The sequence below is a fragment of the Triticum urartu genome, chromosome 7 (genome assembly GCF_003073215.2).
Source record: "Triticum urartu cultivar G1812 chromosome 7, Tu2.1, whole genome shotgun sequence".
NCBI lineage: Eukaryota > Viridiplantae > Streptophyta > Magnoliopsida > Poales > Poaceae > Triticum > Triticum urartu.
This window is the reverse complement of record NC_053028.1, coordinates 171,405,718-171,477,806: the sequence shown is the minus strand read 5'-3', so window position 1 is coordinate 171,477,806 and position 72,089 is coordinate 171,405,718. Positions and strand designations below refer to the sequence as shown.

At 46.1% G+C, this 72,089-nt stretch overlaps 1 protein-coding gene across 1 annotated transcript; it reads left to right on the top strand.

The window, feature by feature from the left end:
• Nucleotides 1-55,992: 55,992 nt before the first annotated feature.
• LOC125519674 (cytochrome P450 716B1-like) lies at nt 55,993-57,664 on the top strand. The gene is made up of 3 exons (XM_048684404.1): nt 55,993-56,941; nt 57,062-57,249; nt 57,353-57,664. The coding sequence occupies exons 1-3, from the start codon at nt 55,993-55,995 to the stop codon at nt 57,662-57,664; spliced, it is 1,449 nt and encodes a 482-aa protein (XP_048540361.1).
• The last annotated feature ends 14,425 nt before the right edge of the window (nt 57,665-72,089 follow it).

Genomic DNA, 72,089 nt, shown 5'->3' with positions numbered 1-72,089 from the left:
GGAGATACCCGTAGTGCACCTTTATAGTCACCCAGTTACGTTGTGACGTTTGGCACACCCAAAGCACTCCTACGGTATCCGGGAGTTGCACAATCTCATGGTCTAAGGAAATGATACTTGACATTAGAAAAGCTTTAGCAAACGAACTACACGATCTTTGTGCTAGGCTTAGGATTGGGTCTTGTCCATCACATCATTCTCCTAATGATGTGATCCCGTTATCAACGACATCCAATGTCCATGGTCAGGAAACCATAACCATCTATTGATCAACGATCTAGTCAACTAGAGGCTTACTAGGGACATGGTGTTGTCTATGTATCCACACATGTATCTGAGTTTCCTATCAATACAATTCTAGCATGGATAATAAACGGTTATCATGAACAAGGAAATATGATAATAACTAATTTATTATTGCCTCTAGGGCATATTTCCAACACTTCCTGTCGCCGACATGTGGGACATATAGCAACCGGGTCGACGTGTCAAGCACCAAATAACAGTGCAGAACAGCAGGGGGATGCACCCCTCTCGTACCGGCCCAGTAGTAGTAATGAGCAATGAGACGTCAAATCACAATGCCGCACTTTCCCAGACGGACGAAGCAACCATTATTTCACACTTCGGTTCGCCATCATCTCAAACCACGTACTAGTATTGCTTCTGCCTCAAGAGGGACACGCACATCGTCTTGGTACATCATGACACGTGGGACCGCATGACAGGCCATGCTCCCCCGCCGATCGCTCGGTAAAATCACCTCATTTTTACTATACTTCCTCCATATCGGTTTACTACATGGCATGCACGTCGTTCTAGGTTGAGAATTTAACTGGCTATATATGTGATGAACAGTACTCTAGCCTTTTAAAAAATGTATACTTTTGTACAGCAGTACTATCGATGGATTGCGCCATGGAGCAAAAATTGAAATTAAAAAAAAGGTGGTACATATAGAGAGCGCTCATCGCCAAATTATGCATATAGTACTATTAAAAAGGCTAGTCACAATAATGGTGTCCAGCACAACCCACCCCTCAAATAAAACTAAGAGGGTGCTTGGATACGTTTTAGTCCCATGACTATAAGTAGTGGGACTAAAACATGCTAGCCTCACCCATGCTTGGATCCAAATACTAAAAAGGCTAAAATCAAGTTAATGAGCATTTATTATCCTCCAAACCCTCCAATCCAGAACTCGCCTGTGTTAAAGGAGTGGAGTTAAATGAGTAGAGAGAGGACTAATCCACATTTTAGTAGGGGTACCCCTGACTAAAAAAATTTAGTCTCAAGACTAGTTTTAGCCCCTCTTTAGGCTAGTCGTAATGGTAGTATCATAACTAGTATCATGCATGCCAACTAGGCAATTTTGATGAGGTGTCATAGTATTAAATGAAGAAAGATAGGGTGGAGTATCATATCATGATACCGTATCATAATAAATGCTATGCTACTTTGTGTCATGCATGGCAATAAATAGAGTACTACATGATACTAATATGTGATACTATGCATTAGGGAGGTAGTATCATACACTAGTATCATATGGATGATACTAGTATATGATACTCCCCATTACAACCAGCCTTAGTCAGGGGTGCTTGGAACTTTAGCCTCTTAAAGAGACTATTTTTAGTCAGACTAAAATAAGTCCCTTGGATCCAAGCACCCTCTCCTTTGGTTTGGAGGAATTTCATAGGAATTCTAGAGGATAGGATTTCTTATAGGATTTTTTTCCTTTAGAGCCCTTTGGTTCATAGGAATGGATTCTTATTCCTACATAGGATTGGTTCCTATCCTCCACATTTTATAGGAAAATAAAATTGAGCCTAGACTCAATGGAAAAATTCCTTTGGTGTCAACCAAATAACATCTCGTTTCCTATTCCTACTCATAGGATTTGAGATACATGTCATCTCATTTCCTACAAAATTCCTATTCCTACGATAATCCTATCCTATGAACCAAAAGAGGCCTAAGCATCCTGGAATTCTTTGACAAAACTAAGCACCCTGAAATTCTTTGACAACTAAACTGCTGGCTATATGATGTTGGTCATATATATTGTACGTAGATAATGTGAAGAAACGAGTGGTAGTACTATACCAACTAAAAGATGAAATGTAAGAAATACTAGTATGTACATACTGAAGAGTTAAAGTAACGAGAAGAAACATAACATAGTTCTGCTGGGGGCTCAGCACAACACACCCCTCAAATTAAATTAAGCACACCTGAAATTAAACTTTGCAACTATTCCGGTAGACACTGCATTAGAACCACCATGAGCAACGACACTGCCACCTTACTTGGAGTCCTCGTCCACGTCCTCAACTTCGTCCTTGTCCCTCTTCCTCTTGGCCGATACTTCTTTGCTTGAACCGCACACTTGGTTGTTGCTCTTCATCCAACCCTTATAGATATTGAAGCAAAGGTAGCCATCCATTGCAGCGTAGTGGATGTGGTCTATATCTAGTACATTCCGCTGCCATGCATGACGATGAAACGTGTAATGAGGTTTCTCCAGTTTACCGTACAAAGGATGAACCATGGCCCCTGCCAGGGTCAGCATTGAAGGCTGACGAGAGGACACCAGCCAATTCTTCTGAAGGTCGAAGGTGTTGCCTACAATGAGGCCTATCTGATGCAGGACTTCTTTGTCGTTACCAAAGTCTACAGTAATGAATTTGACTAGGTTGCTCTCGAGGAAGTCCTTAAAATCCTGGCACTCAACGTCGGCATGGCATATGTGGTAGACCAAGCATAAGTCATGCACGCAAACCTGGATCACGGTGGTCTTCTTCCTCTCTTTGTCCTTTAGATCCTTCTCTCGTCCCAGGACTATGGTGTACTCAACATCTAGCCCAGCGACCCACTCATCATCTGAGTCTTCGAACATGCGTCTGAAGCGAGAAAGGCATCCTTTCATCGTCGCGGAAGAATGGGTGTAGATGACGTCGAACTCATCGCCGGTGATGGTTCTAACCTTGTACTCACCGCCGATCGTGGAGATTTGGGACGCCATGGATTTGGGAGGAGGGTTAGGATTAGTGGAACTGCCATAATGTGAATGGACGGGACGACTAGGAGCGAACCGCCATAGTATTGAAGGACGTGCGGGGACGAGTAGGAGCGAACTGCCAGCGTGCGAACGGCAGGGTAGTGGCTTTCCATTCTCCCATGATACGGGCTTCCGAGAGCCCTTGGATCTGAGATTGAACGGTTGCATGGCGTGATTCTAGACCTATGGGTGAATATCCTATCCTGGAGGGTTATTCTGCAAATTTTCAGCAACTTAGCATGTAACCGTTTGATCTCAGATCCAAGAGCTGCCAGCAGCTCGTATCATGGTCGCGCCTACCACGACCGTCGTGTCGCTCGCGCGGTCGCGCCCTTGGAGATTTAACATGGTGTGTTAGGCTATCTGATGTTGGCATGTCATACATAGTCATCACTTAGTCACTCATACCACAACAAGGTTGGCTATAAGTGTATTTTTTTACTCCTCTCTATCTCTTTCTTCGTACTCCAGGAAGAAACGGTGCTAAGCGCGTGTATTTATTGCATTTGCCAAGGAGTGACCTCTTCCAATGAAATGGTGTTGCTAAGTTTGCTTCATTTAATTAGCTATAGACTCAAAATTGTCTTTTCACCTAGGTACACGCGCTTAGCACCGTTTCTTCCTTGGGTCACCAAACTAGTCTCTCTCTTCTTGATTAACTTGCCACATCAGACTTTATGCTTATGTGGCAAGCTTAAGCGCCTGTAGGAGCAAGTAAAAGTAAGTACAATAGTGCGCTTTACATGGAATTTTTGCATATGTGGAGGAAAGAGAGGTAAGGAAAAAGTGGAGAAGTGGGCTATCATGCAAGAGCCAGCCTCTACTACATGGTGGAGCATTGGGAGAGGCACCTGTATGGAGGTGGTCAGGAATCTGGGAGACTCATGCCGGTCGTGGCGCCGCAGTTAAAATGATAATGGCAAGTCAAATCACGGGGCCCCACCTGTCCAGCAGTAACTCGCTGTCAAATCACACAGTCCTACGTTTTCAGCAGCCTACTCCCTCGTCTTCTCGCGTCTCTGTCGAACCGACTAGGTGGAACTGCCCCGCTGCCTACCGCGCAGGAAAAGCCCCGCCCTCGACTTTTAAATACAACTACATCCGCTTAAGAATCTAATGATATACTTTTTGTGACATAGTAACTCATATTTAGTTGGTCAAATGGATGACCTAGAACTACGTGCAGGCCCTATAAACCGAGACACCTAAAAATAAAAAACTCGAGACGGAGAGGGTAGCTCAGCACGTATCTTTTTAGATCAATATAGTCGGGATTCACCAAGGAGCAAAACCAAGTGGTAGGCTGCTCCTGTCGTGTTGGCGTAGCAACTCAAGCAGGGTCAGTCCGCACACGAAATGGCGACACACTTAATAGGACCCCTTTGGCCGACATGTGTCTCATCCACCGTCTTGTTCCACGTGCGATGCACCAAATTACAGTTCAGAGCAGCGGTTGGAATTGGAGGCACCCCGGCCGTAGCGCCGCAGTAGTAGAAAATGAGCGACGAGGGGTCAAATCACAAAGCCCCACCTTTCCCGCATTAAGCTCGACGAACGAAGCAACCATCATTTCACTCTAGGGCGCAAGAGCATAAAGAAAAGAGAAAACAATGATGCATGCGGCAGCTACCTAGGGCACCCTAGGGTAGGGGTCTCCACTACAGATCCTTTTTTTTGAAAGTGCCTCCACTACAAATCGGCTTCTCCCTCGTCCTCTTTAAGAAAACCGATGATGAGTGCGGCGGTAGGGTTTGTAGGAGTACTACGGCGTGCGGGGCCACGTCGTAGTAAACGGGTTCGAGCCGACGCCTTAAATATGTGTGGGCCGCTTGGTTTTACGGGAACGAGGCAGCATTTTGGGTTCGGGGACCAGTGGAGATATAGTACGTACAAAAAATTGTGGACGTATGTTCGACCAAAAGGCAATGATGCATGGGCCCTGCATTTTGATATACCCGGGGCCGCGTGAAATTTGCTACTCTACTCAAAACTAGTAAGGTACACATGTATTGAACGCATGAGATTTTGAAACCAAATTATGAATAAATACACACTATAGGATGTAAAGCTTTGAGTCATATATGCATGATGTAGATGTTCGCTTAGTTCTTATAGTTCATCTCATTCAAAATCAATAAGTTTTATAAAAATGTTAAGATTCATGGGGTTGTGCATTGTACTCCCTCCGTTCCAAAATAGATGACCCAACTTTGCACTAACTTTGTACAAAGTTAGTGCAAAGTTGGGTCATCTATTTTGGAACGGAGGGAGTAAATCATAAAGTAAAAAAACAAATAATGGCAATTCATTTAGAAAAAAATAATCAATTATGATACAGAAGATTCTAGAACAAAGGAGAAGTGCTTGTGTTTTGAGGTTTGTGCATTATGCTTAAGTTCAACCATGGAGTCTTCTAAATTGTACATGTGGCAAATCTGGTGGAATGTTGATGATATCCAATGGCCAGTAGTGCTCGGATTTGCCTATCTCTGCACTGTCGGGTTAGCTTCATACAGCGACCATCTTTCAAAGTTATTGGCACACTATATAGTTCTTGTGCCATAGTTGCATGTTTTGGAAAAAAGCTACTAGTGGGTTTTACTATCTATTTAGGAATAGAAGATGTATACATGGAAGTTGTAGGGAAAGAGATGACATGGAGCATCTCAATTCCTATGAGTAGGGATTGGAAAAGAGATGTCATTTGGTTCACATCATAGGAACTTTTCTATTGAATATAGAGATGACATGTTTCTCAATTCCTATGAGGAGGGATTAGAAAAGAGATGTAATTTGGTTCATATCATAGGAACTTTTCTATTGAATATACGCTAATGTTTATTTTCCTTTGAAATTAAGGGAGTATAGGAATCCATTCATATGAACCAAGTGGCTCTAAAGCTATAGAAATGATATCATGTTTATTTCCTTTGAAATGTGGAGTATATGAATCTATTCCTATGAACCAATTGGCTCTAAAGGAAAAAAATCATATAAAAATCATATCTTATAGAGTTCCTATGATATTCCTCGACACTAAAGGATGCTTGAAATTGCTGCGGGTGATACGATGGTCTTTCTTTGTAGACTCATCACCCAACTTTATAGTTACCTCTCGAAGATGAATGAAATGATATATACATGGTATTCTACATGTGCAATTTGGTACACGAAAACTCAGTAAAAGTTTGCGAGGTTCGAATTTTCAATAAAGCTATATGCACTGCATTTCGGAACGGAGGGAGCATACGGCAGTTGCTAACACTCACGTGGAAGATTTGTGTGTAGGAGGAGTGGTTGTTCTGTTAAATGACATGGCAAAACTGACACTATCGGATGCCGATCTAACGGTCCTTACGGTGTTCGTCAGGAAAAGGCTTGTGGCAAACGTTTGTCGGATAATGATTTATGAACACATGCATTGCATTGATACGTGCCCCGCTCTCTCTCACGCACATGCACCCTCACGAGTCATGACTCTCCCGAGTCCTCTCGCAGACTCGCACGTCGCACCCACCGTCTATCTGCAGGTAGACGTCACGCACATATGTGCTCTTCACACCCTACCCTCAGAACTTCTAAAAAACAAAAGACGGCGCGCACATTTTATTTTAGCTCACATGTCACACACTTGTACTATTACTCTTGCGGCGAACGTTCTTTGGGCATAGTATATTGTACTCTCACGAAGAGAAGCGGTGCATGCACGCACTAGTTCTCTCACACCCACTCGCGGGTACACGTAGGAGCGCATTTTTTTGAAGCTGGTACAACAAAATCACTCCACTATATATAAAAGCAGGAGCCTTAGCGCTTGCTTTACTAGGGTTCCTCTCATTCACTCTCTCATGCTCTCTGGATCTAAGCAACACATAGGTGGCCACACTCTCTCTCATTTCACGGCTGGTCACAAATCCGGCCGGACAACCTCGACTGGGGCAGGGGTGTAGGTGCATCATTCACGCTGTCGTCGGCGGAGAGGGAGGAGACCAATGGCTGCCCACGCGTCCCGATCGGCGGCCGTGCCGTTCTCTCCGAGAGAGCACCGGCTCGGGAGGGCCTCCGACCTCTTCTTCCTCCCTGTGGTATTGTGGCCAAGATGCGGCCTCCCGACGCCGTCTTTGCGACATGTCGATGACCCTCAGGTATATATTCCTTCGAAACCTGCCTTGCTCTACTGCCCCAGCTCCCTTCATGTGGATCCTTTTCTACTTCTGTCCGCTGTTCCAAAGCCACCTAGACTTCTACTAAGGCACGTGCTTTGCACGTATGTTCTGTATGATAGATACTCATATACCTTCTTTTTAGAGAGAGAAATGGGTACTCGTATCTTGAGTAGATATCATAGTGTGTTTGTTTGCATGATCTAAGGACTATTCTGAAATAAGAAGCAAAGCACTTGCACAAATCAAACTGAGTTCCAAGTAAGAATTTGATTACAAGATACAAGTTGTAGTTTTATTATATGTTGTTTCCTGGGTTCCACTGATGTGTAGTTCCAGAGTTGTTTGACGGTTTACATGCATGTTTATGGACTATTTTGTGCAACTAAATAAGTCATTTAGGTTTGACAGACACTCATGTCCTGTATTAGCTTGAGGTATAGCTTATGTATGACTGAAATAAAATATTACACTTTTTCTGCGAATAATAAAAATATTACATTTCTCGATGAAGCAGAATAAAACTTTAGCTAGCATCAGCCATGCAATGTTATGTTATGTGAACAGTGTAAACTTTGCAGTATAGCGGCATCTAGAAAACCGTTTTTACAGTAATCTAAAAAAAATAGTTAGTAGTAGAGTGTTTATTTTCCAGGTGACAACGGGGAACAAAAATGTGCTAGCTATTTGCCAACTTGTCGTACTTGCATGTGAGGAGGTGGCAGCAGTTTCTAGACATTTCTCAACTTCAGTAGGTGCAATCCAGATTCAACGGGGACTTCTTTATTTGTTTACTTGGAGAGCAGAGTCGGCCATGTGCACAAGGAGCGGGAGCGAATCCGGTAGCTCTTAGTCGTCAGATCATGTCATCCTTTGTTTAATGGACGGAAATGATATGCATGAGAGGGGAAACGAATGGTGGATTTTGAGCCAATGCTTGTTTGGGCGGGAGAACCGAAGATGGAGTGGTAAATCCAATTTCAAAACTGTCGCATTATAGTAGTAGTAGATAGTAGATTAGAAGTAAAGCTATTTCATACAGTCGACTCAAAGCGTTGGTTCAAACAGGGAAGAAAGTGGGAAAGTTGTAGCATGAATCTATGACTTGGTTCTAAGAGGAAACGGGGGAAAGTAGTAATATCTGTCACTGTTTAAATAACCATATATCTTATTTGCGCAAACAGGGATGTCTGTCTCCATATCGTTTCGGGATGTCTGTTTCCGTATCGTTTCTATCCGTGCAATCAAAAGCACACACCTTAGTTTTAGTACAACTGCGCAAAATGAGATGGCTATCCCTCGCTGTCGTCGTCTAACCTCCCGTCTTCAAGGTATCCCTACATTGGTAGTAACTAAGATAGACTGACCAACGTAATCTAAAAGAAGCTGATTCGTACGTTTTACTTCCTGATTGCAGTGCAGGGACAAGCGAAAACAACTGCATCCTAGTCCGGAATGCACTTTCTACCAGTTCATCCATGGACCAAGGACTAGCTGGCACGGCTTCACGGCGGTTTTTTGGACAGGTGCGCGGACAAGAGGCATTGTGGTCTGCTTATTTCTGCAAATAGCGGTGCTTAAATTTAGTGGAATGCACAAGCATTTCAACTGGTTAGTACACTGCATGGTTCAGTTCAGCATTCCAGCTGATACTACAATTATAATTGGTTATTCTGGAATGAGAGAACCTAACCCTGAATGGTGGCAACAAGAAAAAACCAGAGTGAACTCTAGGAAATTTAAGCCTGTCGGGAGGACCTTTGCTCAGAGAGAAGCCTTGCTTGTTTTTTCCTAATTTGTAAACCTTCTCACAAGTTTGTCTTTTGCTGTGAACTAGTATATGTTTGTTATGTTCTATGAATCATTGAGATGTATAAAATTGCTTAACTTATGCTTTTCAAGTTTTTTATGAAGACGAGTTTAATGTGAGTGTTCCACATGAGCGCTGGACTAGCGTGTGAACGTTTGGAATTTATTACATTGTGGCCTCAATTAACTACATGAACCACTGTAACAAGATACATAGTTGCTTATATGTTAGACAGCAGATTGTTGATTGTTAGCTGGTCGATAGCCTAGTGTTGAAGCGAGCTGAGCCAATGTGTCGTGTTTTGCACAACTGCTTACAAGTGGGGTAGCACCAACAGTGTTTACAAGTACTTATGTATACGTCGGCGCACGGTTCTCGAACGAGTGCTCTATTTCATCAAAACACACACTTCTCGTATGATAAACCGTGACAACTTATGTCTTACCATGCCATATTCATGAAAAAACTAGTGAGGACGCATCTGTTCCAGCAACAATTACGATGGTTCTCACATGATTCACGGGCACACAAAAGTAGCAGCAGTTCCCATAGACGGATTCAAATAGAGTACTAGCCCCAGAGGGGTCGATAACAGGCAAGGTTCGGATAATTAGACACAATCCAAACTACTATTAAACACTAGCTGGGGCAACTATTTCATGCCTCGATCTAATTTGAGCTGGACACAAGACGGACCTTGCCATGAACATCATCGAGGACGTCCCGCAGCAGCTCAATCCTGTGAACCTTCATGTAGACAACCTTGTGGCCTTGCCACTGATAAACTTGTTTGTGGAGGCATGCCACGTCATCTTCCTGCGTAAGCTTGACAAGAACAGTATTCCTCACAAATGAAGGAGTAGCTTTGAACTTCTTGTGCTTCAGTACACCCTGGACAACACGCCTGATAACAGTGAGGCTGGAATACAACTCTTCATTGGTATAACCACAAATGGCTTCTAGGATCCAACAGCCTAAGAACTCTGTTTTCCCAGTGCGTATATTCAGGTCATCCGCCTCATAGCGAGTGACATGTACAACCACACAATCCTTGTCTGCATCAGGTCTCTAATAGAAACAGAAACAAATTCTGAATTACTTTTCAGTATAAGAAACACAAGTTATTTAAACCACTACGTATACCATGGCATCGAAGCTAATAAAATTGTGCATTATTAATCACCACATACTTCCTTTTCTAAAAAAAATCACCACATACTTAGATGAAAAACCACAATCGAGATCGGCAAAGAAGGAAATCACCTTGGGCAGCTCAGCGGGGGGGGGACACATCCTCGAAGGGGGAAAACTGCTCCTGCAGTGCAACGGGGGCTGTAACCTCAAACGAGGCGTTGACCATCTCAGTATCTGGGGTCGCCTCGGTGGTTGCCTCCATCTTCTTGGAGCTCTCTGTCTCGTGGGGATCAGCCTCCCGCGTCTGCTCCAATATCGGCAGATCTTTGCCTGGTTCTCCTTGGTCCATCATGAAACTGACGAATACTAGAAGTCCACTGAAAGGAAAACACAATCGCAATGACAATGAAACAAAAAAGAGAGTGAGGATCGGTTACTGCTTTGCAAAAGTTCTTTTTTTCCTCTGAACGAAAATATACCAACATCACGGATCCGCTTACCTTCCCTTCGTTCGGAGAGAAGAACAGTGGCAGATGCAAGTGTTGCCTTTCTTGAAGACGGTGAGGGAGAAGGGGATTCAGCGAAGAGTGAAATGATGGTTGCCTCGTCCATCAAACTTGGACTGCGGGGAGGTGGGGTTTTGTGATACGACGGCTCGTTAATGCCGTGCTACGACCGAGGTGACTCTCCGCCTGCATACTGCCTTCTAATTTGGTGGATGGCATTTGGGCCCGTGTGCTGCATGGCCCGCATGTCGGTGAACAAAAGTATAACGGCATTCAGTAGAGGGAGACGTTTCAATGACCTAGGAGGAGCCAGAAGCGGTAGAGTGTCTCCACTGTACTAGTAGTAATTGTTTTTCTAGGTAGCTGTAGAGTGTCTCCACTGTAGTAGTAGTAATTGTTTCTCGGGTCCCAAGACAAAACAACCCATCCACACTACTAGTAAATAGTAAAATCAATTCAAAAACCTGGGTGCTCTTCTTCCTCCTCGCTCCCACCCACCTCACGTCAGCTCGCTCCACTCGTACCCCCAAATTCCTCACCTCACTCCTACAGAAAACCCCAACTCCCCTTCTTCCTCACTCCTACAGAAAACCCCCTGCTCCCCTTCTTCTTTGCTCGCACTACAACTAGGCTCGTCATTCGTTACTCTACTCAAATCTGTGAGCGCGACGCGATGCCCTCAAGGAAAATGGAGTCGGCTGACCCCAGTGCCAAGAAGATGAGGCTCCCGCCAGCGGCAACGCCTGTTGTAGATCCCGCACCCGGCAGCACAGGGAGAAGCGGCAACCTCGCCCCCACCGGATCCCAGGAACCTGTAGAATCTCGGGTGGACCGCATCAGCGATCTCCCGGACGCCATCCTTGGGGAGATCATCTCGCTTCTCCCCACCAAGGATTCCTGCCGCACCCAAGTCCTCTCAATTCGGTGGCGCCCTCTATGGCGCGCCGTTCCCCTTAATCTCGACTGTCGTCAGCTATCTCTCTTCAATGATTTTGAAATCCCCAGAGCCATCATCTCCTCCCACCAGGGCTCCGTTCAAAGCCTCTGCATCCCGTCATGCTACCTGAGCAAGCATACCATGCCCTGCACGGTGGACGCCTGGCTGGAATCCCCTGAATTCACAGAACTACAGTTGCTTGAGTTCTACTATTCCCCTGGAAATCGCATACCACATACCGAACGCCATGAACTTGTGCCCTCAGCACCGATGTCCATCTCGGGGTTTTCGTCCTCTCTCCACACCGCCACCTTTGCGCAGTGCTACCTACCAGACAATCTGGTACTAAACCTTCGACTCCCATTTCTCAAGAAACTTTCACTTGTGTGGGTTCGTATATCGGAGGCCTCATTGCACAGCATCATCCACTCTAGTTGCCCTATGCTGGAGTGCTTGGTGCTTGTTTTCACAGTTAGAATCGGTTGTCTCCAAATAAAGTCGCCTAACCTTGTAAGAATTGGAATTTCTTTTGACGGAAGGCGGCTCATCATCCAAGATGCCCCTTCACTTCAAAGGTTGATCCTTGATTCTAGTTATTCACCGTTGCAAATAACTGTCCTCTCTGCGCCTAAACTGGAGACCTTGGGTGTAATACATGATCTCTTTGCTCATTTCAATATGGTGTTTGGCTCCACAGTTCTTCAGGTACTTTATATTATCATCTACACTTGTAACCATAAGCTGCATTTTAAATTTCTGCGCATAATTTGTATATCATCTTGGAGTACACATTTTGTACTAATATTATGTTCTATGCTCAATGAAGAGTTTCTCCATGGATGGCCTATCAATGGTGCTGGATTCTGTTAAGATCTTATATATCCAAATGAATAGTTTTGATCTGAACAAGATTATTGGCTTGCTGCAATGCTTTCCATGTCTGGAGAAGTTGTATATAAAGGTGATAATTTCACGCACATTGGAAGCCCGCATATAGTGTACTAGAATTAACTGTTTAGCTGTTGCTCTTTCGACACTCTTCTTTTAGACCTTAACTGTTTTCAATCTTCATGTCTATTTAGGCAACAGGACGGGGTAAGAAAGTTATAACCAATCGGTGGATTCGTAAGCATCAGGATTTTCTCACTTCTCATGAGATTCGATTGAAGACAATAACGCTAGAACGATATGTAGCCAACCGTGCAAACACAAGATTTGTCACATTCTTCCGGCTGAATGCGAGGTTACTATTGCCCATCAAGCTTAAGTTTATCAGCAGCATGGTTTTGACAGATGGGTATGTCGAAGAGCAAAAAAAGGAGTTTCAGGTGGGCAAAAGAGCTTCTGAACGTGTCGGGCTTCTATTTACAACATATTGTGGTCATAATCCAGTAAATTTTACGACCTAGGATGTTCATTCTATGGACCTGACCGATCCATTTGACTGTGACTGCCGAAAACAGTGCTGGAGTTAGATGTTGTTGCCCTTTTCAATCTAGTTTTTTTTGTAAACCTGATGAACAATTAACCCTCGTGCTTTTGTACAGTTTCTAAGCTGGAGTTAGATGTTCATGCCCTTTTCAACTCGGCTGTGACTGTCATATTTTCTTTGAAACAAGGCAAATGGCTTGCCATTCGTTTAATTTAGAGTGAAATATTGTAACAAATCCAAACCAAGGGAAATAACATCACTCTCGCCGGCTGCTTGAGCTCACTGTGCATTAAAGAAGCCAAGTGATTAGCCCCCACCAGCACCCACAAACTTATTTCGAACTAGCACATCAAATGGGTTGTAAATTTTCATAGGAAAGGCTGCATGACCATGACAGATTTGGATTCTGACATTTGGGACCCGCGAGGAAATAGCCTATCCAAGGTGGTGTCGACTTACTAGCCAGTCAACAAACGATTCTGCCTACCAGCCATTGGATTGACATCCAACATCTGTCGTGTATCTTCTATCTCTTGTCTTCTTCTTCTTCCTCCAATCGCCCAAACCAAACCACCCCGTCGGCTCCGCCATCTCCTGCCTCCCATGGCTGGTTGCGCCTCCGCCGCCCTACCGTACGTACCCTCCAACGTTGGCCAGTCCCTCCCTCTATTCCCCCACACGTCCTGTTATTCTCCGGCGACGTCAGCCCCAACACGCACCCACGCCTGAACCAGTCAACCCTCGTACTCCCCTCCGCCTGCGACTGGACCGGCGCATCTTCAACGGCTCCTGTTCGTTCCGTCCGAGGCCTCGCCGTCGTCCTCTGCCTTGCGGCCTTGGTTCGCTCGCTGTGCGCGGTGCGCCGCCCTCTTGCGTTGTCAACATCGGCAACAACCGAGAGGAAGAAGGAGATGATTGTACGTGGAGAGGATGACAGTAGGGACCCACCAGCGTCATGGCAGTACGCAAGCAAGTGCCTCTATAGTACAAGCCCAAAAATATGGTTCCTCCTAATTGGTTGGACATCTGGGGCTCACGCCATTGTCAACGTAGTCAATAAACAAGAGAATTACACTACGAGCGGCTGACACCAGGGACCCAGCAAGTCGCGCAGTTTTTTTTGAGGAACAAGCAGTTGTTATTTATACTAGCTTTAGCGACGGATCAGGATAACAACGGGGCTGTGCGGGGGCTGTGGCCCGTCTAGCCAGGGTTTTATTTATGTTTACCACATCATGAGCCCAGTTGTGTTTCTTTCTTGCTGAAAATGGCTAGCCCAGTTCTATTTTTTTTTAAAGAAATACCCAAACAAGGCCTACTTGCTTTATCGGCTCTGCTGGGCTGCAAATCTTTCAAGACGAGGAGAGTTTCATTCAGTTTGCCCAGAAATGGGCTGTACATTTTTAAAACATATCAAACCGGGAATTAGTTTCAAAAAAATTCATTACAAGATCTTAAATTCCATTGATTTTTATGCATGGACAATTATTTGGATTTTATATTTATATAATTTATTTTCAAAATAGTTTGAATGTGAATCGATATTTCTGGATTAAAAACAGTTGACCGCACGGAAATATGCAAAATTTCATATACTTTTTAACCGTGGCCACAATATGGGGTGTGATGCTAACAAAAAGAAGATGGGCTCCAAAAAAATTCTTACGAATTAGCAAATGGGTTGTACATTATTAGAAATAATGGCAGATGGGTTGTATGCTGTTTTCCACAGATTTGAGGCTGACTTGTGCGCCTACTACAGGTTGATGCGTATGCTTTCATAAAAAAAAGGTTGACGCACATGCAACGCCCTATCAACTTAGTCAACACACGAGAGCAGTGACTGTTGGATGTCCATCCAACGGTTGTCGTGCTTCTTCAATCTCTACTCTTCATGCTCAAGCCGCTCAAACAAGCGCCGGCGGGACCGCCTGCTCCCTCCTCCCACGGCCGGCTATGCTTCGGCGCAGGCCTCACGGCCCCACTGTACTCCCATCGTTGGCCTAGCCATCCCTCTACTCACCCACACCTGCTGTTATTCTCCGGCGACAGCAGACGAACCAGTAAACCCTCGTACTCCTCCGCGTGGGAAACAACTGCCGAGTATTCCCTAGCTCTGTGCCGTTCCCTTCCTAGGCCTCGCCGTCGTCCACTGCCCTGGTGCTCTCGGCGCGGCCTGGTCAACGTGGTCAATGAACGACATCCATCGGAACTGGACTGTACGTGGAGATGCTGACAGCTGGGTCCATGGCCGCACGCAAGGAAATGCCTCCTTATTACGTGCAAAATAATGATTCCTCCACCTAACAGCTAGGACCCACAGGAAGGGCCTCTGTATTTCGCAAAAAAATGTTCCCCCTGCTGACAGGTCGCACCCACCAGCTATATCTTCGCACGCAAGGAAGTGCCTCCTTATTACGCCCAAAAAAATGAATACCTCTCTGCTAGTTGGGACCCACCATATTGTTGGGCTAACTTGTGGGCCTACTAAGTTGACAGGGACGGAGAGCTTTGTCAACTTAGTCAATACTCCAGTGACCGTATGATGTCCATCCAACGGCCATAGTGCTTCTTCAACCTCTGGTCTTCTTGCTCCAGCTGCCCAAAGCAGCGCCGGTCGTGTCGCCTGCTCCTGCCTCCCGTGGCCGGCTGTGCTACTGCGGAGGCCTCACCGCCCCCATACTACTCCCACCACTGGCCAGGCCATCCCTCCACTCACCCACACCCCCTGTTATTCTGCGGCGACGGTAGCCTCACACCGCAGCCAAACCAGTGAACGCTCATACTCCTCTCTGCGTGGTCATCCACTGCCATGTCTTGCACGGCTCCGCGTCGTCCCCTTCCTAGGCCTCGCCATCGTCCACCGCCGTGGTGCTCTCAGCGCGGCGTGGTTAATGTGGTCAGCGACCAACTTCCATCGGAAGAGTACTGTACGTGGAGAGGCTGACAACTGGGTCCACGGCAGCCGCAAGGAAGTGCCTCCTTATTACGCGGAAAATAATTATTCCTCCACCTGACAGCGGGGACCCACCGGACGGGCCACCAGTATTTTGCGAAAAAAATCGTTCCCCCCTGACTGCTGGGACCCACCGGACGGGCCACCGTATTTCACGAAAAAAACATTCCCCCCGCTGTCAGCTCGGACCCACCGGAAGTGCCTCCTTATTACGCACAAAAAAATGAATACTCCCCCGGCTAGTTGGGACCCACCTTGCTGGGAGGCTGACTTGTGGGCCTACTAAGTTGACGGGGACGAAGGGCTTTGTCAACTTAGTCAATATGAACGATTCTAGCTCCAGTGACCGTACGATGTCCATCCAACGGTTGTAGTGCTTCTTCAACCTCTGGTCTTCTTGCTCCAGCCGCCCAAAGTAGCGCCGGCCGTGCCGCATGCTCTTGCCTCCCGTGGCCGGCTGTGCTGCCGCAGAGGCCTCGCCGCCCCCTACTATTCCCACCGCTGGCCAGGCCCTGCGGCGACGGCAGCCTCACACCGCAGCCGAACCAGTGAACCCTCGTAGTCCTCTCCGCGTGGGCCTCCACTGCCACGTCGTCCCCTTCCTAGGCCTCGCCGTCGTCCACCGCCGTGGTGCTCTCCGCGCGGCGTGGTCAATGTGGGCAAGGAACGACTTCCATCGGAAGAGTACTGTACGTGGAGAGGCTGACAGCTGGGTCCACGGCCACAGCCCAGTTTTTTTGTGATTTGCCAAGTCGCTTTGTCAAGCATGTTGGGCTGCAATTCTTTCAAGATGGGGAGAGCTTTCATTCGGCTGGCCGAGAAAATGGCCCATCAGTAATGAGAAATGGGTTGTACATTTTTAAAACACATAAAACCGGCAATTAGTTTCAAATATCTTTTTTTTTCATTTCAAGATTTTAAATTACATTAATTTTTATGCGTGGAGAATTTATTGGATTTTATATTGATATACATTTATTTTTAAAATCAGTTTGAATGTGAGTCGAAATTTCGGGATTAAAAACAGTTCGGACCGCACCGAAATATGCAAAATTTTGTACAATTTTTTAACAGTTGCCACAATATGGGTTGTAATGCTAACAAGAAGAATACGGGCTCCAAAAAAACCTTAAGAATTAGCAAATGGGCTGTAAATTATTAGAAATAATGGGAGATGGGATGTATGCTGTTTTCCGCAGATTTGAGGCTTTCCTAAAAAAAGGTTGACGCACAAGCACTTACTGTTGGATGTCCATCCAACGGCCGTCATGCTTCTTCAATCTCTGCTCTTCCTGCTCCAGCCGCTCAAACAAGCACCGGCGGGACTGCCTGCTCCCTCCTCCTCGCGGCCGGGTGTGCTGCCGCGCAGGCCTCACCGCCCGACCGTACTCCCATCGCTGGCCTAGCCATCCCTCTACTCACCCACACTTGCTGTTATTCTCCGGCGACGGTAGATGAACCAGTAAACCCTCGTACAGTCGTACTCCCCTCCACGTGGGAAACAACTGCCGAGTCTTCCCTGCCTCCGTGTCGTCCCCTTCCTAGGCCTTGCCATCGTCCACCGCCCTGGTGCTCTCAGCGCGACCTGGTCAACGTGGTCAACGACCGACATGCATCTGAAGTGGACTTTACGTGGAGAGGCCGACAGCTGGGTCCACGGCCGCACGCAAGGAAATGCCTCCTTATTACACGCAAAATAATGATTCCTCCACCTGACATCGGGGACCCACTGAAAGGGCCTCTGTATTTCATGAAAAAAACATTACCTCCGCTGACAGCTCGGACCCACCAGCTATATCTTCGCACGCAAGGAAGTGCCTCCTTATTACGCACAAAAAAATGAATACTCCCCTTGTTAGCTGGGACCCAGTATAGTGGCAGGCTGACTTGTGGGCCTAGTAAGTTGACGGGGATGGAGGGCTTTGTCAACTTAGTCAATATGCACGATTCTAGCTCCAGTGACCGTACGATGTCCATCCAACGGCCGTAGTGCTTCTTCAACCTCTGGTCTTCTTGCTCCAGCCGCCCAAACCAGCGCCGGTCGTGCCTCGTGCTCCTGCCTCCCGTGGCCGGTTGCGATGCGGCGGAGGCCTCACCGCCCCCTGCTACTCCCACCGCTGGCCAGGCCATCCCTCTACTCACCCACACCCCCTATTATTCTGCGGCAATGACAGCCTCACACCGCAGTGAACCAGTGAACCCTCGTACTCCTCTACGCGTGGGCATCCACTGTCGCGTCTTCCCCAGCTCCGCGTCGTCCCCTTCCTAGGCCTCACCATCGTCCACCGCCCTGGTGCTCTCGGCGCGGCGTGGTCAACGTGGTCAAGGAACTGCTTCCATCAGACGTGGACTATACGTGGAGAGGCTGACAGCTGGGTCCACGACCGCAGCAAGGAAGTGCCTCCTTATTATGTGCAAAATAATTATTCCTCCACCTGACAGCGGGACCCATCGGACGGGCCACCGTATTTCGCCCCCCTGACTGCTGGGACCGACCAGCTACATCTTCGCAGGCAAGGAAGTGCCTGACAGTCAGGACCCACCTGGTCGAAGCGTACGTAGCGTTGTCATTCTGGTCGCGAACGTGTACGTACATACTGGTCGATGTAGAGGCACGCACGTGTCGTAGTAGAGGCGTGCACGTAGCATGTACACGTACGTATAGCGGCCAGGGTGCAAGAAAGAAAATACGGCCACGTATGTGTACATACGGGTGGGGTCTCGAACGCCTACTCGCGCATACGTACGGCCAGGGCTCGTGTACATTGCTGGGTCGGAATGGAGAAACAGCGTCGTCGTCGTGTTCATGGGGAGGCAAAGGAATGCGTCGTGTTCATGGGGAGGCAATGGAATGCGTCGTGTTCATCGGGAGGGCTTGGACGGAATAGGCGATGGAAACGAGGCCTGGCGTACCGCAGAACGGAGGAAACGGCCATGTGTTCGACCGGCCACGTTCGAAACGGGATCCTGTTCATCGGGAGGGGTCTGTTTACCACAAAACGGAGGAAACGGACCTCCTACGGTCGAAACGGGGGTCCTGTTGATCGGGAGGGGTGTGGCGTACCACAAAACGGACGAAACGGACTTGTGTTGGAGCGCTACGGTCGAAACGGGGGTCCTGTTCATCGGGAGGGGTGTGGCGTACCGCAAAACGGGACTCTACGGGATACTGTTCATCTCCACCGTCGACCCCCTCCAGCCTCCACGAGCTATTGTTCATCCACCGTCGACCTCCTCCAGCCTCCACCTGCGATTGTTCATCCACGGGCTCCTGTTCATCCAGCCTCCACCGCGCGCTACTCCACCGGCTACTGTTCAACCAGCCCTCTCCACGGGCTCCTGTTCAACCACCCCTCCACGGGCTACTGTTCATCCTGCCCTCCACCGTCTACTGTTCATCCTACCCTCCACGGGGTGGTCCTGTTCATCCAGCCCTCCACGGGGTCCTGTTCATCCAGCCCCAACCGGCTCGATCGATCGGGGTCCTGTTCATCCAGAGGCAACACCACGGGGTCCTGTTCATCCACCCCCACCGGGAACAGTTCATCCAACCCCCCCCCCCCCCCCCCCCCCCCCCCCCCCCCCCGCGTTCCCCCCACCCCCCCCCCCCCCCGCAACGCTCACTGTTCATCTAGAGGCAGCATCGATCGGCTTTAGTTAGCAGCAGTAGCGAAGGAATCGCTCGATCGGGTTCAGTTAACAGCCATCGATCGATCGCTTGGGTTCAGTAACGCGTAGCCTGCAGTGCAATCGCTCGGGTTCAGTTAGAGCCCAACGCCTCACTCGAGTTCAGTTAGAGCCAACACCTCGCACACACGCGCGTACGTGTACGAGAGAAACGCGCATCGCTCGGCCCCCAACCTCCCACCGTAACCGGGAACTCCCCAAAATTTTCCTCCCCCTCGCTTCTACCACGGTTTTTTCCGTCAATGACGGCCCAAAGAATGTCATGCAACTACGTCTCCGGCCCGCCCAAGACGAAAAGCCCATTTTCTGTCATGATTTTTTGTCATAGAAGTAGGATCCCACCACATCTATGATGATACCGGGTTTTGTCACAATTATCGTCATAGAAGTGTCATATGTATGACAGAAAAAAATTTCGTTCGGCCCAAAATGTCACGGATGTGTCTTTTTTTTGTAGTGTCAAGTCCTAATCCAACTAGGAAAGGGGGGAGTCCTACTCCCAGTGGGAGTAGGACTCCTCCTGGCGCGCCCTCTCCCTTGGCCGGCCACACCCCCCCCCCCCTTGCTCCTTAATATAAGGGGGCAGGGGGCACCCTAGAGACACAACAATTGATCATTGATCTCTTAGCCATGTGCGGTGCCCCCCTCCACCATAGTTCACCTCGATAATACTGTAGCGGTGCTTAGGTGCAGCCCTGCGTCGGTAGAACATCAACATCGTCACCACGCCGTCGTGCTGACGAAACTCTCCCTCAACACTCGGCTGGATCGGAGTTCGAGGGACATCATCGGGTTGAACGTGTGCTGAACTCGGAGGTGCCGTACGTTCGGTACTTGATCGGACGGATCATGAAGATGTACGACTACATTAACCGTGTTGTGCTAACGCTTCCGCTTTCGGTCTATGAGGGTACGTGGACAACACTCTCCCCTCTCGTTGCTACGCATCACCATGATCTTGCGTGTGCGTAGGAAATTTTTTGAAATTACTAGGTTCCCCAACAGTGGCATCCGAGCCTGGTTTTATGCGTTGATGTTATATGCACGAGTAGAACACAAGTGAGTTGTGGACGATATAAGTCATACTGCTTACCAGCATGTCATACTTTGGTTCGGCGGTATTGTTGGATGAAGCGGCCCGGACCGACATTATGCGTACGCTTACGCGTGACTGGTTCTACCGACGTGCTTTGCACATAGGTGGCTGGCAGGTGTCAGTTTCTCCAACTTTAGTTGAACCGAGTGTGGCTACACCCGGTCCTTGCGAAGGTTAAAACAGCACCAACTTGACAAACTATCATTGTGGTTTTGATGCGTAGGTAAGAACGGTTCTTGCTAAGCCCGTAGCAGCCACGTAAAACTTGCAACAACAAAGTAGAGGACATCTAACTTGTTTTTGCAGGGCATGTTGTGATGGGATATGGTCAAGACATGATGCTAAATTTTATTGTATGAGATGATCATGTTTTGTAACCGAGTTATCGGCAACTGGCAGGAGCCATATGGTTGTCACTTTATTGTATGCAATGCAATCGCCCTGTAATGCTTTACTTTATCACTAAGCGGTAGGGATAGTCGTGGAAGCATAAGATTGGCGAGACGACAACGATGCTACAATGGAGATCAAGGTGTCGCGCCGGTGACGATGGTGATCATGATGGTGCTTCGGAGATGGAGACCACAAGCACCAGATGATGATGGCCATATCATATCACTTATATTGATTGCATGTGATGTTTATCTTTTATGCATCTTATCTTGCTTTGATTGACGGTAGCATTATAAGATGATCTCTCACTAAATTTCAAGATAAAAGTGTTCTCCCTGAGTATGCACCATTGCCAAAGTTCGTCGTGCCCAGACACCACGTGATGATCAGGTGTGATAAGCTCTACGTCCATCTACAACGGGTGCAAGCCAGTTTTGCACACGCAAAATACTCAGGTTAAACTTGATGAGCCTAGCATATGCAGATATGGCCTCGGAACACTGAGACCGAAAGGTCGAGCGTGAATCATATAGTAGATATGATCAACATAGTGATGTTCACCATTGAAAGCTACTCCATTTCACGTGATGATCGGTTATGGTTTAGTTGATTTGGATCACGTGATCACTTAGAGGATTAGAGGGATGTCTTTCTAAGTGGGAGTTCTTAAGTAATATGATTAATTAAACTTAAATTTATCATGAACTTAGTACCTGATAGTATCTTGCTTGTCTATGTTTGACTGTAGATAGATGGCCCGTGCTATTGTTCTGTTGAATTTTAATGCATTCCTTGAGAAAGTAAAGTTGAAAGATGATGGTAGCAATTACACGGACTGGGTCCGTAACTTGAGGATTATCCTCATTGCTGCACAGAAGAATTACGTCCTGGAAGCACCGCTGGGTGCCAGGCCTACTGCTGATGCAACTGACGATGCTAAGAACGTATGGCAGAGCAAAGCTGATGACTACTCGATAGTTCAATGTGCCATGCTTTACGACTTAGAACCGGGACTTCAACGATGTTTTGAACGTCATGGAGCATATGAGATGTTCCAGGAGTTGAAGTTAATATTCCAGAAGAATGCCCGAATTGAGAGATATGAAGTCTCCAATAAGTTCTACTGTTGCAAGATGGAGGAGAATAGTTCTGTCAGTGAACATATACTCTGAATGTCTGGGTACCATAATCACTTGACTCAGCTGGGAGTTAATCTTTCGGTTGATAGTGTCATTGACAGAGTTCTTCAATCACTGCCACCAAGCTACAAGAGCTTCGTGATGAACTATAATATGCAAGGGATGAATAAGACAATTCCTGAGCTCTTCGCAATGCTAAAAGCTGCGGAGGTAGAAATCAAGAAGGAGCATCAAGTGTTGATGGTCAACAAGACCACTAGTTTCAAGAAAAAGGGCAAAGGGAAGAAGAAGGGGAACTTCAAGAAGAACAGCAAGCAAGTTGCTGCTCAGGAGAAGAAACCCAAGTCTGGACCTAAGCCTGAAACTGAGTGCTTCTACTGCAACCAGACTGGTCACTGGAAGCGGAACTGCCCCAAGTATTTGGCGGATAAGAAGGATGGCAAGGTGAACAAAGGTATATGTGATATACATGTTATTGATGTGTACCTTACTAGAGCTCGCAGTAGCACCTGGGTATTTGATACTGGTTCTGTTGCTAATATTTGCAACTCGAAACAGGGACTACGGGTTAAGCGAACGCTGGCAAATGACGAGGTGACGATGCGCGTGGGAAACGGTTCCAAAGTCGATGTGATCGCGGTCGGCACGCTACCTCTACATCTACCTTCGGGATTAGTATTAGACCTAAATAATTGTTATTTGGTGCCAGCGTTGAGCATGAACATTATATCTGGATCTTGTTTGATGCGGGACGGTTATTCATTTAAATCAGAGAATAATGGTTGTTCTATTTATATGAGTAATATCTTTTATGGTCATCCACCCTTGAAGAGTGGTCTATTTTTGATGAATCTCGATAGTAGTGATACACATATTCATAATGTTGAAGCCAAAAGATGCAGAGTTGATAATGATAGTGCAACTTATTTGTGGCACTGCCATTTAGGTCATATCGGTATAAAGCGCATGAAGAAACTTCATACTGATGGACTTTTGGAACCACTTGATTATGAATCACTTGGTACTTGCGAACCATGCCTCATGGGTAAGATGACTAAAACGCCATTCTCCGGTACTATGGAGAGAGCAACAGATTTGTTGGAAATCATACATACAGATGTATGTGGTCCGATGAATGTTGAGGCTCGTGGCGGATATCGTTATTTTCTCACCTTCACAGATGATTTAAGCAGATATGGGTATATCTACTTAATGAAGCATAAGTCTGAAACATTTGAAAAGTTCAAAGAATTTTAGAGTGAAGTTGAAAATCATCGTAACAAGAAAATAAAGTTTCTACGATCTGATCGTGGAGGAGAATATTTGAGTTACGAGTTTGGTCTACATTTGAAACAATACGGAATAGTTTTGCAACTCACGCCACCCGGAACACCACAGCGTAATGGTGTGTCCGAACGTCGTAATCGCACTTTATTTGATATGGTGCGATCTATGATGTCTCTTACAGATTTACCGCTATCGTTTTGGGGTTATGCTTTAGAGACAGCCGCATTCACGTTAAATAGGGCACCATCAAAATCCGTTGAGACGGCGCCTTATGAACTGTGGTTTGGCAAGAAACCAAAATTGTCGTTTCTTAAAGTTTGGGGCTGCGATGCTTATGTGAAAAAGCTTCAACCTGATAAGCTCAAACCAAATCGGAGAAATGTGTCTTCACAGGATACCCAAAGGAGACTGTTGGGTACACCTTCTATCACAGATCCTAAGGCAAGACATTCATTGCCAAGAATGGATCCTTTCTAGAGAAGGAGTTTCTCTCGAAAGAAGTGAGTGGGAGGAAAGTAGAACTTGATGAGGTAACTATACCTGCTCCCTTATTGGAAAGTAGTACATCACAGAAATCGGTTTCTGTGACACCTGCACCAACTAGTGAGGAAGTTAATGATGATGATCATGAAACGTCAGATCAAGTTGCTACTAATCTTCATAGATCAACCAGAGTAAGATCCGCACCAGAGCGGTACGGTAATCCTGTTCTGAAAGTCATGCTACTAGATCATGATGAACCTACGAACTATGAAGAAGCGATGGTGAGCCCAGATTCCGCAAAATGGCTTGAAGCCATGAAATCTGAGATGGGATCCATGTATGAGAACAAAGTGTGGACTTTGGTTGACTTGCCCGTTGATCGGCAAGCAATTGAGAATAAATGGATCTTCAAGAAGAAGACTGACGCTGACGGTAATGTTACTGTCTACAAAGCTCGACTTGTTGCGGAAGGTTTTTGACAAGTTCAAGGGATTGACTATGATGAGACCTTCTCACCCGTAGTGATGCTTAAGTCTATCCGAATCATCTTAGCAATTGTCGTGTTTTATGATTATGAAATATGGCAGATGGTTGTCAAAACTGCATTCTTGAATGGATTTCTGGAAGAAGAGTTGTATATGATGCAACCGGAAGGTTTTGTCGATCCAAAGGGAGCTAACAAAGTGTGCAAGCTCCAGCGATCCATTTATGGACTGGTACAAGCCTCTCGGAGTTGGAATAAATGCTTTGATAGTGTGATCAAAGCATTTGGTTTTATACAGACTTTTGGAAAAGCATGTATTTACAAGAAAGTGAGTGGGAGCTCTGTAGCATTTCGAATATTATATGTGCATGCCATATTGCTGATTGGAAATGATATAGAATTTCTGGATAGCATAAAGGGATACTTGAATAAGAGTTTTTCAATGAAAGACCTCGGTGAAGCTGCTTATATATTGGGCATTAAGATGTATAGAGATAGATCAAGACGCTTAATTGGACATTCACAAAGCACATACCTTGACAAAGTTTTGAAGAAGTTCAAAATGGATCAAGCAAAGAAAGGGTTCTTGCCTGTGTTACAACGTGTGAAGTTGAGTAAGACTCAATGCCCGACCACTGCACAAGATAGAGAGAAAATGAAAGATGTTCCCTATGCTTCAGCCATAGGCTCTATCATGTATGCAATGCTGTGTACCAGACCTGATGTGTGCCTTGCTATAAGTCTAGCAGGGAGGTACCAAAGTAATCCAGGAGTGGATCACTGGACAGCGGTCAAGAACATCCTGAAGTACCTGAAAAGGACTAAGGATATGTTTCTCGTTTATGAAGGTGACAAAGAACTCATCGTAAATGGTTACGTTGATGCAAGCTTTGACACTGATCTGGACGATTCTAAATCGCAAACCGGATACGTGTTTACATTGAACGGTGGAGCTGTCAGTTGGTGCAGTTCTAAACAAAGCGTCGTGGCGGGATCTACATGTGAAGCGGAGTACATAGCTACTTCGGAAGCAGCAAATGAAGGAGTCTAGATGAAGGAGTTCATATCCGATCTAGGTGTCATACCTAGTGCATCGGGTCCAATGAAAATCTTTTGTGACAATACTGGAACAATTGCCTTAGAGAAGGAATCCAGATTTCACAAGAGAACCAAGCACATCAAGAGACGCTTCAATTCCATCCGAGATCTAGTCCAGGTGGGAGACATAGAAATTTGCAAGATACATATGGATCTGAATGTTGCAGACCCGTTGACTAAGCCTCTTCCACGAGCAAAACATGATCAGCACCAAGGCTCCATGGGTGTTAGAATCATTACTGTGTAATCTAGATTATTGACTCTAGTGCAAGTGGGAGACTGAAGGAAATATGCCCTAGAGGCAATAATAAAGTTATTATTTATTTCCTTATATCATGATAAATGTTTATTATTCATGCTAGAATTGTATTAACCGGAAACATAATACATGTGTGAATACATAGACAAACAGAGTGTCACTAGTATGCCTCTACTTGACTAGCTCATTGATCAAACATGGTTAAGTTTCCTAGCCATTGACATTGGTTGTAATTTGATTAATGGGATCACATCATTAGGAGAATGATGTGATTGACATGACCCATTCTGTTAGCTTAGCACACGATCGTTTAGTATGTTGCCATTGCTTTCTTCATGACTTATACATGTTGCTATGACTATGAGATTATGCAACTCCCATTTACCGGAGGAACACTTTGTGTGCTACCAAACGTCACAACGTAACTGGGTGATTATAAAGGTGCTCTGTCTCTGAAGGTACTTGTTGGGTTGGCGTATTTTGAGATTAGGATTTGTCACTCCGATTGTCAGAGAGGTATCTCTGGGCCCTCTCGGTAATGCACATCACTTAAGCCTTGCAAGCATTGCAACTAATGAGTTAGTTGCGGGATGATGTATTACGGAACGATTAAAGAGACTTGCTGGTAACGAGATTGAACTAGGTAATTGATATACCGACGATCGAATCTCGGGAAAGTAACATACCGATGACAAAGGGAACAACGTATGTTGTTATGCGGTCTGACCGATAAAGATCTTCGTAGAATATGTAGGAGCCAATATGAGCATCCAGGTTCCGCTATTGGTTATTGACCAGATACGTGTCTCGGTCATGTCTACATAGTTCTCGAACCCGTAGGGTCCGCACGCTTAACGTTACGATGACAGTTATATTATGAGTTTATATGTTTTGATGTACCGAAGGTTGTTCAGAGTCCCGGATGTGATCACGGACATGACGAGGAGTCTCGAAATGGTCGAGACATGAAGATTGATATATCGGAAGCCTATGTTTGGATATCGGAAGTGTTCCGGGTAAAATCGGGATTTTACCGGAGTACCGGGAGGTTACCGGAACCCCCCGGGAATCAAATGGGCCTTAGTGGGCCTAGGTGGAAGAGAGGAGAGGAGGCAAGGGATGGCCACGCGCCCCTCCCCCTAGTCCGAATAGGACAAGGAGAGGGGGGCGGCGCCCCCCCCCCCTTCCTTCCTTCTCCTCCACTCCTTCCCCCTCAAGTCCTAATCCAACTAGGAAAGGGGGAGTCCTACTCCCAGTGGGAGTAGGACTCCTCCTGGCGCGCCCTCTCCCTTGGCCGGCCACACCCCCCTTGCTCCTTTATATATGGGGGCAGGGGCACCCTAGAGACACAACAATTGATCATTGATCTCTTAGCCGTGTGCGGTGCCCCCCTCCACCATAGTTCACCTCGATAATACTGTAGCGGTGCTTAGGCGAAGCCCTGCGTCAGTAGAACATCAACATCGTCACCACACCATCGTGCTGAGGAAAATCTCCCTCAACACTCGGCTGGATCGGAGTTCGAGGGATGTCATCGGGCTGAACGTGTGCTGAACTCGGAGGTGCCGTACGTTCAGTACTTGATCGGTCAGATCGTGAAGACGTACGACTACATCAACCGCATTGTGCTAATGCTTCCGCTTTAGGTCTACGAGGGTACGTGGACAACACTCTCCCCTCTCATTGCTATGCATCACCATGATCTTGCGTGTGCGTAGGAATTTTTTTGAAATTACTACGTTCCCCAACATTTCGCACTATGGTTAATTCCATATTTCTAGCAATCTCCGTTGACATCCTTTGTCACTGTCATTTCGAGTCCCTTCATTCAATATTTTGCGAATGCTTGCCATCCTCAATCAGATCCTAGAATTCATCCTTTCGTCTCAAATGACATTTTAAACATGAGCTGGATCTCGACCAATCAAATTGCCATCGATTGTACCTCTAAGGCTATTCAACTTATCCATCCCTAATCAGAGCATTGCCTCTGATCCCTTGTCTTGGAAATCATAATTCCTTTGCATTTGAGCTTTGAGTTAGTCAGTTATTTCTATAATATGATCTCCTTGCATTCTTTCTTCCTCTGGGTGAGTACCGATACTCACATCAGATCCCTTATGGACCACCAGATCCTTTGTTGGATTTTGTCCGACACCGTTCTTCATATTCATTAAACTTGTGAGCCTTTCATCGGATACATAATGCCTTTGGTAAATTGTATCCCCTGCTTTTGTCAACCATGCTTTGCTCCCGAGCTTGAGTTACTCGCTCCTGAAGTTGAGGTTATGTGTTCATAAGATGCCCCGATGGGTTAAACCTATGCCTTCCTTACTCTGTGTGAACCCGAAAGATTTCACGGGTCATACTTATCTGGTATTGCACCAGGTAAAACTTTCAACAACTAATGTCATTTTCGAAAAGCGAGAGGTGAATGGAAGGTTATACATTGAAGAAGTGGGAGTCGACCTTGAAATTTGTGTTCATGCCCATGTACATGATGTATATCCTATCATGGAAGCTTCTTGTAATAGTAACTATTCCCTTGATATAATATCATTTGGTATCTGAGAATTGATCCTTTACAATCGTGGTTCCGGCCATGTTCTCTTTTAAATACCATTTCTCGGACAAGTTGAAGTACTTGTCTTCTACAGATCATTGCACCCGTCCAACCTTTACTTTGATCTACCGTCGTGTATTACACTCTGCTATCTCACGAATATCATAGAACTGCATAACTTCTTATGGGTTCTTCAACAACTATTACTTCTCACAGATTCCAATTTTCCTGGGTTCTGGGTTGTCGTCAACTGAGAACACCGAATAGTGAACGAGAACGCACCTCGATTCAATAACTCTAAGTAATTTTCGTTGCTTATGAGTTTATTAATGCTTCAAGTCATTCCTAGCTTGATCGGCTATATCAGTGTCGTGTTGATTTTAACTGTGCTACCTGGTCCTTATTCCCGGAGCACAATTTTCGACGATGAGCTAACCTTACGTCGATCTTCCTCCTCATATAATTTCGCCTTAAAAACAGCAAGCTTGATTTTGAGTTTGTGTCATATATCTGGCTCCAATAAACTTTTGTTGCATCAGTCCTTTTGCTTGATGCAGTCGTTGTTCAATTGCTTCTTCGTGGATCCTCTCGACAACAAATTGTCGTGATCATCATCAACATTTTGGCTCCTTCCAGGATATCTATGAAATTCTTGATGATAAGTGCCATCCTCATTCCTTGGTAATTTGAGTTACCATCAACAACATCCTAACCTTTCCTTTCATCACAAACTTGTTCTTGTTATGGATGCAACTTGCTATCCAGCTCGTATTATGGTCTACCTTGAAGTATTACTGCCTTTTGTCAAGGATGTTGTGAGAATTTCACCACCTCTTGAGAATTCTTGATATAAGTGATACTTCACCATCACCATTCCTTTCTTGGTCCCCGTGTTGTTCCTAACAGGAATACCGACAGATGGACTAGTAATTTTTTTTAAAAACTTCTAGCAACCTTATTGCTTTGAAGTTAATGGCCAACATTTCATTCTTAGACCATTGGTTATCGAATCTCCATTCTAACATTGTTCGTGCTACCTAAGTCTGTATTTCAAGTGCACCGTCAACCAATGTTTAATCGTGTATGTTCTCCTCGAGCATACATCATTATATCGTTTGATCTGACTAATGTTATCTCCTTTTTCACATAGTTATGGAAATACATCTTTTGGAAACCTCGATGAATTGTCGCTAACTCCATCAGCCACCTTCCTCATCCTCTCTTTGGTTTTCTGATGAACTCTGGTTTAGGATCTCGCTTCCATAGTTCATTTCCTGAGAATCTTACAATGTCATCTCGACAATATGTGTTGCACCTTCTTCTCATGCATCCTGAGTATGAGGTATCCTGACACCAATCAGATCTGAATCTCGGTCAGATATGATGGTTGGAATATATTTTCAAGAAGTTATAACTTTGGTCTTTAACCCAATAAGGTGATGTCATCCAAACACACCTGCCCGGAGGGCCAATTGTTATAGTTTCCTTTTTAGCAAGGTTAGCCATTCTTCCATGAGGAAATTGTAAGACTTATTCTATAAGTTGTTCTTAATGGATCCTTTGTGTATCCAAAGTCTGATCTTTACCCAGTGACCATGTCAATGCTATCTCGAAGCTTGTCTGTGGTACTCTGATTATCAACAAGAACATTTGAAGCCCAATGCTAAATGTTTCCTGCTCAAATACCCAAACACCACTGTATGGGTAATGTCATGAAATTTCTCTCACCTTACCTAAAGAGTTTTCTACATTATATCCACTCATGAATATCATGCTCTGCTTGTCCTTGGGAGGATGTACCCTTGAAATATGTGTTTAAACACATTTTCCTTTCCATTGTTTTGTTTAAATCTGATAATCGTATTTTCCTTTTCCATTGTTTGGTTTAACCTTTCTTGAGATCTATATGATCTAAGCAGTATTATTCTCCTGCTTTTGTAAACACCCCGGTGTGCAATTCTGTTAGTAAGACCATGTTCCTTTTGTTGATGACCTCCCGGTAACCACCGATGGACGAGAACTTTGCCTATTGGTCCGCCTCGTTCAATGAGCAGGAAAATGGTTCTCTTTGTTCCTCGCCGTTGGTACCGACGTTGTTGCCGACATAACTGACAGGCTACCCTCTCACATGCCTTGCTATCATGACCATCCAAGATGTCACCGCTCCTCCTACTTTTAACCCTCATGGTGGGCCCATAACCCACAGTTCCACAGGTTCGAAACCTAACTCTCCTGTACACCCCAGCTCCTAAAGGTTATTCCTCATGCTTGGCTTCGTAGGTAATCCACGAGCCACCTTCCAAGAGATCATCAATTCTAGTATCAGACATAATACTTATTCTCGTTGCTCTGGACCACTTTCACACTTAGTTTCAGGCATCGAACGATTGCCTACCCGCTTGAAACTTCTCAGGGTACCTCCTTACTTTACTCTCGATATTTTCTTAAGTTTCAGTTTGAGAGTTACTTTCCGCCGCCATCCTCGATGTTAGCTACGAGATAGTCAACCTTGCAGAGGTCCGTTCTCTCGGAATATACCCACCCTTTATTCTTTCGTTAGTACGATGGAATTCTTGAAGAAAGGATGCCGACTTCATCATAATGACCTGGAGCAGAGAAATAAAGACATCAACGTAATGGATCGACCTCTTCGAGAAGAGCAACCAAGACTGAGAAGACTCGATAGAATTTCGTAACCACATCTTTCCCCTTACTCTACCTCTTAAATCTCAGGACGAGATTTCTTGTAGTGGAGGAGATTTGTGACGCCCGGATAATTAAGCTACAGTGAATCTCTGCTAATGAGGCCACGTCACTTCGATTACTGTTGCTAGTCTCGCGTTAGTTCAAAACCGATTCAAAATCCAATTCAAAAACAAGTCAAATAATTAAAGTTTTCAAAAGTCAAAACTAAAATGTTCTTATTGAGACAGATAATTCATAAGATATATTGATGGAGGAACCAAGTCTTTATAAAATGTTTAAATGCACTAAACTAATGAAATCAGTAGCTAAAACCGCAAATAAAATGCCTTTTATATTTTGTATAATAATAAACTATATTATTTTAGGATGAAAATTTTTGTGGTTGTGACATAGTTTGTAACATCAATTTAGTTGCCACTTTGGTATTTTATTAAAACTAAAATAATTAGGAACTAAAGGAAAATAAGAAAAGGTAAAAAAGTAAAGAGAGAACCCCCTCCCCCCACCGGGCCATGGCCCAGCTAGCCTCTGGGCCAACCAGGCCGGCCCGGCCGGCGCCTACAACCCCGCTGGGATGATCGAACCCTACCGATCCCCTTCCCACGACCCCTCACTCCTCCCACACGATCCCCCACTCCTCCCGACCTAACTCCACTCCCTCTCGTCTCCAGCGCGCGCCGCCACACTCCCCGCGTCGACCCTTGCTGCGCCGGAAGCCCCCCCCCCCCCCCCCCCCCCCCCCCCCCCCCCCCCCCCCCCCCCCCCCCCCCCCCCCCGCCGGCATGCCCGTGGCCAGGGAACCATCGCCTCCGCCCAACGGCTCCTCCCTCTCCCCCGATTCTGGATCAGGGGCAACCGGCGCCTAACGTCGTCGCTCGACCACATCGCCCCGTCGTCGGACCTCCTCCCCGCCGCCTCCTCGTCCCCTCCCCGCCGGCCTCACCAGGCCTCGCCGCCCCTCTGGACCGCCCCGACATGCCTCGAGCTCGCCCCGGTGCTCCCTATGAGCAACCACATCGATTCCCCTTCTCCTTTTCTTCCTCGTTGTCATAGGGCCGCCGCCCAAGCGTTGGCCGTAGCCGTGGTCACCGGGCGCCCCGTCATGCCCTACCTCTGTCTCGTGCCCGCGTGGTCGCCGCCCCGCCCTTCCCGCCACTGTCAGACGCGCGCCACCGCTCCCCTGCTACTACTGTTGCTGTGCTGCTGCTCCTACCACCGTGCTACTGCTGCCGACGTTCGACGCTGCTGCTGCCTTCTCCTTCTGTCGCGCTCCACCGCTACATGATGCTGCAGCTGCCTCGCTGCTAGGCGCTGCGGCTCTCCCCGACGCGACACCTTGGTGTGGCACCGCATCGTCGCCGCACCCCATGGCCACTGGCGCCCACACCCCCTCCTTCTCCGCCCGCCCGCTGCCAGCGCACACGCTGGCGCCGGCGCCGCCCCGCTATCGCGCCCGCCGCAGCCACGCATCGGCCAAGCGCCACCGCGCCCCGGTGGCCTCGCCTCGCCTCCCCGGTCGGGTTTGGCCCCGCACCGCTAGCGCCCGCACGCCCGCAATGGCCTTGGGCCACTGACCGAATGGCCCACGCCCCCTGAGAATGATTTTAAAAAAAGAAAAGAAATTAAAAATAAATAAATAAATAAATATTAAGTAAATAAAATTGTTAATTAATTAATTAATTAACTAAATTAGTCATGTTTAATTAAACTAAATAAACATTAGGCACCTAATTAACTAATTAAACTGATTAATAGGTTAATTAGGTAATTGTACCTATGACATGCGGGACCCACACGTCAGCGACCCAGCCAACACCTCTGTTGACTGCTGATGTCATGCTGACGTTAGCATGCACTGTTTTGGATAATGTTAAATTCAAATAATTAAATAAATACTAAAATTAATTTAAATCTTTTAAAATCAATATAAAATAAACCATAGCTGGGATGGAAAAATTTTGTACATGAAAGTTGCTCAGAACAACGCGCCGAATCCGGATACGCAGCCCGTTCGTCCACCACGCATCCCTAGCATAGCGAACACACAACTTTCCCCCTCCGGTTCATCTGTCCGAAAACGCGAAACACCGGGGATATTTTCCCGGATGTTTCCCCCCTTCACCGGTATCACCTCATACTGCGTTAGGTCACCCCTAGCACCGCACATTGCCATGTTATGCTTTGTGTTGCTTTGTTTGCTCTGTTATTTATTGTGTTCCCCCTCCGTTACTTCTTTCTGGTAGACCCCGAGACCGCTGCCGGTACCCCCCGATCGACTACGGTGTTGACGACCCCTACTTGCTAGAGCAACCAGGCAAGCCCCCCCCCCCTTGATCACCAGATATCGCCTATTCTTATCTTTACTGCTTGCATTAGAGTAGTGTAGCATGTTACTGGTTTCTGTTAATCCTATCATGATGCATAGCCTGTCATTGTTGCTACAGTTATTGATACCTTACCTGCAATCCTAAATGCTTAGTATAGGATGCTAGTTTATCATCAGTGACCCTACATTCTTGTCTGTCTGCCATGCTATACTATCGGGCCGTGATCACTCGGGAGGTGATCACGGGTATATACTTATATACACAATAGATGATACTTGTGGTGACTAAAGTCAGGTCGGCTCGTAGAGTACCCACGAGTGATTCACGGATTGGATCCGAAAGGACGTTTGTCCCGACGGCCCTCTGAGTGGATCTTTGTGACGGAGCGGCAGGGTAGGTTGAGACCACCTAGGAGAGAGGTGGGCCTGGCCCTGGTCGGCGTCCGCGGTTATTTCAAAATAACATGCTTAACGAGATCTGGGTATTTGATCTGAGTCTGGCCACTGGCCTACACGCACTAACCAACTACGCGGGAACATTTATGGGCACTCGACGTCGTGGTATCAGCCGAAGCCTTCGTGATTTCAGCGACTGAGCGGCGCGCGCTGGGTTGGACTGGAACACCTGCTCTTGTATAAGGGAGGCTAGGTCTGCTCGCCGGCCGCGTACGCAACGTGCAAGTGTGCAATCGGCGATGGGCCCAGACCCCTGCGCCATAGGATTTAGACCGACGTGCCGACCTCTCTGTTGTGCCTAGGTAGGGCTGCGACATGTTGATCTTCTGAGGCCGGGCATTGACCCAGGAAAGTGTGTCCGGCCAAAGGGGATCGAGCGTGTTGGGAAATGTGGTGCACCCCTGCAAGGAAGTTGATCTATTCGAATAGCCGTGTCCCTCGGTAAAAGGACGACCCGGAGTTGTACCTTGACCTTATGACAACTAGAACCGAATACTTAATAAAACACACCCTTCCAAGTACCAGATACAACCGGTGATCGCTCTCTCACAGGGCGACGAGGGGAGGATCACCGGGTAGGATTATGCTATGCGATGATACATTGGTGAACTTACCATCTACTCTCTTCTACATGTTGCAAGATGGAGGTGGCCAGAAGCGTAGTCTTCGATAGGACTAGCTATCCCCCTCTTATTCCGGCATTCTGCAGTTCAGTCCACATATGCTACCCCCTTTTCCATTTGATACCAATGCATACATATGTAGTGTAGCTCCTTGCTTGCGAGTACTTTGGATGAGTACTCACGGTTGCTTTGCTCCCCCTTTTCCCCCTTTGTATACCCGATTGTTGCGACCAGACGATGGAGTCCAGGAGCCAGATGCCATCATCGACGACGACTCCTACTACACTAGAGGTGCCTACTACTATGTGCAGGCCGCTGACGACGGCCAGGAGTAGTTTAGGAGGATCCCAGGAAGGAGGCATGCGCCGCTTTCGATTTGTATCCCAGTTTGTGCTAGCCTTCTTAAGGCAAACTTGTTTAACTTATGTCTGTACTCAGATATTGTTGCTTCCGCTGACTCGTCTATGATCGAGCTCTTGTATTCGAGCCCTCGAGGCCCCTGGCTTGTAATATGATGCTTGTATGACTTTTTTATTTGTAGAGTCGTGTTGTGATATCTTCCCGTGAGTCCCTGATCTCGATCGTACACATTTACGTGTATGATTAGTGTACGATTGAATCGGGGGCGTCACATGCACGTGCAAAACTGGCTTGCACCCGTTGTATGTGAACGTAGAGCTTATCACACCCAATCATCACGTGGTGTATCGGCACGATGAACTGTAGCAATGGTGTATACTCAAGGAGAATACTTGTACCTCGAAATTTAGTGAGGGATCATCTTATAATGCTACTGCCGTACTAAGCAAAATAAGATGCATAAAAGATAAACATCACATGCAATCAAAATATGTGACATGATATGGCCATCATCATCTTGTGCCTTTGATCTCCATCTCCAAAGCACCATCATGATCTACATCGTCACCGGCTTGACACGTTGATCTCCATCGTAGCATCGTTGTTGTCTCGCGAACTATTGCTTCTAAGACTATCGCTACCGCTTAGTGATAAAGTAAAACAATTACATGGTGGTTGCATTTCATACACTAAAGCGACAACCATATGGCTCCTGCCAGTTGCCGATAACTGTTACAAAACATGATCATCTCATACAACAATTTATATCTCATCACGTCTTGACCATATCACATCACAACATGCCCTGCAAAAACAAGTTAGACGTCCTCTACTTTGTTGTTTCAAGTTTTACGTGGCTGCTACGGGCTTCTAGCAAGAACCGTTCTTACCTACACATCAAAACCACAACGATTTTTCATCAAGTGTGCTGTTTTAACCTTCAACAAGGACCGGCCATAGTCAAACTTGATTCAACTAAAGTTGGAGAAATAGAAACCCGCTAACCACCTGCGTGCAACGCACGTTGGTAGATCCAGTCTCATGAACGCGGTGATGTAATGTTGGTCCGGGCCGCTTCATCCAACAATACCGCCGAATCAAAGTAAGGCATTGGTGGTAAGCAGTATGGCTATTATCACCCACAACTCTTTGTGTTCTACTCGTGCATATCATCTACGCATAGACCTGGCTCTGATGCCACTGTTGGGAACGTAGCATGCAATTTCAAAAAAATTCCTACGATCACACAAGATCTATCTAGGATATTCTTAGCAACGAGAGGGGGAGAGTGTGTCCACGTACCCTCATAGACCTAAAACGGAAATGTTATGCTAACATGGTTGATGTAGTCGAACGTCTTCACGATCCATCCGATCCAAGTACCGAACGTACGGCACCTCCGTGTTCAGCACATGTTCAGCTTGATGACATCCCTCGAGCTCTTGATCCAATAGAGGGTCGAGGGAGAGTTCCAACAGCATGACGGCGTGGTGACGGTGATGGTGATGTGATCCGCGCAGGGCTTCGCCTAAGCACTACGACGCTATGATCGGAAGAGTAAACTGTGGAGGGGGCCACTGCACACGGCTAAGAGAAATCTTGGCGTGTCTTTGGGGTGCCCCACGCCCCCATATATAAAAGGGGGGATTAGGAGGCGCACCAAGGGGGGAGTCCTACTTGGACTCCTAGTCCAAGTAGGATTCGGCCCCCCTTTTTGCTTTCTCCACCGGAGGGAATAGGAAGGAGAGGGAGAGGGAAAGGGAAGGGGGCGCCGCCCCATCCTCCTTGTCCTATTTGGACTCCCTAGGAGGGGGGCGCGCGGCCACCCCCGTGGGCTTCCCTCTCTCTCCCTTAGGCCCATGTTGGCCCAACACTTCCCCGGGGGGGGGGGGTCCGGTAATCCCTCGGTACTCCGAAAAAATATGTGAATCACTCGGAACCATTCCAATGTCCGAATATAACCTTCCAATATATGAATCTTTACCTCTCGACCATTTTGAGACTCCTCGTTATGTTCGTGATCTCATCCGTGACTCCGAACAAACTTCGGTCACCAAAACACATAACTCATAATACAAATCGTCATCAAACGTTAAGCGTGCGGACCCTATGGGTTCGAGAACTATGTAGACATGACCGAGACACATCTCCGGTCAATACCCAGTAACGGAACCTGGATGCTCATATTGGCTCCTACATATTCTACGAAGATCTTTATCGGTCAAACCGCATAACAACATACGTTATTCCCTTTGTCATCGGTATGTTACTTGCCCGAGATTCGATCGTCGGTATCATCATACCTGAAAGTGCGTTATATCGACTAGAGGGGGGGTGAATAGGCGATTTTTATGGAAGTCTTCAAAACTTGGGAGTTATGAAGTTATGAAGACAAACAGTGAAGATTGCCTATTACTATGCAGCGGAAGTTAGATTACACTAGGCAAGCCATGGTCAAGTATTCAATAGAGTGAAAGCACAAATGACAAACAGCTCAGTGTAATAAGGATCAGGTAGGAAGAAGTTATGAAGCCAAACAGATCATACATTCACGTTGTGAAGACAAAAGATAAGCAAGCATGCAATGGCTTCACAATGAGTAACAGTAAGAAAAGAGGAAGTGAAGATGAAACCAGTGACTCGTTGAAGACAATGATATGTTGGACCAGTTCCAGTTGCTGTGACAACTGTACGTCTGGTTGGAGCGGCTAGGTATTTAAACCTTAGGACACACAGTTCAGGACACCAAGTCCTCACCGTATTCTCCTTGAGCTAAGGTCACTTAGTCCTCGCCCAATCACTCTGGTAAGTCTTCAAGGTAGACTCCCAAACCTTCACAGACTTCGTTCACTGGCAATCCACAATGTCTCTTGGATGCTCTGAACGCGACGCCTAACCGTCTGGAGGATTCACAGTCCTCAAGTGTAATAAGTCTTCAGATCACACAGACAAGAAGACTTAAGTGATGCCCAATTTACTCTGGCTCTGGGTGGTTAGGGCTTTGTCCTCGCACTAGGAATTTCTCTCAAAGGCTTCGAGGTGGGCTGCTCTCAAACGACAAAAGCATGACTAAATCTGAGCAGCCAAGTTTATGGTGTGGGGGTGGGCTATTATAGCCACTTGGCAACCCGACCTGATTTGTCCGAAATGACCCTGGGTCACTAAGGAACTGACACGTGTCTCAACGGTCAGATTTCGAACTCTCATGGCAACTTTACTTGGGCTACAAGCAAAGCTGACTTGTCCGGCTCTGGACAAGATTTGCTCTCATTGTCTTCACTCGAAGACATAGGTTTTTGATTTAGGCATCACTTAAGTCATTCTGACTTGTTCTCCTGGACCCCACTTAACAGTACGGTGGTTCCTATGACTCAACAAAAATAAAAAGAACTACGAAAGATCTAAGTCTTCGAGTTCCATAGGCTTCATAACGTGTCTTCTGTTGTCATAGTCTTCAATGTGAATATCTTCATATACCACCTTTGACTTCAATGTCTTCATTCATTTTTAGGGGTCATCTCTGGTAGTAAACCGAATCAATGAGGGACTTCTACCTGTGTTTTCCTGCAATTCTCACAAACACATTAGTCCCTCAACTAGGTTTGTCGTCAATACTCCAACACCAACTAGGGGTGGCACTAGATGCACTTACAATCTTACAATCTCCCCCTTTTTGGTGATTGATGACAAACTAGTTGAAGTTTTCAACGGGGAATATAAAGTGTGAAGTCTGTAAAAGAATTGTCATCATAAGTTGCAAGTGCTCCCCCTGAAGATGTGCATATAAGTTAATTTGCTTTTGGAATGCAAATGCACATGGCAGGTTGTACTTGTGGAGATCAGCTTCAGCTTATGATGACAATCCACTATGCATGTGAAAGTATATGAAGATAATAACATGCATAATGGAAAATGGACGTCTGCAGAATGAGATGAGTGCGGAACTTATCGTCGCACATGCGGAATTTATCTTCGCAAAAGGAGTGGTAAAACAAGTAGCAGACGACCATCGAGTTTTAGTGTTTACAACTCAAAAGAACCAAATGAAGCAAAACAAGAGTTGCAAACACGAAGCAAGTATAACAAAACAAGGCACCCGCCCATATTGACCCGCTTGAAGACTATAAACATGATATGCTTCTCCCCCTTTTGTCAGGAATGACCAAAAAGGTTTGAAGACATAGAGTTTTCTACGCGTTCCCAGGCGCAGCAGGGTCGGTGGAGTTGTTTGGCGGTGCTGAGCTTTGAGGTGCTGAAGCGGGTGGTGGTGAAGTAGCATCATCATCTTCATCAATGATCCTCGCAGTGACGGTGGCAGCAGATGAGGAATACTCAGAGTCTTCAAGTGACGGTGTGTTGCGCATCACAGCCCTCCTAGGAGGTGTGGTGTCAAATTTGAAGCGCTCTGTGAAGCCATCCTCTTCAAGTTCAGCTTCAGTGCAGATCATTGAGAGCCCTTTCCACGTACGACGGCAAGTCTCATGCGTAACAAAGGCATTCTTGGTGGCCAGGTTTCGAAGACGATTGACATCCACCAAGAGGCTCTTCATCTGACGTTTCAGCCAGTCGTGATGCCTATCTTGCTTTTGGTGAAGGGCCACAAGAAGCTCTCGGTCAGTGAGGACACGAGCACACTTCTTGGGTCTTGGAGCGTTTGTGCTATCTGTGGCTTCAGTTGATGCTGGTGCACGTGTAGTGCCAGCCATAGGATAGACCCTGGACATGGCTTCAACACCTTCAACATTCTGCGTGAAGCTCTGGTGTTCGGCATTCTGAAGACTTATTGGTTGCTTGGCAGGCTCAGGGTATATTGCTTTAGCAGAGATATCCACATCTGGCAGGAAGATGCGATGGTTTCGGGCTGAGGGCTGATACGAAATTGTTGAGTGCAGTTTGATCAGCCTCATCACCCAAGGGGCATAGATTTTTAGACCAAATAAGTCCGAGCCTGACGCAGCAAGTTGTCGTATGAAAAGATCCTGTGCATTGAAGCATTTGCCATGCATGATATAGAATATGAGAGTCTTCATTGCACCCTCAATCTTGGCATGTGGAGAGTGTCCCTTAATGGGCCAGAGAGTCCGCCAGATAATATGATATATGGTCCTGGGCATGTACTCTAGGTCTTCAACGAAGAACTCAGTTGGATAGGGTGCATCTTGAGGCAATGGCTTCATCATTGAGAGCATCTGACTCATATTGGGTTCAGGTCTCTGAAATATGCTCTCAATAGCTTCAGAATGAAGTTGACACCCTTCCTCGAAGAATTCGCCTGGAGTGGGCAGGCCAGTGAGCTCAATGATATGGAATGCATTGGCTTCATGATGGACATTTCCGGTCATCCACTCCAAGATCCAAGTCTTAGGATCTCTGTTGTAGCTTTTGATGTGGAGAGTGGCATAAAACTGAAGCAGAAGCTCTTCGTTCCAGTGCTCTTCATCAGTCACGAACGGCAGCAGACCCACTTGCCTGAAGCAGTCCAAAGCTTCCTCAAGACATGGCAGACCAGCAATAGCTTCAACCTCAAGGCGCTTGTGTGGGAAGATGCGACCTTGGTTGTATAAGATGCAAGAATAATAGCTGCGCTGTGAATAGCTCCAGAACCTGTCTAATACAATCCTTTCCCTTGAATAGGGGTTCTTGGAGCTATCGAAAAATGTGTTGTCTGCCTTGAAGCTGTTTACATCAAAGGAGCCAGGTGCTGATGCAGGACCTGGGAACCTTGGAAGCCTTGGGACTGGCTTCTGGACATGAGGCATGTGCTCTATGTGATAGTCAAATTGTGGACCTGCAGCAGACTCAGGAACTGAAGTGTCTGGCTCAGTGGCTTCGCTGTCCGCTGAAGCATTTGGTGGGGCGGGCTCCACATTGGCTTCAGTGTTAGTAGTTTGAGGGACATCTTCAGGCATGTTCTCTTGGGGAACTGCATCTTGATGGAGCGAGGGAGTGAGTTCTGGAGGTGCTTCTTCATTGTCTTCGGCTGATGCAGCCGGAATTTCTGTAGACTGGACTTGAGGCCGTGGACCTTTGCGAAGCCTACGGAATGCAGACGACGCTTGTGGTGTCGGAGTGGGCTGGGCCTGAATGTCTTCTTCCTCCTGAGGGCGATCCGCCCATGACTCATCTTGTGCCATTGGCGTCAGAGGACGACCAATGCTGATGGGTTCGCTTGTTTCAAGCTGAGGAAGGGCTGCATCACCTTGCACATTGTCCTGATGACCAATGTCTTCAGCAGCTAGTGGGTCGGCTGTTGGAATATCTTCAGCGTCAGGTGCCTCTGTGGGAGCAGGCTCATGAACTGTTAGTCTTCTTTCTGCATTGGGGTGAATGACAGAAAGGGGTTCAACCATCAAGGGCTCTGTGGGAGCAGCCCTAGATTTCTTAGTCTTGCGCTTCTTTTTACTGGGGGCAGAAGGAGAGGCTTCAAAGCTCTTCCTTTTTCTGGCTTCAGCTTCTGCAGCTCTTATCTTCTTTAGCTCTGAAGCTGTTGACCGGCTCTTTGGCTTCGAGCCAGTCGTGGCGGTTGGGAAGACAATGGAAGTGGCTGCTTGTCTTGATGCCTCTGGTTCACTCACAGCAGGCTGCTTCTTCTTCTTTGCGGCCATCTTGGGGTCGATGCCTAGACGCCCAAGTGCCTTGCGCTTTTCAGCCTCGTTGTAGGCTTGAACACATTTGTCAGCCAATGACTTCATCCTTTCACGCGAGCCTTGAGCTTCAGCACGCTTCTTCAGAAAGTTTTCTTTGAGATCATGCAGCATGATTTTGAAGCTTCTCACTTCCTGCACGCTGAGACTGGCCACGTGCTTCTTGAACTGAGCTTTTTCGTGATCAATTTTCTGCTTCAGCTCAACAATGCGCTGAGCAATGGCCAGTTCTGAAGCAATTGCGCCTTGGAAGGCGACGCTGAGTCCAACAGGCAGCTGCAGATCATTGAAGCTTATATCTGGTGTGTCAAACCATTCATCGATGAAGTTGTGGATGATGGCGACATCAAAGAGAGGCAGATTGTTGAAGATTTCCGCTTCCTCCTTGCTTTTGATGAGCTGTTCTAGTGCGTCATCGCCCAGATCTTCATCGCTTGATAGATCAATGGCTTCACTATGCAGAATGGCAGCAGCAGTGAGCTCTTTGCCTGTGTGTTGCTGGGGCTCCTTATCCTTCAGGGGCTTGGAGATGGGGGATACATCTTCAGACTGCACACTGACTTCAGGAGGTGCAGTTTTCAATGGCTTCGCCCTTGAGATTTTTGAGGCAGGGGCCGGCTTCGAAGCTTTTGGTTTCTTTGTCTGCTTTGGCTTCGGCACAGCAGGAGCTTCATCAGACTCAGAATCAGCTGGAGGGTCATTCACAGCAGTCCCTTGGACTAAGATGTGGGTGATCAGGCCCTCAAGATTGGCAAATGGACCGATGATATTGGGTTCTGCGTCGCGTGTGCCATCTGCCCTTGGTGAGGAGGGACCAGGGTTGAAGTCAAGCCCAAATTTCTTCTTGTTTAGCTTCGCAGACTGTTGAGCAAACTGAAAGTTGCGTTTGAAGAGATTGTCGTCACGACACCAGAGAAGTGACGACGGATGTGCATCATCAGGCTGTGGTCCTCGGACCATGCATGGGTAGAAGCCTTGAGCAATGGCTTCATCTCTGGTTCTGGGTACAAGGTTCTTGTATAAGATATCCCCCCATGGACTCTTGATTGCATTCTTTTCAGCATACTCCTGGGTGACGAAGCGGTATTTGAACCACTGTTCTGCCCAATAGCGTCGAATCCATTGGATTCGGGTTTTGCGCTGCCCATAGCTCTCTTCTGGATCTGTTTTGTACATTTCTGCCAAGTCTTCAGGCAGATCCTTGGAAGTTCCCTCACGTCTCTGTCTGCCCCCCTTTCTTGCTGCTGCAACTGAAGCCATAAACTTTAACTTGAAAGGCTTCAAAACTTTCAAAGGCTTCAAAGGCTTTCTTTTTCTGGACAAACAGGAACTTTCTTCAGGAGAGTTTATGTGATGCTGTAGGAATTCTGCAAATGAATGCAGACTATGAGAACCGAAGGATTCTCCCACGGACATGTACCTGTGACAGCATTAAGGTGCGAGGGAAGGGGAAGAGGTCATATGCATTCTCAGAAGGTTTTGAAGATTAATCAGTTTAGAAGACATTGACCTCATTGTGCGAAGACATTCACTTATAGATAAGAAGTTGGTTCCAGATTTGTACGAACCCATAGATCAGTACAAGTGAGGAATCTAACTACTTTATGAAGCACAAGTGAATATACTAGGCATGTTATGAGATGCAGCGAGAGATCTAACTGGTGTGAAGAGAAACTTCTTATGGTTGAAAGTGACAGAACCAAGAGATCAAAAGAGGCTGTAAAAAGAAGTTTTATTTACCACACTGGAACTGCTAGACAGAAGGAAGTTGATGTCGAGCAGTTCAGTCCTCCGTGCCCTAACTTGGCGACGGAAAACACCTACGGCGACGGCGGAGAGGACGATGTCCGCGGTCGGCGTGAGGACGGCGTTGGAGAGGTTGCGGCAGCGAAGCGCTTCGTCTCCGGCGTTGTCGAGTGCTAGCGGTGGCGCTAGGGTTCGTGCGAGGATGGAAGAAGGAGATAATGACTGCGGTAAGTGTGAATTTATAGACTCAGAGGCGGCACTGTGCTATTACGCAGGTGCCCCTGGCGGTTCGCATTTGAGGCACGCGTGGCCAGTTAGCGGAAGTTTGGGGTTTGTTCCACGTCCCATGCACGCCTAAATTGTCGGGCGGTCATTCCTGCTTCTCCGGATCTTATGTGGAGGAATGAGCATTAAAAACGAACTTTTATGGTTGTCTCTATGTCTTCAGCTGACAAGGACACAGTGAAGACATTCGACAGTTTCAACAGAGTGCATATGACTTGGAGAGATAGAGTTTGAGATAGAAAGCATAGAGAGGTTAGGGTCTGATCACATTCACTTAGTTCAAAAGATTCAACCAAGAAGACATAGCTATAAGTGAATGCTGTAGAGGACAGAACACTCAGAGCATATATATATATATATATATATATAATCATCGTAGTGAAGATAATCATGAAGATATGTTAAGTTCGAAGCCAAACCAATGTGAAGATATTGCAAGGTAACGCCATGAGTTAAACACTTCAAAATGGAACGTTTGGTGGTGGCGTTACCCACCGTATAGGAAGTATTAGACCCAGACACGGCGCACAATTGTTGTGGCGCTCCGAAGTCAAATTCCACATTAATGTATTCACACTTAGAATGTATGTCTTCATTGATTGAAGATATACTTTACTTTGTGCGTTGCACATCTAAGTCATCAATATGCATAAGTGTTAGGATGTGTGCCTGATCACAGGACATTTGAGGATTCCAAGATATTTAGCTCACACCGTAACTTGCAAAACCTCTTCTCATCCAAGGGCTTGGTGAAGATATCTGCCAATTGCTCTTCAGTGTTGACGTGTATGATATCAATGTCTTCCTTCACAACATGATCTCTGAGAAAGTGATGGCGAATTTCAATGTGCTTTGTCTTCGAGTGCTAAACTGGGTTGTTGGCAATCTTGATGGCGCTTTCGTTGTCGCAGTAAAGTGGCACTTGCTTCAGATGAATGCCATAATCCTTGAGTGTTTGCTTCATCCACAGAAGCTGAGCGCAGCAAGATCCGCAGCAATGTATTCAGATTCAGCAGTGGAGAGAGATACACAGTTCTGCTTCTTTGAAGACCAACATACAAGTGATCGTCCCAGAAAGTGACATGTGCCTGATGTAGACTTGCGATCAACTTTGTCACCAGCATAATCAGCATCCGAAAATCCAACCAAATCAAACTCTGAGCCCTTTGGATACCATAATCCTAGAGTTGGGGTGTGAGCCAAATATCGAAGAATTCGCTTCACAGCTAAGTGATGCGACTCCTTTGGTGCCGCTTGAAATCGAGCACACATGCAAACACTAAGCATGATATCTGGCCTAGATGCACATAAATAAAGCAAAGACCCAATCATGGAGCGGTATACCTTTTGATCGAACTCTTTACCATTGTCGTCAGGACCTAGATGATGTTCGGCTGGCATTGGTGTTGTGAAGCCTTTGCAGTCTTGCATACCGAACTTCTTCAGGCAATCTTTGAGATACTTCTCTTGAGATATGAAGATGTCATTGCGCTGTTGTCGGATTTGAAGACCAAGAAAGAACTTCAGCTCCCCCATCATGGACATATGATATTGCTCTTGCATCATATATCCAAACTCTTCACTGTACTTCCGATTGGTGCAGCCGAAGATAATGTCATCCACATATATTTGGCACACAAACAGTTCACCATCGTATGTCTTCGTGAAAAGAGTGGGATCCAGGGAACCAGGTATGAAGCCTTTTCTCTTCAGAAAGTACTTGAGTGTATCATACCAGGCCCTAGGGGCTTGTTTGAGGCCATACAGTGCCTTGTTGAGCTTGTATACCATATCAGGATGTTTTGGATTTTCAAAACCAGGTGGTTGTGCAACATACACTTCTTCTTCAATCTTGCCATTGAGAAAGGCACTTTTCACATCCATTTGATATAGAAGTATGTTATGATGATTTGCATAGGCCAGCAGTATGCGTATGGCTTCAAGCCTAGCCACAGGAGCAAAAGTTTCATCGAAGTCAATGCCCTCTACTTGAGTATATCCTTGAGCAACGAGACGAGCTTTGTTTCTGACAACTTGACCATGCTCATCTTGCTTGTTGCGGTATATCCATTTGGTACCTATTATGTTGTGCTTCCGTGGATCGGGACGCTTAACCAATTCCCATACATTATTCAGCTCAAACTGTTGAAGCTCTTCTTGCATAGCTTGAATCCATTCAGGTTCCATGAAGGCTTCTTCAACTTTCTTGGGTTCTGATATTGAGACGAATGCGAAATGCCCACAGAAGTTTGCTAGCTGAGTTGCCCTTGAACGAGTGAGTGGACCGGGTGCATTGATGCTGTCAAGTATTCTGTCAATCTGCACTTCATTTGCAACACGAGGATGTATAGGGCGAAGACTTTGCTCTTGCTGATCTGCGTTGTTGTTTGGAGGAATGTCTTCATGCTGAGCATTGTCTTCATGTTGATCAGGTGCTGAGATGATGAGTTCTTCTTCAGGATGAGCTTCAGAAGGCATAATCTCTCCAGTTCCCATAAGCTTGATTGATTCACTAGCTGGGACTTCATCTAGCACATTTGGCAGTTGCTCTCTTTGTGAACCATTTGTTTCATCAAACCGCACATCCACTGTTTCGACCACTTTGTAATGGAAGAGATTGAAGACTCTGTAGGAGTGTGAATCCTTTCCATATCCAAGCATAAAGCCCTCATGTGCTTTTGGTGCAAACTTTGAGGTGTGATGTGGGTCCTTGATCCAGCACTTTGCGCCAAATACTCTGAAGTAACTGACATTTGGCTTCTTGCCAGTTAGGAGTTCATAAGATGTCTTGTTCAGAAGCTTGTGAAGATAAACACGATTGATTGTATGGCATGCAGTATCAATGACTTCAGTCCAGAATTTTCTTGGAGTCTTGTATTCATCTAGCATTGTTCTAGCCATTTCAATGAGTGTTCTGTTCTTGCGTTGGACGACGCCATTCTGCTGTGGCGTGTACGGAGCTGAGAATTCATGTGTGATTCCCAAGGTATCAAGATATGTATCAAGGCCAGTGTTCTTGAATTCAGTGCCATTGTCACTTCTAATGTGCTTTATCTTGGCGCCAAAATTGTTCATAGCTCGATTGGCGAAGCGTCTGAAGACATCCAGCACTTCAGTTTTGTAAAGGATTATGTGTACCCAAGTATATCTAGAGTAATCATCAACAATGACGAAGCCATAGAGGCAAGCAGTAGTAGTAAAAGTTGAGTAGTGAATGGGACCGAAAAGATCCATGTGGAGCAGTTCGAAGGGTTGTGTAGTAGTCATGATTGTCTTCGAAGGATGTTTTGCCCTTGTCATCTTCCCTGCTTCACAGGCACCGCATAAATGATCTTTCTTGAACTTGACGCCCTCGATGCCTATGACATGCTTCTTCTTCACAAGGGTGTGGAGGTTCCTCATGCCAGCATGCCCAAGCCTCCGATGCCAAAGCCAGCATTCTGAAGCTTTTGCAAGAAGGCATACCGCAAGTTGTGGTCCTGCTGAGAAATCTACCACGTACAAATCACCTTTCCGATACCCTTCAAACACTAGAGATTTGTCAGATTCCATTAGCACCAGGCAGCGATATTTTCCAAACATTACAATCATATTCAGATTGCAAAGCATTGAGACAGACATTAAGTTGAAGCCAAGGGATTCAACAAGCATGACTTTATCCATGTGTTGATCCTTTGAGATTGCAACTCTACCTAGACCCAATACCTTACTTTTACCAGTGTCAGCAAATGTGATGTGGCTCTTGTCGGATGGACGTAATGTTGAGTCCATAAGAAGGCTTCTTCTGCCAGTCATGTGATTTGTACACCCACTGTCAATAATCCATTCTGAAGATTTTGAAGTCGCTGGTGTCGTACCCTACAGTACAGTTAGGGGGATAGGCTTCACGAAGAGAATTGTGAAGCATAAACATTTGACGAACCAGTGGGTTATGAAAACTTAAATCCAGATTAGGACTGATAGGGAGAGTAGCATGCGATTCAGGAATGAAGTACATAATGATCCCATTCGGGCATTTTATCTTGCGCCCTACAAGATTTTTAAGGTCCCCAGCAATAGCATCAGAAGATTTTGTTTTTCTGCTGGAGACCTTTCCCTGCAAAAGAGAGTTAAGCTTTCTTAACCACCCACATCTTCAAGGGTGGCTTAGAAGCAATAAGTCTAAGTGCAGCATCTGAGAATTTTGGCTTTGAAGCCTTAGCAAACAGTCTAGCAGGTGGACAATAATACTCATAGGAATAAGCAGAATAATTTTTGGTCACATGAACACGGTTTGATGAACCGCTCTCATACTCATGTGCCTGAGTATGGTTTCCCTGCAAAACATTTGTGTTAGTGTGACTCAGGTGAGTCCTCTGTTTGTATGAAGCCATTGGACCGTATGAAGCCTTTGGTCTGAGATTTGTCTTCTTCAAGTGAGGTGTCATGAAGACATTCATAGGAAGATTTTCCAGACACTTTTTGGAAACCCAGATATTCTTCATAGGCGGTCCATTCCTGCAGTTAGTACCAATGTACCTGGCAAACACTTCACCATTCTGATTCTTAAACAGTTTATAGTTTGCATCAAAGGATTCATCAATGATAATGGGGTTAGCACAAGTGAAGCCAGATAAGTTGGATGGATCTGCTGAAAGTTCCTTTGCAGCAACCCATGTGGTTTTGGGGTACTGCTCAGGTTTCCAGTAAGAGCCATCTGCATTGATTTTCCTCACAAATCCAACACCCTCTTTCCTAGGGTTTCGATTCAGGATCTGCTTCTTGAGGACATCACATAGTGTCTGATGTCCTTTAAGACTTTTGTACATCCCTGTTTCAAGCAATGTCTTCAACATAGCATTCTCATCAGCAATAGCAGTGGTATCCTCAGCAGAGGGGTTAGTTACCACGTCAACAGTTGAAGATATTGCAACAGCAGTAGAAGTGGAACATTCAGCAACAGAATTAGCATTATCACGCTCAATGCATTTAAGACATGGTGGTTCAAATCCTTCCTGAGCGGGACTGATCTGTTCGGAGCGAAGTGACTCGTTTTCCTTTTGAAGATCTTCATGAGCCACCCTCAATTTCTCAAGTTCTTGCTTCCTTTGAAGATAATCATAGGAAAGCTTTTCATGAGTTGTTGAGAGAGTATCATGACGATCTTCAAGTTCCTGATACTTAACGTGAAGGTTTTTTATGTCTTCAATTAAGGATTCAGATCGAGGCATTTCAGCACCCAACAGATCATCGCTTCTGTCTAACAGTTTTTGAATATGTTCCATAGCTTTCTGTTGTTCAGTTGCAATTTTAGCAAGTGTTTTGTGGCTAGGTTTTGAATCACATTCAGAGTCATCGTCACTAGATGTTTCATAGCGAGTAGTGCGTGTGTTTACCTTGGCACCGCGTGCCATGAAGCAGTAGGTAGGAGTGGAGTCGTTCTTGTCATTTGCGTTGGTGTCGGTGATGCAGTCATTGTCTTCAGTGTTGAAGATGGACTTGGCGACGTATGCTGTAGCCAGACTCGCAATGCCAGAATCAGACTCCTCCTCAGACTCCACCTCTGCCTCCTCAGATGCGGACTCCTCCTCTGAATCCATCTCCTTTCCAACAAACGCACGTGCCTTGCCAGATGAGCTCTTCTTGTGTGATGAAGACTTTGATGAAGACTTGGAAGAAGACTTTGAGTATATCTTCTTCTTCTTGTCGTCAGAATCATATTCCTTGCTCTTCTTCTTCCTTCTGTTCTCATTGTCCCACTGTGGACACTCAGAGATGAAGTGTCCAGTTTTCTTGCACTTGTGACATGTTTTCTTCTTGTAGTCATGAGCAGAAGCTTCATCATTCCTTGAGCTTGATCGTGAAGATTTTCTGAAGCCTTTATTCTTGGTGAATTTTTGGAACTTCTTCACTAGCATTGCAAGTTCTCTTCCAATGTCTTCAGGATCATCAGAACTACAGTCAGATTCTTCTTCAGATGAGGAGACAGCTTTTGCCTTCAAGGCGCGAGTTCGCCCATAGTTTGGACCATAGATATCTCTTTTCTCAGAAAGCTGAAACTCGTGTATGTTGAGCCTCTCAAGTATGTCAGACGGATCGAGTGTCTTGAAATCAGGACGTTCTTGAATCATCAGGGCCAGGATGTCAAACGAACTATCAAGTGATCTCAGCAGCGTTTTGACGATTTCATGTTTGGTGATTTCAGTGGCGCCGAGGGCTTGAAGCTCATTTGTGATGTCAGTGAGTCTATCAAATGTGTGCTGGACATTCTCATTGTCATTTCGCTTGAAGCAGTTGAAGAGATTGCGAAGGACACAGATTCGTTGATCTCTCTGGGTTGAGATGCCTTCATTGACCTTGGAGAGCCAGTCCCAGACCAGTTTGGATGTCTTCAAGGCACTCACACGGCCATACTGTCCTTTGGTCAGATGACCACAGATGATGTTCTTGGCAGTAGAGTCCAGTTGAATGAATTTCTTGACATCAGCAGCAGTGACACCTTCTCCAGCCTTGGGAACGCCGTTCTCGACGACATACCATAGGTCGACGTCAATGGCTTCAAGATGCATGCGCATCTTATTCTTCCAGTAGGGATATTCAGTTCCATCAAAGACGGGGCACGCAGCGGAGACTTTGATTATCCCTGCAGTCAACATAGCTAAAACTCCAGGTGGTTAAATCGAATCACACAGAACAAGGGAGCACCTTGCTCTGATACCAATTGAAAGTGCGTTATATCGACTAGAGGGGGGTGAATAGGCGATTTTTATGAAAGTCTTCAAAACTTGGGAGTTATGAAGACAAACAGTGAAGATTATGCCTATTACTATGCAGCGGAAGTTAGATTACACTAGGCCAGCCATGGTCATGTATTCAATAGAGTGAAAGCACAGTGACAAACAGCTTCAGTGTAATAAGGATCAAGTAGGAAGAAGTTATGAAGCCAAACAGATCATGCATTCACGTTGTGAAGACAAATGATAAAGCAAGCACGCAATGACTTCACAATGAGTAACAGCAAGAGAAGGAAGTGAAGATGAAACCAGTGACTCGTTGAAGACAATGATATGTTGGACCAGTTCCAGTTGCTGTGACAACTGTACGTCTGGTTGGAGCGGCTAGGTATTTAAACCTTAGGACACACAGTCCCGGACACCCAGTCCTGAACACACAGTTCAGGACACCAGGTCCTCACCGTAATCTCCTTGAGCTAAGGTCACTTAGTCCTCGCCCAATCACTCTGGTAAGTCTTCAAGGTAGACTCCCAAACCTTCACAGACTTCGTTCACTGGCAATCCACAATGTCTCTTGGATGCTCTGAACGCGACGCCTAACCGTCTGGAGGATTCACAGTCCTCAAGTGTAATAAGTCTTCAGATCACACAGACAAGAAGACTTAAGTGATGCCCAATTTACTCTGGCTCTGGGTGGTTAGGGCTTTTCTCCTCACTAGGAATTTTCTCTCAAAGGCTTCGAGGTGGGTTGCTCTCAAACGACAAAAGCCATGCACTGAAATCTGAGCAGCCAACCGTTTATGGTTGTGGGGGTGGGCTATTTATAGCCACTTGGCAACCCGACCTGATTTGTCCAAAATGACCCTGGGTCACTAAGGAACTGACACGTATCTCAACGGTCAGATTTCGAACTCTCATGGCAACTTTACTTGGGCTACAAGCAAAGCTGACTTGTCCGGCTCTGGACAAGATTTGCTCTCATTGTCTTCACTCGAAGACATAGGTTTTTGATTTAGGCATCACTTAAGTCATTCTGACTTGTTCTCCTGGACCCCACTTAACAGTACGGTGGTTCCTATGACTCAACAAAAATAAAAAGAACTACGAAAGATCTAAGTCTTCGAGTTCCATAGGCTTCATAACGTGTCTTCTGTTGTCATAGTCTTCAATGTGAAATATCTTCATATACCACCTTTGACTTCAATGTCTTCATTCATTTTTAGGGGTCATCTCTGGTAGTAAACCGAATCAATGAGGGACTTCTACCTGTGTTTTCCTGCAATTCTCACAAACACATAGTCCCTCAACTAGGTTTGTCGTCAATACTCCAAAACCAACTAGGGGTGGCACTAGATGCACTTACAGTATCCCACACCTATTTCCCCAGAGGTGACCCTGGGTATCGAACCCATGAGAGGAAGATTCCTTTGAAACAATGGTCTCTAGCAAGATTTTGCCAAAGTGTCAAATCCAGCTTTTGACCGGATCAACAAGCAAATTGTGATTCAAACATTTATAATAAAAATAAGGTACGGGGATGAGGCTTAATGCTTACAACCATGTATTGGTGTTGAGATAAAAAAATGATATTAGTTTGTGCTCAGGAAGTCACCCATCAAGAGGTGCTTCCTTCGTATCGGAGTGGGGGATGTGTCCAAATAACATCTTGACCGACACGAGTCCTGCATCAATAATTAGTTGTCCTACCGAAGGCCCTATCCGTCTCACGGGGTTGCCCCGATAATTAAGATTATAAATATTCATACAGGAGCTTTGGGCTTTTAATGACCGCACCTCATGAATCCCCAGGGATATGATCCATGTTACCCTACTAAACCTTACTGTAACCGGTGTTTCGTATAACACTTCATGGTCCCCTTGCTCCTAGCCTCACCGGTGCTCAATCTCCATGATCCTGGGTACCTGCAGGGATGAAGATCGCGGACAAGACAAGAGATACTTTACGAAACAATTTTATTTCACACATACGAGACGTTATGTCAAAGACTTTCATTGATCCCTTCACCAAACACCTGGGGTTGCAAGGCTCATGCCTCACCCCATACCCTATCAAAATACTCAGACATGGAAACCAGATCGCGAGAAGAAAACATCGAAGAACACATCTTGGGATTGATTGATTACAATATGTCTTACAATGGATGCTCTGTGCCCTGCATAATTACAAGTATGAACTAGATGAGAGAGCACTATGGTGGTGGAGATGGCTATGGAGGTGAAAATGGCGGCAGCTAGGGTTTGTGCCTGAAGATGATGAACAGGTTCTGGTTGTGCTCGATGCTCCTCTATCTCTCTTTTTGTTGACATTTCGACGTGGTCCCCTTTATAAAAGTTATTCACGTTGATGACCTGCCTCGGTTTCCATGCCAAACGACCGCCCATGCGAGCACGTGCGGTCGCATGGAATGCCGTCTTCGGTTCTGGTGGCCTTCTGATGCCTCCTGGTGATTTATTTCTTCTCCACTTTCCTTCCTTCCCTTTGTCCCATGTGATTTCTTCCCTTTTTAGCCCATTTCCCGTGGAAAAAAATATCAAAGAGAGGATTTGTGGAATGCTTTACATTCATTAGTCGTTAGTGGCAATATCAGAGCGAATATATCTCTTTTAATGAAATAATTCGGTTTAAGCAAAGTTGAAATGAGTGTAAAAATATCACTCACTAACTCTCCCAAGCTTAAACTTGATCATCCTCGAGCAACATAGAGAGAAATCCAAAGCACAAGGAACTCAGTTGTTTAAACCAAAATAACGAAAAGGTTTTGGTTCAATTACAATTGGTATGGCTAGATAGCCCTCCGCTTCTTGGCCTGAAAACTTATTATAGATATAGCGATGGTGTGATTATAGTGCAAGTGTTAGTGAAGCAAAGATAATCAGCACAAAGTGTCACCCACTCATCGCCTTGCATTCGCACATTTGGCTTGCGTGTAAGGGTTGGATGTGCACCACCCTGGCCTTGGTTGCTTACAGGTGGGGTCGCCTAATCAGGTGCCCTGACACTTAGATTTTAAAGCTCCATGGACGGTTGTGTGCTCATTGTGCCGGGTGGATGGTTGTGTGCACTTTGGAAGTAACATGATTTAAGGCAGTTGAATCTAGCCGGTGCGGCTCCGCTCCCATCGCCCGCCTGTCTTCCTTGACGACGATCACCAGGTCCTACGTGAGATCATGCCCCGACTGTTGAACTTTGCGCAGACGGCCGCCCACTGCCGTAAGAATGCGAAGGTGTTGTGGGAGAGCATCGACGCGTCCGAGCGGGCTGCAGGTGATACAGAAGCCTCTCCGCGGAGCAGGCCTGCGACGCCAGGTCTTTCGCCGGGCTGCCCTATACACCTCATCCACCTCCACTGCCAGCTCCGATGGCAGCTTCTGATATGGCCCCTGGCCGACGACCTCTACACGGTCTTTGCCATGCATGTTCTACGGACAAACTCAGGGATGACAAGAGGAAGAGCAAGGCCCCGCGCCGGTGAATTCACATCCCGTCCTTTAAATTCGTGTATATTTCTAGTAGAACGTTCCTGTCCGGCTAGCGTGATCTTTTGGTTGTCTGACGGTGAACTATGTTGATCTTTAGGTTGTCTGGCGCTGAACTATGTTAATCTTTTGATTGTTTGATGCGTCCTCTATGTTTTATTTATGATATTGTTTCTATGTAATCGATGTTGCATGGTTTTGTATGAATTTGGGGATGAAAAATGAAGAAGATGACGGTGGACAAGGGCATATGAGGGATGTGCCCATGCTGTCCGTGGACGCGTTCTCGGACGTACTCCCTCTGATCCTAAATACTCTGCGCATAACTTTTGTTGATTTTTTTCCTCAATGCTCTGTGCGTACCTCTTTTTTCTCCATGCTTTCCTACTCTGCCCTCGTCACCCACCTCCCATGCAACCAGTCATATGTGTGGGTTAATTACAGTGCTGGAATCGAGGAGTGCATGCGTGCATGCAAGGCTGTTTTTCTGCCGATTTGATAGAAAGGGCCAATCAGCTGCATGCAATTAATAACAGCCAGCGTTCTATCCCACGCAAAAGCAGGGGCATATTGGTCCAGAATTAGAGGGTGCTTGGATTCAAGGGACTATTTTTAGTCTGTTTTTTAGAGGCTAAAGTTCCAAGCACCCTTGACTAAAGAGAGGCTAGGACTAGTCTTGAGCCTAAAAATTTTTAGTCATAGGAAACCTACTAAAATATGTATTAGCCCTCTCTCTCCTCATTTAATTCCTCTTCTTTAACACATGTGAGTTTTGAATTGGAGGGTTTGAAGGATAATAAATGCTCAATAACTTGATTTTAGTCTTTTTAGTATTTGGATCCAAGCATGGATGAGGCTAGCAAGTTTTAGTCCCACTACTTTTAGTCATGGGACTAAAACACATCCAAGCACCCTCTTAGGGCCTATTTGATTCCAATAAGTCACCTGACTTATAAGTCAGGTGACTTAAAACCAGTGACTTATAAGTCATGCCTGTTTGGTTGTCACCTGACTTATAAGTCACCTGACAACACCTTCTCGTCTTGTTTTTTTATGAAAAATTGGTGGGACCCACGCAAAAGGGGATGACTTATAAGTTTTAAGTTTGGGTGGAGCAACTTATGACTTATAAATTGGGGCGACTTATAAGTTGGGTCTGTTGGGCAAAATAAGGCCATGTTTGGTTCATAAGTCCTAAGACTTTTTTTAGTCCCAACTTATAAGTCTTAAGTCCCTAAAAAGTCCCTACCTGTTTGGTTTCTGAGACTTATAAGTCTCTATAAGACCATATTACAACTATAAGTCCCTATAAGTCCCTCCTTAAGAGTCTTATTTCATAAGTCCCAAATGCCCATTTTAAGTCCCTATAAGTCCCTCTTGTTTGGTTTAGATGGGACTTATAGGGACTTTTTTAAGTCCCTAAACCAATAAGTCACTGGAAACAAACACCCTTTAAGTCACTTTTTTTATTTTTTGACTTATAAGTTGGTGACTTATTTGAAACCAAACAGACCCTTAACAGATCCACTCTTTTCTTGGTATGCGTGTGAGAAGTTATGCACTGAGTAAAAAAACTTCGGAGGAAGTATATGAGGCCAAATTTGACGACTATGATGATAGATGCTCCCAGGCCTATATATTTGGATGAAAAGAATACACGAAAATGAGTTATGATAGATGCTCCCAGGCGCCTTGGTTGCCGTTTCCCGACGAGGTCGGAGCATTCGTGGCGAGATGTCATATTGGCAAGGAGACATGCATGCTTATGCATTGGTGGCTGTCGGCTCTAGAGCGACAGTGACAGAAAATAGTAAAGCGACATGTTTTTCTTTGTTTTTTTGTGTGTGGAATATGGGCGGGAACAAGGCTACATCAAATTTACGGGCAAGCAGATCAATCAAAACTACATAAGAGTACATACCTTTTTCGTCTTCTACCGAGAGGGCATTTCAGCGCTTTGAAGCTCGTTGGCAATGCAAGATTCTTTCTTCTTTGAAATCTCCGATGCATAATTCTTAATTCGTCTAACCAGGTTCAGGTTGAAGTAACACGCTCATGCTCTCCTACGTATATATATATGTTCCGAAGTTCGTCTGCAGTTCCAGCTTCAGGTTGAAGTATCATCTTAACACCGATCGCTCCCAATGGATTACTTGGCCGTAGTCGTGGCACTGGTTGTCACCGCCTCATCCATTGCCATCCACCTCCTCGCCAGAGCCAAGAAAGCTCAGCCGGCCAACCTGCCGCCGGGCTCCCTCGGCCTGCCGGTGATCGGCCAGAGCCTCAGCCTCCTCCGGGCCATGCGCGGCGACGGCGGCAGCCGGTGGATACAGGATAGGATCGACAGGTACGGGCCCGTGTCGAAGCTGTCACTGTTCGGCACACCGACGGTGCTCCTGGCTGGACCGGCGGCCAACAAGTTCATGTTCTTCAGCAGCGCGCTCTCCACGCGGCAGCCCCGGTCCGTGCAGCGCATACTCGGAGAGAACAGCATCCTGGACCTCCACGGCGCCGACCACCGGCGCGTCCGCGGCGCTCTTCTTGAGTTCCTGAGGCCGGACATGCTCAAGATGTACGTGGGCAGGATCGACGGCGAGGTGCGGCGCCACCTCGAGGAGAACTGGGCCGGCCGCGCCACCGTGACGGTGCTGCCGCTGATGAAGCGGCTGACGTTCGACATCATCTCCGCGCTGCTCTTCGGGCTCGAGAGAGGCGGCGTGCGGGACGCCCTGGCCGGCGACTTCGTGCGCATGATCGAGGGCATGTGGGCCATCCCGGCGAACCTGCCGTTCACGGCCTTCAGCCGGAGCCTCAAGGCTAGCGGCAGAGCCCGCCGGGTGCTGGAGGGGATCACGCGGGAGAAGAAGGCGAAGCAGCTGGAGCACGGTAAGGCGGCGTCGCGGAACAACGACCTCATCACCTGCCTGCTCAGCCTGAGGGACGACCATGGAGAGCGGCTGCTGACCGACGAGGAGATCGTCGACAACGCCATGGTTGCCCTCATCGCCGGCCACGACACGTCGTCCATCCTCATGACGTTCATGGTCCGCCACCTTGCCAACGATGACGCCACCCTCGCCGCCATGGTCCAAGGCAAGTGAGCAGTGAACCAGAACCATTAGTATTCCACAATGTATCGGTATGCACGACAATCGGCAACAAGTGCCAACCTGCCAGGGCCCAGGGTCATGATGTGTGTGTTTCGTGACACAGAGCATGAAGAGATTGCCAGGAACAAAGGCGATGGAGAGGCTCTCACCTGGGAAGACCTGACGAAGATGAAGTTCACGTGGCGGGTCGCGCAGGAGACACTCCGCATCGTCCCTCCAGTGTTCGGCAACTTCAGAAGGGCACTCGAGGACGTGGAGTTCGACGGCTACTCCATCCCAAAAGGATGGCAGGTCACTTACTAACTTTTGCCGCCTAGCACAATTCGTAGCAACCGTAGAAAGCATCAGCAACTTTGCCTGCTCATAAACCTGATGTAATAAGTATAAACCTCAGGTGTTCTGGACGGCAAACGTGACCCACATGAACGCGAGCATCTTTCAGGAGCCGACCAAGTTCGACCCGTCCCGGTTCGAGAACCAAACGGCGTCGGCAGCGCCACCGTGCTCCTTTGTCGCCTTTGGCGGCGGCCCGAGGATATGCCCCGGGATAGAGTTTTCCAGGATCGAGACGCTGGTGACGATGCACCACCTGGTGAGGCAGTTCAGGTGGAAGCTCTGCTGCAAGGAGAACACCTTCGTGAGGGACCCCATGCCGTCGCCGCCGCGCGGCCTGCCCATCGAAATCGAGCGCAGAACCCCTCCTTGATCATGACCAAACCTCACAGCAATATCCGTATCATGGTCGGTTGGTCCCATTACAGCATTGCATTATAGACTAGAGAGATGAATGAAAATGTAGCTGGAGACAGGCCAAGAGGCCGATATATACTATGTACCACACAATTGCAGAGTTCTGTATCATGGCTTTTCATGTCAGCCATATACTATGTTTCAGGATATAATCCAATATTTGTCTCACAAGAATAAAATAGGCAACAACAGATATGGTTTGCTTCACAGTTACTATTTGGGCATTTGGCATTCGTAGAGGCAACATCTACACCAGAAGACTGGAGATACGAGATCCATCAGGCTCACTCGGCACTCACTGGGAAGTAAACCTCTTTGCCTCCGTTTGATATCTTGTACACGTAGAATATCAGTACAAGTATCCTCAAAAAAAAAAAGAATATCAGTACAAGTGCACTGCAAAACAATACACAAAGAGAGCATGTAACGTTACGTTGACGACGAGAAATGTTCTAAGATCAGGGACCAAAAGGCAAGACAGATGTCTAGCAACGGAATAAATCAGACCTTATGGTTTGCTCCTGGTCCAGAAAAAGAAGTGCATTTAAAAAGTAGCCCCTAAAAAGAATCAATTCGCATACGTACATGTGGGAATACTATGCGCACTCGCAATTTATTTGGAAAAATTATGTCCATTGGCATCCTTTTAGAAAGAGAAAAAATATACTGCATATATGTGCTATATTAGAGCAACGACACGGATTAGGAGCTTTCGGGTGCCATGCACCCTATATAAATAGTAAAATAATAAAAAACGCTAGGAAAAATAAAAAAATCTGAAATTTTTGGGTGTCAAACCTGATCAACCATTCTACTCCCATGTGAAGTTTCGTGAAGAAATGACGTCCATGGTATTTTCAGCAAAAAAAAAACTAAAAAATTATATAAAAGAAACTGTTTGAATGAATCGTATGTCGGACTGTATTTTCTTCACTAAGAATACATGGATGCCATTTCGTCGCGGAACTTCATACATGAGTAGAATGAACGACCAGGTTTGATACCCCGAAATTTCAGATTTTTTTATTTTCCTAGTATTTTTTTTATTTTACTATTCATATAGGGTGCATAGCATCCGAGAGCTCCTATGCATTTTCGAACTCTAAAAGTGCTATATCAGGCCGATCAGCATAATAACTGCCGATACGGCAATTTTGGCTGAAAAGGCCACTCTAGCAAAGCCGCCATATGCCCCTTGGCCCACATAATTCATGGAGCTCGCTCAAAATCGAGCCGAGCCTCCATATTTGGAGGCTGGGGGACATTGATATGAAGCGCCCGCCATACCGCAACCGGTCACACGGGAGGGTAGTTTCATCTTGGCCTCTTCCTCCCACGCGCATCTCGATCAATGGCGTTTTCGTCTGTACGGCCGCTGCTTCCGCCCCTGCCAATGCCGCAGGGGCTTTTACACCAAGACAAGGGCCAATTAATGGCCGCCGTCGCGTTTCACGCCCGTTTCCCACCCGGACGGGGCAAACCCGCCGTAGTTTTCTGTCGGGGCACGCCCATTCGCGGGTATATAAACTCCCATTGCCATCCTTCGCCCCCACCACTCACCCTATCTTCCCCATGCCCGTCGCCACCCACTGCCCCCATTGCCCCCCTTCGCCGACCGGCCCAGCTGTTCCCCCTTCCCTGTCCCTGTGCCACTCAACCCCCATCGTGAAGGGAATATGCCCTAGAGGCAATAATAAAGTTATTATTTATTTCCTTATATCATGATAAATGTTTATTATTCATGCTAGAATTGTATTAACTGGAAACATAATACATGTGTGAATACATAGACAAACAGAGTGTCACTAGTATGCCTCTACTTGACTAGCTCGTTGATCAAAGATGGTTATGTTTCCTAACCATAGACATGAGTTGTCATTTGATTAACGGGATCACATCATTAGGAGAATGATGTGATTGACTTGACCCATTCCGTTAGCTTAGCACTTGATCGTTTAGTTTGTTGCTATTGCTTTCTTAATGACTTATACATGTTCCTATGACTATGAGATTATGCAACTCCCGTTTACCGGAGGAACACTTTGTGTGCTACCAAACGTCATAACGTAACTGGGTGATTATAAAGGTGCTCTACATGTGTCTCTGAAGGTACTTGTTGGGTTGGCGTATTTTGAGATTAGGATTTGTCACTCCGATTGTCGGAGAGGTATCTCTGGGCCCACTCGGTAATGCACATCACTATAAGCCTTGCAAGCATTGCAACTAATGAGTTAGTTGCGGGATGATGTATTACGGAACGAGTAAAGAGACTTGACGGTAACGAGATAGTATTGAGATACCGACGATCGAATCTCGGGCAAGTAACATACCGATGACAAAGGGAACAACGTATGTTGTTATGCGGTCTGACTGATAAAGATCTTCGTAGAATATGTAGGAGCCAATATGGGCATCCAGGTCCCGCTATTGGTTATTGACAAGAGAGGTGTCTCAGTCATGTCTACATAGTTCTCGAACCCGTAAGGTCCGCACACTTAACGTTCGTTGACGATATAGTACTATGAGTTATGTATGTTGGTGACCGAATGTTGTTCGGAGTTTTGGATGAGATCACAGATATGACGAGGAACTTCAGAATGGTCCGGAAGTAAAGATTGATATGTGGATAGTAGTGTTTGATCTCCGGAAGGGTTCCAGAATTCACTGGAAGGGGTTCCGGATGTTTCCCGAAATGTTTGGGCATGAGAACACTTTATCTGGGCCAAAGGGGAAAGCCCACGAGGCTTTTGGAAAGTGCAAAAGGAAGTTTTGCAGAGACCAGAGGCTAGACGCCAGGAACCCTGGCGTCTAGGGGGTAGACGCCGGGAACCCTGGCGTCTAGCCCTGGAGTCCGAGAAGGACTCTTGCCTTTCGGGTGAAACCGACTTTGAGGAGGCTTTTACTCCAAGTTTCGACACCAGGTCTAAACATATAAATAGAGGGGTAGGGCTAGCACCAAGGAGACATTAAGAAACACGAAGCCGTGTGCAGGCAATCCCGTCCCCTCTAGTTTATCCTCCGTCATAGTTTTCGTAGTGCTTAGGCGAAGCCCTGCGGAGATTGTTCTTCACTAACACCGTCACCACGCCGTCGTGCTGCCGGAACTCATCTACTACTTCGCCCCTCTTGCTGGATTGAGAAGGCGAGGACGTCACCGAGCCGAACGTGTGCAGAACTCGGAGGTGTCGTGCTTTCGGTACTTGGATCGGTCAGACGTGAAGACGTACGACTACATCAACCGCATTGATATAACGCTTCCGCGAACGGTCTACGAGGGTACGTAGACAACACTCTCCCCTCTCGTTGCTATGCATCACCATGATCTTGCGTGTGCGTAGGAAATTTTTTGAAATTACTACGTTCCCCGACAGTGGCATCCGAGCCTAGGTTTTATGCGTTGATGTTGTGCACGAGTAGAACACAAGTGAGTTGTGGGCGATATAAGTCATACTGCTTACCAGCATGTCATACTTTGGTTCGGCGGGATTGTTGGATGAAGCGGCCCAGACCGACATTACGCGTACGCTTACGCGAGACTGGTTCTACCGACGTGCTTTGCACACAGGTGGCTGGCTGGTGTCAGTTTCTCCAACTTTAGTTGAACCAAGTGTGGCTACGCCCGGTCCTTGCGAAGGTTAAAACAGCACCAACTTGACAAACTTTCATTGTGGTTTTGATGCGTAGGTAAGAGCGGTTCTTGCTTAAGCCCGTAGCAGCCACGTAAAACTTGCAACAACAAAGTAGAGGACGTCTAACTTGTTTTTGCAGGGCATGTTGTGATGTGATATGGTCAAGACATGATGCTAAATTTAATTGTATGAGATGATCATGTTTTGTAACCGAGTTATCGGCAACTGGCAGGAGCCATATGGTTGTCACTTTATTGTATGCAATGCAATCGCGCTGTAATGCTTTACTTTATCACTAAGCGGTAGCGATACTCGTGGAAGCATAAGATTGGCGAGACGACAACGATGCTACGATGGAGATCAAGGTGTCACGCCGGTGTGTAGGATCGAAAGTATGTCTAGAGGGGGGGTGATTAGACTACTTGACCAAATAAAAATCTAGCCTTTTCCCAATTTTAGTTCTTGGCAGATTGATGAAGCGGCCCAGACCGACATTACGCGTACGCTTACGCGAGACTGGTTCTACCGACGTGCTTTGCACACAGGTGGCTGGCTGGTGTCAGTTTCTCCAACTTTAGTTGAACCAAGTGTGGCTACGCCCGGTCCTTGCGAAGGTTAAAACAGCACCAACTTGACAAACTTTCATTGTGGTTTTGATGCGTAGGTAAGAGCGGTTCTTGCTTAAGCCCGTAGCAGCCACGTAAAACTTGCAACAACAAAGTAGAGGACGTCTAACTTGTTTTTGCAGGGCATGTTGTGATGTGATATGGTCAAGACATGATGCTAAATTTAATTGTATGAGATGATCATGTTTTGTAACCGAGTTATCGGCAACTGGCAGGAGCCATATGGTTGTCACTTTATTGTATGCAATGCAATCGCGCTGTAATGCTTTACTTTATCACTAAGCGGTAGCGATACTCGTGGAAGCATAAGATTGGCGAGACGACAACGATGCTACGATGGAGATCAAGGTGTCACGCCGGTGTGTAGGATCGAAAGTATGTCTAGAGGGGGGGTGATTAGACTACTTGACCAAATAAAAATCTAGCCTTTTCCCAATTTTAGTTCTTGGCAGATTTTAGCTATCTTAGCACAAGTCAAGCAATCTCCACACAATTCAAGCAAGCATGCAAAAGAGTATATGAGCAGCGGAAAGTAAAGCATGCAACTTGCAAGAATGTAAAGGGAAGGGTTTGGAGGATTCAAACGCAATTGGAGACACAGATGTTTTTGTCATGGTTCCGATAGGTGGTGCTATCGTACATCCACGTTGATGGAGACTTCAACCCACGGAGGGTAACGGTTGCGCGAGTCCACGGAGGGCTCCACCCACGAAGGGTCCACGAAGAAGCAACCTTGTCTATCCCACCATGGCCATCGCCCACACAGGACTTGCCTCACTAGCGGTAGATCTTCACGAAGTAGGCGATCTCCTTGCCCTTACAAACTCCTTGGTTCAACTCCACAATCTTGTCGGAGGCTCCCAAGTGACACCTAGCCAATCTAGGAGACACCACTCTCCAAGAAGTAACAAATGGTGTGTAGGTAATGAACTCCTTGCTCTTGTGCTTCAAATGATAGTCTCCCCAACACTCAACTCTCTCTCATAGGATTTGGATTTGGTGGAAAGAAGATTTGAGTGGAAAGCAACTTGGGAAGGCTAGAGATCAAGATTCATATGGTAGGAATGGAATATCTTGGTCTCAACACATGAGTAGGTGGTTCTCTCTCAGAACATATGAGTTGGAATGGTGTATGTGTTCTGATGGCTCTCTCCACGAATGAAGAGGAGGTGGAGGGGTATATATAGCCTCCACACAAAATCCAACCGTTACACACAGTTTTCCAATATCGGTGGGACCGAATCAACAAACTCGGTCGGATCGAAAATGTAAACCTAGTGACCGTTAGAGATTTTCGGTGGGACTGACATGCAACTCGGTAGGACCGATGGGTTAGGGTTTGGGCATAACGTAATCTCGGTGAGACCGATTACACAAACTTGGTGAGACCGAATTTGGTAATTAGCTAACCAGAGAGTTGGTCAGGCAAACTCGGTGGGACCGATTTGCTCTTTCGGTGAGACCAAAAGTTACAAAGGGGAAACACTGAATTTACATTGCAATCTCGGTGGGACCGATTCGCTCTTTCGGTGAGACCGAAAAGTTACGAAAGGGAAACAGAGAGTTTGCAACCCCATCTCGGTGAGACCGAGATCCCTATCGGTAGGACCGAATTGCTAGGGTTTGGCAGTGGCTAATGCCAAGTGAAAACTCGGTGGCGCCGGATAGGAAGAATCGGTAGGACCGAGTTTGGCTTAGGGTTTAGGTCATATGTGGATATGGGAAAGTAGTTGAGGGTTTTGGAGCATATCACTAAGCACATGAAGCAAGAGGCTCATTAAGCAACACCTCATCCCTCCTTGATAGTATTGGCTCTTCCTAAAGACTCAATGTGATCTTGGATCACTAAAATATAAAATGAAGAGTCTTGAGCTTTTGAGCTTGAGCCAATCCTTTGTCCTTAGCATTTTGAGGGTTCCACTTTCACATCCATGCCATGCCAATCATTGAGCTTTCCTGAAATAATTATCTTGGAATAGCATTAGCTCAATGAGCTATATGTTGTTATGAATTACCAAAACCACCTAGGGATAGTTGCACTTTCAATCTCCCCCTTTTTGGTAATTTATGACAACATATAGATCAAAGCTTCGACAAATGATAATAAGCATGAAATATATCGTCGCTTTGAGAAGTATGTGATAAGTAAGAGCTCCCCCTAAATTTGTGCATATTTAAAATTTGCTTTTGACTGCAAATGCACAAGGAGTTAGAGTCATGGGTTACTCTTCCATGTCACACACATCTTGGTGGAGCGCTTAAAATGATAAGAATGAAATACATGCACTCATCACCAAGAATAGTGAATGATCACATAAGATAGATAAGATAATAGCATTAAGCAAACATTAAGTGTAGCTTATGATCAAACACATGATCATCAATGTCTCACAAATAATGACGTAGTATCTCAAGCACTCAAAAGCAAACAAGTTCGAAAAACCACCAAATAAAGCAAGAGAGAAAAGCAACACTCTCTCTCTCGAAGCCTATGATCTATACATCTTCTCCCCCTTTGGCAACAAGTTACCAAAAAGTTCCTAGAAAATGCATAGTGCTAGATCGACGCTCAGGCTTGATCTTCTGGTGGAGGTGGAGTCCGGATCACTCCAAGGACGAAGGCTTCGGTAGACGCTGAAGTAGACGCTAGAGTTGGAGCTGAAGTAGATGCTGTAGCTGGTGGAACTGAGGCTGTAGCTGGTGCTGAAATGGTGTCTCTGGTGTCAGCAACTGGCACGGCAGATGACCTCGGGCCTCGTGGCACTCTGGCAAAGGCATGAGTGGTAGTCCTGCCTCTCCTCTCCTGCATTCTGCAGCAACTGGCTCTTGGGGAGTGGGCTTCTCAGTTGAGGCTCTTGCCTTTGACATGGGCTGCCTGCCTGCTGGCCTTTTGATCTTTAGGCCTGGCTTTGTGCCTTGAGCTGGCCCAACTCTCTTGGAAGTGGCCTCTTCCTCTGCCACATAGTCTTCATCTTCGGAGTCTGAAGTTCTCTTCTTCCTCTGTATCGTGGCAGCCTTTGGCAAGTTGCTAGGGGTGCTCCTGCTGCCCTCATCTGAAGAACTTGAGGGACTAGTGCCCTCACTCATGTGCACCTGCTGCTCTGACATGTTCTGGCTATCACTTTGATCAGACATGCTGCAAACTCTGACTGCTGACCCTGTGAATAGGTTATAGATGAGATAGAGTGGATGAGCATCACAAAATGCAGAGATTTTTTTTGCAAAAGAATGATCCAAAAAACTTAGTTTTAGTTTCCCACTGAAATCATCTCGGATCTACCGATTTTTAAACTCGGTGATACCGAAGCAGTTTTGGCACCTGAACTGGTGAACTCGGTTGGACCGAGTCACAGTTCGGTGGCACCGAGACTGCTAGGTTTCACAGAGTTCCAAAATCGGTCACACCGATAAGTAATTCTCGGTCAGACCGAGTCTCACTTGTGCAATGGCATAAGCCAAATCGGTGGGACCGAGTTTTTCAACTCGGTGGGTCCGAGATGGTTTCGGCGGAAACCTAAACCTAGAATTTTCGAATCAAACCTAATCTATGAGTTCATTGACAGGATAGAAGTTTATCAAACATGGCTAGAATCAATATGATCACAATGTGCTAGGAATCAGATTGGGGAATAGCACAAAGATCGAGTCCATACCCTAGTTCGGCGGAGACTCGCTACGGCGGCAACGGCGGGGCAGAATTCCTGTTGACGGCGACGGAGACCAGCGACTGGAGGCGGCTGGCGGCGAGAAGATGATCTGGAGACCACGAGGGCAGAGCAGGCTATCGCGCGGGCGAAGGGGTTCGGAGAAATTTCCAAATTTTTTCCCATGACTATATATAGCCCGACCCTGTCGGTGTGACCGAGTGGAACAACTCGGTGGCACCGAGATTCATAACTGCAGTCAGTTATTGAAACTCGGTGTGACCGAAATGTTCAAATCGGTTGCACCAAGATCGAAAACCTAGATCAACTTAATGATCTCGGTAGGACCGAAAGTGGGGTATCGGTCAGACCGAGAATCATAAAGAGGTTTTGGAAGTTTAAGTCTATGACGAATCGGGGACTTCGAGCGCTCCTCACACAGAGTGGTTCGAATCTGACTTGATTAAATTTTGTGATGCAGCATGAATAGAGTTTGAGACGAGAAAAGCATAGATAGCTAGAGGAGGTTCTTAGGCATTCTTGTCCATCCACTTGGCAGAAGAAGATAAAACCAAACAATCAAAACAACAAGTGGATGTCCTCGAATGAGTAAAAGATGCAACCAGCATGCTCACACAATAAGATGGCAAATGAAATATGTGACAAGGCATGCACAGCCAATTCTAGCATCTATCAAGCAATTTGCGATGACTAGGTCATCTATATATGAGTATATTGACTTAGGCGTCAAGTGAGAACACTTGATCATAGGTCATACTCATCGTTTAAGCTCAAGTGGGGTTACCACTTTTACATAAAGCATTGTTGTGTTCACATCTTTAGAGTTGCTTTAGCTCAAGTCTTAGAGTAAAGCTCCCCCTAGATGTGATATCCCCCCTAAGAGGGATGAACTAACCTTGGGTTTTGTCGATGATGACTTCATGTAGATGTTGAAGATGTGGATGCTCAATGTTGATGTAGATCACTTGGATCTATCCATTTGAGTGAATTGCACTTTCAATACCTACATGGGTTAGTCCCACAAGGAACAAACAAGGATATCCATAGACATAGAGTGATGCACACACAAGATGATGTCCATGAAAACTTTTAGGTTACCTTGTCCCTTGTCTTACCAACAAGAGGGTTTGTGACTCCTTGAACTAGTGCAAGATGTGGAAGTTGATTGCACTTGTTCTTGCCAAAATGATAAGAGTGAAGTATGTTGGCGGAGTCACCCTCAAGAACTCTCTAGTTCTTCTTCTTTTGGATCCACATCACCTTGATGGGAATCCTTGGAGTTGTAGTCGTACTTGATGAAGTGGAACTTGAAGTAGTCTTGGGAATCCACTTGACTAAGGTCTTTGGAGCTTCTTCAAATGCGTCAATTTCCTCTTGAAGCTTGTCCTTGCCTTTTTGCTTGTAGTCTTGTGGTGGAAGATCATCTTGAGCTTGTGTCCCCTTGAAAGAAGTATACTTCTCTTGTTGAGGAATAAACTTTGTCTTGGGGTATTGATCTTCTTCCCACTCAACTCCATTGGCATTGAACTTTCGTTCGAAACCAACACCTTGATTCTTCCGGTGCATTCCTTGCTTGCGCACAATTTCCTCGAATTGCTTACTCCCGGCAAGGCTTTTGTACACTCCTTTCTCTATAATTCCCTTCAATAAGCTATTTTCTTGCTCAAGTGTAACTTGGATAAGAGAATCATTAGTAGAATCAAGAGAACTACTAGAAGCAACAATATTGGATTTAACATGATCATTGTTACTGCTAGAGGAAGAATCTTTCTTGTTCTTGTTACTAGACTTGACTTGAGGCATGTAAGTGGATAAGAGTAAACGCTTGGCAATGTAAGAAGATCTTTTCTTGCGGAGATCATCATTGATTGCTTTTAAGAACTCATGCTCTTGCTGAAGATTGAGCTTTTCAAAGCGTAATTTCTCATGAGCTCTTAAAAGTTCTCGATGATCTTCGAAGATAGTTTCATGAGCTAACTTAAGAGTGTTTAGTTCTTTAGTTAGAGTCTCAATCTTCTCCTTATCATTGTCATTCGTTTTATCTTGATTAGCATGTTTAATTGACGTTTCATCATAGTATTCATCACTAGAGTTGTCAACAAGCAAATCATCACCTAACAAGTCATCTTCATCACTATTGAAATCAACATACTCGGGGTGTGTTACCTTAGGACCTTTGGCCATGAAGCATCTTCCAATTCCTTCATTTGGCGAGTCAAATATGTCATAGGAGTTGGTTGACACAAGTGCTAGACCGGCAACACCTTCATCTTGAGTATCTTCGGAGTTGGAGTGATAACTTCTCTCGGAGTGGCTGTCGGAGTCGGAGCCGGATACCCATTCACCAACATGAGCTTGATGTCTTCGTCTTGTGTAGCTCCTTGATGATTTTTCCTTCCTTTCCGAATCCTTGCTTCTCCGTGAGTATCTTCGTTCATAACAATCATCTCTACTCCTTCTCTCTCTTGGTGGTGATTCTTTGCTTCTTCTTCTTGGAGAATCTTCTCTTCTCTTGTAGGGAGACGTACACTCATTGGAATAGTGTCCGGGTCTTCCACAACTGTAGCAGTTTCGCTCTCGACTAGAAGATCTTTTGTCATTGTAGGACCTTGACTTGAAGCTTCTATCTTTGCTTCTACTCTTGTAGAACTTGTTGAAGTTCTTCACCATTAAGCTCAATTCTTCATTGAAGTCTTGTTTCTCACTTGATGATGTAGGGGCTTCACATGAGGCTTTATAGGCACCACTTGATTTGTTGTGAAGTTCCTCTTTATCCTTAAGTGACATGTCATGAGCAACAATTCTTCCAATCACCTCCGTTGGCTTGAGATCTTTGTAATTGGGCATCATTTGGATCAATGTGCACACGGTATCATATTTTCCATCCAAGGCTCTTAGAATCTTCTTGATGATGAATCTGTCGGTCATCTCTTCACTTCCTAAGCCGGCAATCTCATTTGTGATGAGAGCAAGCCTAGAGTACATTTCAGCGACACCTTCACCATCCTTCATCTTGAACTTGTCAAGTTGGCTTTGAAGCACATCCAACTTGGATTCCTTGACGGAGTCGGTACCTTCGTGCATATCAATCAAAGTGTCCCAAATTTCCTTCGCATTCTCAATACGGCTGATTTTGTTGAATTCTTTGGGGCACAATCCGTTGAAGAGAATATCACAAGCTTGAGCATTGTATTGCAACATCTTCAACTCATCCGCGGTAGCTTCACGGTTTGGTTCTCTCCCATCAAAGAAGTCACCTTGCAAACCAACACACACAATAGCCCAAACGGCAGGGTTATGTCCAAGAATATGCATTTTCATTTTATGCTTCCAACTAGCAAAATTAGTACCATCAAAGTAGGGACCTCTACGATGGTAATTTCCCTCACTAGACGCCATACTCTCCTAGGTTGTGAAACCAAGGCTATGACCACCAAAGCTATGGAGATCAAAGCAAATGGAGACCAAAGCTCTGATACCACTTGTAGGATCGAAAGTATGTCTAGAGGGGGGGTGATTAGACTACTTGACCAAATAAAAACTTAACCTTTTCCCAATTTTAGTTCTTGGCAGATTTTAGCTAATTTAGGACAAGTCAAGCAATCATCACATAATTCAAGCAAGCATGCAAAGAGTATATAGGCCGCGAAAGTAAAGCATGCAACTTGCAAGAATGTAAAGGGAAGGGTTTGGAGAATTCAAACGCAATTGGAGACACGGATGTTTTTCCCGTGGTTCGGATAGGTGGTGCTATCCTACATCCACGTTGATGGAGACTTCAACCCACAAAGGGTAACGGTTGCGCGAGTCCACACAGGGCTCCACCCAAGGGTAACGGTTGCGCGAGTCCACACAGGGGTCCACCCACGAAGGGTCCACGAATAAGCAACCACCCACAAAGGGTCCACGAAGAAGCAACCTTGTCTATCCCACCATGGCCATCGCCCACACAGGACTTGCCTCACTAGCGGTAGATCTTCACGAAGTAGGCGATCTCCTTGCCCTTACAAACTCCTTGGTTCAACTCCACAATCTTGTCGGAGGCTCCCAAGTGACACCTAGCCAATCTAGGAGACACCACTCTCCAAGAAGTAACAAATGGTGTGTAGGTAATGAACTCCTTGCTCTTGTGCTTCAAATGATAGTCTCCCCAACACTCAACTCTCTCTCATAGGATTTGGATTTGGTGGAAAGAAGATTTGAGTGGAAAGCAACTTGGGAAGGCTAGAGATCAAGATTCATATGGTAGGAATGGAATATCTTGGTCTCAACACATGAGTAGGTGGTTCTCTCTCAGAACATATGAGTTGGAATGGTGTATGTGTTCTGATGGCTCTCTCCATGAATAAAGAGGAGGTGGAGGGGTATATATAGCCTCCACACAAAATCCAACCGTTACACACAGTTTTCCAATCTCGGTGGGACCGAATGAACAAACTCGGTCGGACCGAAAATGTAAACCTAGTGACCGTTAGAGATTTTCGGTGGGACTGACATGCAACTCGGTAGGACCGATATGGTTAGGGTTTGGGCATAACGTAATCTCGGTGAGACCGATTACACAAACTCGGTGAGACCGAATTTGGTAATTAGCTAACCAGAGAGTTGGTCAGGCAAACTCGGTGGGACTGATTTGCTCTTTCGGTGAGACCGAAAGTTACAAAGGGGAAACATTGAATTTACATTGCAATCTCGGTGGAACCGATTCGCTCTTTCGGTGAGACCGAAAAGTTACGAAAGGGAAACAGAGAGTTTGCAACCCCATCTCGGTGAGACCGAGATCCCTATCGGTAGGACCGAATTGCTAGGGTTTGGCAGTGGCTAATGACAAGTGAAAACTCGGTGGCGCCGGATAGGAAGAATCGGTAGGACCGAGTTTGGCTTAGGGTTTAGGTCATATGTGGATATGGGAAAGTAGTTGAGGGTTTTGGAGCATATCACTAAGCACATGAAGCAAGAGGCTCATTAAGCAACACCTCATCCCTCCTTGATAGTATTGGCTTTTCCTAAAGACTCAATGTGATCTTGGATCACTAAAATATAAAATGAAGAGTCTTGAGCTTTTGAGCTTGAGCCAATCCTTTGTCCTTAGCATTTTGAGGGTTCCACTTTCACATCCATGCCATGCAAATCATTGAGCTTTCCTGAAATAATTATCTTGGAATAGCATTAGCTCAATGAGCTATATGTTGTTATGAATTACCAAAACCACCTAGGGATAGTTGCACTTTCAAGTACGTACCCACTAGGGTTTATAGGGCTCATCTAAAAACATATGTTTTTCCATTTGATAAGTCTCAATTCTACTATACTAGTAGTAGTACCATTACATGTTGGATTTCGAGGTGCGTTAGATCACCCGACGCAAGCAGTGTCAAGAGGAAACTAACCAATGCATGTACAAGTTCATGGAAATTTAGTGATCATTCATGCATTCATTTTAATTAATGCCTTGGTAAACATAACTTCTTGAGAAAAATGAGTGTACTAATTACTTGTGCAAAATACGAAATTAATTCGACCACTCACCGTCTACCTTGGTTGGAGAAATTTTGAAATTGAGCCATAAACTAGAAAGGAGGGAGTAGTAACTTTTGTCTCGATTACTATTTGTGGCCTTGTATAGATGCAAAATGTATTTTTTTATAGTGGCCTTGTATAAGTAAATGGAGGGAGTACTAACCAAAGTACGTAGCAGGGACGAGGAGTAAACGGAGGGAGTAGTAAAATTTTCTGCTCGTGCTTTGAGCCACCACGCGCGTATGCGAGGGAGCGGGCGTAAGGCGTACTAGTAAGCAAGCTTCACCTCATCCTGCGAGCCACCGTGCCCGTGGGCGGGGGAGACGGCATACTAAGCAAGCTTCTCCTCGTTCTGCAAGTTGATGGGACACATCAAAAGTACTCCAGTGTATAGAGCCTTGCATCTAAGGTAGGCCCCACATGGTTTGCCTCTTTTTTTAATTTAACATAACGCGTCAAGTCGCAATTTGTTTGTTCACCCGTGGTAGACGATCCTCCCTCCACCAAGTGGACAACCAATACACGTGCCAAATTACCACGTGGGCTGCCTTTTTCGTACAGAAATGAGCTCCACCGTGTACCCGCGCGGGTGTGGTTGGGAAAGAGACGGGAGTACGTGCGCCGTGCGTGCACCTCTTCTCTTCATGCACGTCCCCCACCTACGTGGGTGTGTGTGAGAGAGATACAAACCTAAACATAATGTGCCGTCCATCCCCATGCCTCCGCCCAGCCCGACCACCAGTCACCACCACGCCCACTCCTACTCACCTTATCTCTCATCTTTCTCCCTCCATTTTTATATACAAGGGGCCACTATCAAAATTACAATTTGCAGATATACAAGGCCACTAACACTAATCGATGCAATATTAATGGTGTTTGCCTCGTGGTACTAGCAAAGGAGGACATTAATTATCCTTTGCGTGCATGCGGGAGTTTGT

Coding starts and splice junctions, on each gene's coding strand:
- LOC125519674 (XM_048684404.1), top strand. CDS start 55,993: ATGGATTACTTGGCCGTAGTCGTGGCACTGGTTGTCACCGCCTCATCC. Junction 56,942..57,061: donor CCTCGCCGCCATGGTCCAAG/GCAAGTGAGCAG, acceptor TTCGTGACACAG/AGCATGAAGAGATTGCCAGG. Junction 57,250..57,352: donor CCATCCCAAAAGGATGGCAG/GTCACTTACTAA, acceptor TATAAACCTCAG/GTGTTCTGGACGGCAAACGT.